This window comes from Diplotaxodon limnothrissa, linkage group LG4 (assembly GCF_057381915.1).
Source record: "Diplotaxodon limnothrissa isolate DT_005_m linkage group LG4, D_limnothrissa_male_GT1.1, whole genome shotgun sequence".
NCBI classification, from domain to species: Eukaryota; Metazoa; Chordata; class Actinopteri; order Cichliformes; family Cichlidae; genus Diplotaxodon; species Diplotaxodon limnothrissa.
In genome coordinates, this window is record NC_140599.1 from 21,130,139 (window position 1) to 21,191,086 (window position 60,948).

At 41.3% G+C, this 60,948-nt stretch overlaps 5 protein-coding genes and 1 long non-coding RNA gene across 7 annotated transcripts; 5 read left to right on the forward strand and 1 right to left on the reverse strand.

Moving 5' to 3' along the window:
• Nucleotides 1–8,288: 8,288 nt before the first annotated feature.
• Nucleotides 8,289–11,924, forward strand: LOC146633729 (uncharacterized). Its single transcript, XM_085351629.1, has 12 exons — nucleotides 8,289–8,495; nucleotides 8,644–8,676; nucleotides 8,773–8,862; nucleotides 9,274–9,345; nucleotides 9,454–9,542; nucleotides 9,655–9,757; nucleotides 10,024–10,126; nucleotides 10,206–10,258; nucleotides 10,369–10,447; nucleotides 10,669–11,165; nucleotides 11,365–11,558; nucleotides 11,667–11,924. Exons 1-12 carry the CDS (start codon nucleotides 8,346–8,348, stop codon nucleotides 11,809–11,811), a joined length of 1,608 nt encoding a protein of 535 aa, XP_085207755.1. The 5' UTR covers nucleotides 8,289–8,345; the 3' UTR covers nucleotides 11,812–11,924.
• A 1,816-nt stretch (nucleotides 11,925–13,740) lies between these two features.
• LOC146633730 (uncharacterized) lies at nucleotides 13,741–17,404 on the reverse strand. 2 transcript variants are annotated; one of them, XM_085352456.1, is made up of 5 exons: nucleotides 16,497–17,404; nucleotides 16,132–16,228; nucleotides 15,648–15,758; nucleotides 15,033–15,199; nucleotides 13,741–14,701 (listed from the first exon to the last, which is right to left on the reverse strand). In XM_085352456.1, exons 1-5 carry the CDS (start codon nucleotides 17,402–17,404, stop codon nucleotides 14,239–14,241), a joined length of 1,746 nt encoding a protein of 581 aa, XP_085208582.1. In that variant the 3' UTR covers nucleotides 13,741–14,238. The 2 variants fall into 2 exon arrangements, with proteins under 2 accessions (XP_085208582.1, XP_085208583.1); XM_085352457.1 differs by lacking the exon at nucleotides 16,497–17,404 and having other exon boundaries at nucleotides 16,132–16,360.
• Nucleotides 17,405–24,723: 7,319 nt separating this feature from the next.
• LOC146633731 (cytochrome P450 2K1-like) lies at nucleotides 24,724–39,954 on the forward strand. The gene is made up of 9 exons (XM_085351631.1): nucleotides 24,724–25,024; nucleotides 25,181–25,343; nucleotides 26,543–26,692; nucleotides 26,884–27,044; nucleotides 37,337–37,516; nucleotides 37,608–37,749; nucleotides 38,083–38,267; nucleotides 38,376–38,517; nucleotides 38,592–39,954. The coding sequence occupies exons 1-9, from the start codon at nucleotides 24,815–24,817 to the stop codon at nucleotides 38,777–38,779; spliced, it is 1,521 nt and encodes a 506-aa protein (XP_085207757.1). The 5' UTR covers nucleotides 24,724–24,814; the 3' UTR covers nucleotides 38,780–39,954.
• Nucleotides 39,955–42,901: 2,947 nt separating this feature from the next.
• Nucleotides 42,902–46,797, forward strand: LOC146633732 (cytochrome P450 2K1-like). Its single transcript, XM_085351882.1, has 7 exons — nucleotides 42,902–43,028; nucleotides 43,185–43,457; nucleotides 44,152–44,331; nucleotides 44,423–44,564; nucleotides 44,899–45,083; nucleotides 45,192–45,333; nucleotides 45,408–46,797. Exons 1-7 carry the CDS (start codon nucleotides 42,939–42,941, stop codon nucleotides 45,593–45,595), a joined length of 1,200 nt encoding a protein of 399 aa, XP_085208008.1. The 5' UTR covers nucleotides 42,902–42,938; the 3' UTR covers nucleotides 45,596–46,797.
• A 1,473-nt stretch (nucleotides 46,798–48,270) lies between these two features.
• On the forward strand, nucleotides 48,271–50,696 carry LOC146633733 (uncharacterized). Its single transcript, XR_014906141.1, has 3 exons — nucleotides 48,271–49,118; nucleotides 49,765–49,844; nucleotides 50,001–50,696. It is a non-coding gene; the product is annotated as an uncharacterized LOC146633733 (long non-coding RNA).
• Nucleotides 50,697–50,950: 254 nt separating this feature from the next.
• LOC146633734 (cytochrome P450 2K1-like) lies at nucleotides 50,951–58,211 on the forward strand. The gene is made up of 6 exons (XM_085351633.1): nucleotides 50,951–51,121; nucleotides 51,790–51,969; nucleotides 52,073–52,214; nucleotides 57,017–57,201; nucleotides 57,304–57,445; nucleotides 57,537–58,211. The coding sequence occupies exons 2-6, from the start codon at nucleotides 51,799–51,801 to the stop codon at nucleotides 57,722–57,724; spliced, it is 828 nt and encodes a 275-aa protein (XP_085207759.1). The 5' UTR covers nucleotides 50,951–51,121; nucleotides 51,790–51,798; the 3' UTR covers nucleotides 57,725–58,211.
• Nucleotides 58,212–60,948: the final 2,737 nt, after the last annotated feature.

The window sequence follows — 60,948 nt, forward strand, 5'->3', positions numbered from 1 at the left end:
TTTCTTTTTCCTCCACTGATGTGAGGAACATTGAGTTAGGGTTCCTATCAATCAGGTTTTCACTACAGTCTACTGATGGCAGTGACTCAGGAATTTGTTCTGCCAGTTTTGGTCCAATATTTACAAAATAATGATTAAAGCTGTTGACCTTATCAGCAGTGTTTTCCATAATATTGCCATTATCGATAAAGTATTGTGGATAACTTTGTTGTCCAGAATTATTTTTAATGATACCGTTTAAAACATCCCATATTCCTTTCATATTATGTTTATTGTTGTTCAATATTTTACTATAATACTCCTTTCTACATACACGTATAATATTGGTCAACTTATTTTTGTATTTTTTATATTTATTTTCAGCATCTTTTGTTCTTTGTTTTAGGTATTCCCTATAGAGTGTATTTTTCTTTTTACATGCATTTTGTAAAACCTTAGTGAGCCATGGTCTATCTGAATATTTGTGCTTTCTGTTGTATTTTATTGTTGGACAGTTTTTATCGTACAACTCCATGAATATTCTTAAAAATATGCCATATGCAATATCAATATCAGCTTCTTTGTACACATTGTCCCAGTCCTGATTTAATAGATCGTTCTTAAATGCAGTCATCGTTTCTTCCGTCCTTACACGTCTGTATCTCAGTTGTTCTTCATGCTGATTTTTCTTATAATTAGTGTCATAAACTGCAAAAACTGGTAGGTGATCACTGATGTCATTAATTAATAATCCGCTCACAATGTTGTTTTCCATATTGTTAGTGAAAATATTGTCAAGTAAGGTGGCACAATGTGGTGTAATTCTGCTAGGCCTGGTTATTTTAGGATGTAAACTCAAACTGCACATAGTGTTTAGGAATTCGTCGGTCATTTTATGCTTTTTTGGATTCAACAGGTCAATATTAAAATCACCACAGATAAACATAACTTTTTGATTTGTTTTAGAGAATATTTCCTCTATGAAGTCATTAAATACTTGAATACTAGAGCCAGGTGTTCTATATATACAGCTAATTATTACATTTTTTTCTTTTTCCTTATACATTTCAATTGTTATACATTCTAGTAAATTATCAATTACAGTTGTCATACTTTCTACCACCTTGTAGTTTAGGTTTTTATCCACATACACAGCTACTCCCCCTCCACTCTTGTTCCTTCTATTTACAAAATTCACTTCATATCCCTCCAGTCCAAAGTCCATTCCTTTCTCCGCATTGATCCATGTTTCAGAAATGGCAATAATTCCAAATGGATTTGTCAACTCATTTAGATATTCCTTTATATTGTTGAAATTGGCATACAGACTTCTGCTGTTAAAATGGATTATTGATAATTTATTTTCCGTGTTGATGGTGTGCTTAAACTGTTCATCAGTGAAGTAGCAGCAGTTACAGCTGATGTTGTAGAAGAAATTATTTTCCGGGTCTATATCCTTTTCTAAGTCTAGAACATTATGGTCTGTGTATCGAAATGTTCTCAGTTCCAGATTATCATAAAGAGAATTCCAATGAGTTATGTTGATATTGTTGCCGGATGCAGATGAAGTTCTTTTGGACTGTGCCATGTGTTGTGTTGTGTGTCACGTCACATGTGTATTCATACCTCCAGAGTAAGTTGACCTCAGTATTTGTCCAGCTCTTCCATATTTCTGATGACCAACACTTTGGCTTGTTCCGGTGTTCCATTGAGTTTAATGAATACTTTGCAGTTGGTGGTCCATGTATTTTGAATTTTTCCCTGTTTCTTCAAGTAACGTGCTTTCCTGGCAATGTCCGCATTTCTTTTTATCAGATGTTCGTTCATGAAGACATCGGATCCTTTCAGTTTCTTTCCTTGTTTTAACAGTGCTGTTTTCTGTTTTCTGTTTGCAAATCTCACAATGATGGCTGGTTTGTCACTGTCATTTTTTCGGGGTAGAGGGTGGCAAGCCTCAATGTTGTTATAATCCACTTCCACACCTTTGGACCGTAGAAAGGTAACCACTTGATGCTCCGTGGAGTTGACATCTTCCTCTCCTGGCCCTCCTACATTGTCAGTGGCGACCGCCCGGGCGTATGACCGGGGTTTGATGCGAAGCCCCGTGATGATAACATCGTTTATCTGGGTGTACTGCTCCAAATCCGCCACTCTGTTCTCCAGGTACGCCAGCCGCCGATCCTTCTCGGCGTTCTGGATGCGGAGAGCCTTAACTTCCTCGACCAGGTCCAGGATGGCTTTCTGCTGCAGTTTGACAGTAGAAATCTCCTCTGTCATAAACTCCAGCGACTTCTTAATATCGTCTCCTTCCTCGGCTGACAGAACTTTTTTCGGGCCCATGCTGAGAGACGCTCTTGTAGCTTTTATCATTTCCAATAATCTACAGTCTCTTAACTTTTTTATTTTGGCTACTTTACTTATACTTGCCTTAAAATGTGCCTGTGGGATTATAATATTATTTTATGCCAGGTTAGACCCTTAATTAAAGATTGTGAATTATTATGTAGTTTTAGTTTGCATTATTCTCCTGAATTAGAAGAAGGTGATAACTATTACATTTGTTAAACTGATTTGCATAGACTGCTGATTTATTGTGAATGAATGATATTGTTTTATGATGCATTATACTGCTGAGTTATAAGAAATACTGTTCGCAGAAAGTCATCGCCTTATTTGTCTGATTAGAAGAGAACAGAACATACTGGAGTTTTCTGCCCCATCTCAGCAGGAGCAGATAAACAGGGAGCCAAGGTCGTAGCTTAGGCGCCGTGTGAGAGAAAGAATGTGAATTTTTAGGCTTTTATGATTAGATGGGGGCCACTAGAGGCTATAAGAGTTTGATCAATGCTCCACCATTTTGAGATCTGATGCTGTCTGCGTACGGTGTCCATCTCCCACGCGTGTGATCATTAAAATCATCGTTTGACTTGACCCGGCCCGACCAGTGTTGTTATTTTGGTTTTTCCTCTTGTATCCATCCCCAATATTTGAATCCGTAACATGCCCATTTCAATAATGCAAATTATTTGTTTAGCAAATACTTAAGAGTATACCTGATGGACTTCCGGTTTAGGTGACTATGGCGTAGGTCGCACCGAGCGTAGCTCCTGCCGAGTCTAGTTATTATCTAGCATTTCCAGGCACATTTTGACGGGTTTTTTCTTTTTGTATAGTTCCGAGACAAGACTGTTTTTGCTTTTTGTGTTTACAATGTCGCGTAAGGTTAATAAGAGCGCAAGCACCTCTCAGCCGAACTTGCGGCCTGCTGCTAACACTGCATCCCCACCTCGTGGTAAAACTTCGCCACTGCCTGGGTCACCCGACACGCCGCTCGTCGTTACGGAAAAATTCACGAAGGCTGAACTCCTCTCTGAACTTCGTGAAGAAATTTCAGCACTGTTTAAAAAGGAACTGACGGCAGCGTTTGCGGAGAATCTCACGTCTATCAGGTCCGACATACAGCAACTAAAAACGGACCTTTCCTCAGATATAACTACCATGCGGCAGGAATTCGCTGGCCTCAGGAGCACAGTTACGGAGATGGAACAGTCTCTCTCCACATGCACGGATGATATTGTCCACCTCCAAGCCAAAGTGGATGCGATGTCAAAGGAGTTGGCCAAATTGGAGAATAAATGCGAGGATTTGGAGTCCAGGTCTCGCCGCAATAATATACGCATTGTTGGTGTGCCAGAGGAGAACGTCCTGTCCGCTACAGATGTGTCCGTGCTGTTGATGGAGGCATTTCAGCTTGGGAAGGAGCCGCTTGTAGACAGAGCCCACCGAACTTTGGCCCCCAAACCTAACACCGGTGAACGCCCCCGTGCTATGGTTGTGAAGCTGCACTATTACGCGGACTGTGCTAGGATTCTCCAGAAGGCCAGGGAGCTGCAGAGGGTGCAGATAAATAATATGACCATTTCTGTGTTCCCCGACCACACCGCTAAGACAGCGCGGGCCCGTGCGGCTTTCAATGAGGTCCGTCGCCAGCTTCGCGGCATCCAGGGAGTCCGATTTGGGATCCTCTATCCGGCAAGACTGCGGATCACTTATCAAGGAATGCAGCGCGACTTCGTCTCGCCAGATGAGGCCAAGGAATATATTAAGACAATAACCACGCGATAAAAAATATAGCGGGACAATGTTTGTTTGTTTGAAATAGCGCATGATCCAAATCCAAACATCATTGTGGTAAGCTAAGTTTGTTACTCTGCCAAACACTTGTTTTGTTTTACCTGTCTAATAGTAAAATATAATTGGGTTATTTTTATTTTATTTGTGCCTTTTAATCTATTGAGAAATAACTCTGTTGGAGCTTTGGTTTGACACGGTTCGTTTCGTAGTCGGGAGCGTTTTTGTTCAGATTGCTCCGGGTGGGAGCGTGCACTGCCGTCTCCATCGTTTGGGGATGGGGGCTTTTGCTGTGCAGGGGGGAGGCGGGAGGGTGTGTTTGACGTGTTATTATTATTTTTATTCTGAAGCTGTACTTCTGTTGTTGTGGGTTTGCGTTGTGTGTTTGTGTGAGTGTGTTTTTCCCACTTGTTCTTTCTTTGGGGGTGAAGAAATAAGTATTTTCTCTTTTATCTTTCTGCAATGACCAGTACTTCAGGTCAGTCCTTAGGCAATTGTGGTATTAGATTTTTAACTTGGAATGTCAAAGGTATGAATAGCCCAATTAAACGATCTAAAATATTCTCGCATCTTAAACGTTTAAAGAGTGATGTAATGTTTTTGCAAGAGACCCATTTGCAAAATCGGGATCATCTTAGGCTCAGGTGCCCATGGGTGGGTCATACTTTCCATTCAATGTTTAATTCAAAAGCCAGGGGGGTGGCGATCTTAATAAACAGAAGGGTACAGTTTACAGCCTCTGAGATTAAAGCTGACAAAAACGGGAGATATTTGGTTGTTGTAGGCACCATGTGCAATGTACCCGTCCTCTTAGTCAATGTGTATGCGCCAAATTTTGATAATCCAGGTTTTACAGATGCACTTTTGAGTAGTCTCCCTTCCCTTGATACTCATCTTTTGATATTGGGTGGTGACTTAAACTGTGTTATTGATCCTGCCTTAGATCGCTCGAATCCTTGGACCCTGACCCAATCCTCTATGTCCAAGTCTATTTCAGAGCTGAGGAGGAAAAGACGGGGGTGTCGTGCTGGGAAGGAGCGCCGTCGCCCGAGAAGGAGACGTTATCGACCATCTCTTCCTTCGGACGATCTGATTTCCTCGTGTCAGCATTGTTCCCACATCATCATAATTAATGTTGTTCCAGGTTCAACATTGCAAGTGACCAATCACCTTCTTGTGACGTCATTCCTTTGCGACTTCGAAATACCCGCCTTCGATTATTTCGAAATACAAGTGAAGAAGCGAAAAACCGCCGCCTGTCCGCCGAATTTGAAGTCAATTCGCCTGTCCGCCGAATTTGAAGTCAATTTAGGATACTTTCCTTTAATAAACGGTAAGCATTATACATATGTTCCTCTAGTGATGGGCAGATGAAGCCCCATGAAGCACTGAAGCTTTTCATCCAATTGGTTCACCCCAACGCGAAGCTTCATGAAGCTTCATTTGCTCTAGCAGGACGTAAAAATAATAGCTGGCATGAATTTGAAGAGTGTGGCATTTTGCACACAGCCTGTAAATGTCAACAACAAAAGGAGTGTGTAAAACATGTATATTGTAGTGATGGCAGTATACTGTGTATATTTATAGTGGCAGTATGGGAAATGATTATTTGGAAATGCTTGAAATGGAAATGATCATTTACTGTGAGGTGAGGTGTGGTTGGGGTGTGGACAGTGGTTGTGCTTTTGTAACGTTGAGGTATGGACAGCTACACACTGCCTGTTCACATTTTATTCTGTAAAAACTAAATTTTCACTGCTTTTATGACCTTTTTAGTGGGGAGAACATAGCTAGGATTTAATGATTTAACAAATCTTTTGAATCCTTTGTCCTCCACAATGGTAAATGGCTGGGAGTCCTCAATCACCATGCTGACCAGGTCTTCATCTATTTGAGATTGTTCTCCTGAGGAAAGACAATAAAGATAAAGCACAAATATAAATATCACATACGTAACTTATAACAGTTGTATAATATTGTTATATCATTTAGTAACATTACTGCATCCTATATTATCATTGCATTTGATGGCTCACCTGGTCTTGCTCCACAATCGGTGTTCCTCTTATTCTCATGCAAAGCTCTGTAGTGCCTAAGCATGGATAAGGTGTTGTTGTTGTTATATCCCAGCTCCCTGGCACATAGAAAACACTTCACCTTGTACAAAAGTCAAGACAGCTCAACATAAATTGTATTGCACCATCAGTATCATGAAAATACATCTTCTGTAGAAATTTACATACCTTGTTGGGAGGAATAAGATCAAAATGTTCCCACACAGGGGAGGACATCCTCCTCTTCTTAGCTGGCTCCATTCTCTCCTGACTTTCCTCACTCTCATAAACCTCCAAACGGTCTCCAAACTCTCACTAACCGCAACTCTCCATCAAACACCCACATTTTTGAATGAAGTCTGAGGGGTTTATATCGCTGTCATATCTCGCGGCAAAGTTCGAACCACTTCATGAACCAGTCACGTGGTACAGCCGGGCAGCGAGGCTTCGGACGTCATCATTTTCAGCTCCTCCCATAAATGAAGCAAGCCTCGATACGCGCTTCGCGGAAACGCCCCCTCCATTACTCGACACACGCTCCGAAGCCTCGATACAGAACGTCCCATCACTATGGCTACGTTCACACTGCAGGTCTTAATGCTCAATTCCGATTTTTTGATCAAATCCGATTTTTTTGTCTCCTCGTTCACACTACAAATAAAATGCGACAGCAAACGCGCTCTAGTGTGAACGCTCAAAGCGGCCCGCATGCGCAAAAGAAGATGTCACACACAACGCGCTCTGTTTAGACCAAGAACAAACAGTATTGTTTGACTGATGGCCGTTAATATAAAGACTTCGGACTTTACGTTTCCCAATTTTTGCTTTAAGTTATTTTGTTATTTACATAATAATGTAAATAACCTAATAATGATCCTTATTGCTGTTTAAGAGAGGAGCGGTGCTTCAAAGGATAGCTGCAGATTTCTGTCAGAATCTGCAGATTATACAGTACAAATAAAATGTACACGTTGTCTTCCCAACAGTTTCACTGACATCTACACTGGATGGCTAGGAAGCGTTCGCGATGTCTTCTCGGGCGCTGATAATTGGCTTCAGTCTTGTGTCGGTGACGTAAAAGGCGGATTTAATGCGACTTGACCGTTCAAACAGCAGTCGCTTTCTAAAACATCGGATATGTATCGGATTCAGTACCACATACGAAAGTGACCCAGATCGGATTTGAAAATATCGGATTTGCGCCGTTCACACTGTCATAGCATGATCGGATATGGGTCGCATAGGGTCAAAAAATCGGATTTGATGCGCTTTCGCCTGCAGTGTGAACGTAGCCTATGTTCCTCACTTGGCTTGCTGTTTGTTTGCTAGCGATAGGCTACTTGACGACAGCATTAGCTAACCAGTGTTCTCTAGACCAGCGTTCCCCAACTTTTTGGGTGTTTCGTGGCCCGGGGGTTGGGTCAGGCAAAATTGCAGTAGCTTCCCTGATCATTTTACAAACATAAGTGAAGAGAATCTGGACTAAAAGGCCTAGACTTATGGTTGTGTGCTGAATCTATGAATCAAACTATCACCTGGAAACATAATTAACTGGTCCATAGCTGTGAAACTGGACATGAGTTCTTGATTCTATGGAGATTAACAGTAATCCAGAAATTTACAAATTTGTCCTGGTACATCGCGTAAATGTTGTCCCAGGGACATCGCGTAAATGTTGTCCCTGGGACATTGTGTAAATGTTGTCCCTGGGACATCATGTAGAATTTGCCCTGGGACATCGTGTAAATGTTGTCCCTGGGACATCGTGTAGATGTTGTCCCTGGGACATCGTGTAGATGTTGTCCCTGGGACATCGTGTGATAGCTTGTAAATAATGGAATGAAAATTATTGATTGTTATTAACTTGTGAAAAAGAAGTGTAACAAATCCACATGTTATGTTCTTACACCCTTACAGAAACTGTGACTCCTTCACAATGTCAGGTAAATGTCAACTCATGTTGAATAATCAACCAATCAAGCCTTTTATTATCACATGCAATGTTACACGTACAACTGCAATGAAAATTTCACCCCCTTCTGACCATACATATATTGCTTAAACATCACATTGGGAAGACAGGTCGGAAACAGTTAGGAAGGTCAGAAAACAATTTAATTAATAGATGAGGAGGAGAAAAAAGAACTACAACCAGACAAAGCTCCTAGAAGACTGAAATGGATGATGGTTGCAGCATGCAAAAAGAAAATGATATCTGTTGACTACAGCATATGCTTTCTCACAGATTACCTTGTGGGAGTAGCTGGACCAAACTCTATTGGTATTTCAAGTTTGAAATCCCTGTTTGACCAGACTAACATTTCAGATGAGGTACCACTTGACATAAAAATCCTTTTATGTTGTCATAAAACTAATGTTAAATTCTGCTTTAAATACACTTTATTGTACAATTTACTTAATGAATCGTATTCCTTAGTTCTGTTTTTATTTATATGTATTTATTTATTTGTTTTATAAGGTAATAGATGGCCTAATCTATTTGCAGTGTGAGGTATGTTGAAAAGCTTGTTTGATCATAATGACATAGCATGTTTACGTTTTTTGTAATGTATTTGAAAACATAGGTGTATTTATGTTATTTTTATAGAATTTCCCTCACATTTATCCAATACCAAGCCAAATCACTGGAAAAATTTTGGATGGGTCCACAAGAGCACAAAGTGCATACTTTTTGAAGGTATGACTTGGACTGTGGTAACTATGTTCTTATCACAAAGGGTTTATAAGTTGCCACTATAAACAAACAGCATTTTCCAAAATTGAAGCCTTGTCAGAAGAACCTGAAAAATACCTTTCTGAAACCTTTTCTGTGTAAAGACTTGTTCAAAAGCAATGCACACAGATTAAAACATTTCTGTCTTGGCCAACTGATAAAGAACACCAAAAATTGAGTGGTGCGTGTTGAGTCTGTGGTCTTGATTTGTTTTGTACACACTATAGAAATTAATTAATGTAAACCAAAAATGACACTTTCTATATGTTTGTGTATCTGCAGAATTAATTACAAGTCTCACCTGACAAGCTTTTGCAGTTTTGCAGTGTCATTCTTGACAGAAAAACATACTTGTCACATTATTTTTATTTCCAGAAAAACATCTTTCAGATGTATGAGAAATTGATTGGAGCCTGTCTGGAAAACGGCAGCCACTGGACCTTGTTTGTAAGTTGCACAGATTTTGCACTCTCTCTAGTGCATGATACTTTTCAGTGTCCCTCATTAGGAAAGCTCAAGGCCCAAGCCTACCATATCCATCTTTTTACAAAACAGTTTTGTGACATACCCAAGAGGACCATAGTCTATATGAATTCATTTGGCGAGTCGGAGGTCAGAAAAAGTGCGGTGTTGAAAAACTGGAGGTAATTAATTAACATATTTAACATAACATATTTAATTTAATTGAAATCATTACCGAACGTGGTTATTGATTTCTCTATATGCTTTTTATTTGTAATAACTGCGATCTCTCAGCTCATTTGCTTCAGCAAGAGGCTGCGCTGGAGAGTGGACCTTGTCACATGTGAGCCACCCACATCAACAGGATGGGAACTCATGTGGAGTGCATGTCATAATGGTACTGAAAACTATAGCTTTAACCTATATAAGTAATGTTTACATTTTTGCCTATTCAGTTTTTAAAGCCTTAGAGGCAGGATGGTAAAATCTCAATTTTTTTTGTAGATTGAACCATTTCAGCAGTAATGCTTTGCTTTGGTTGCTCTGTTTTTTTTTTTTTTTTCTCGGGGGGGTGGGGGGGTTAAAAACAAACAAACATTTCTTTGTTAATCTAATTCTTTTTGTTCTTTTTTTTTTTTTTTTTTCTTCTTCGTCAATTATTAGTTTGCCCAATCTCTCATTGACGGTAAAACACAAGTGGAGGAGTACAACACTGAAATCACAAAGCTCAGGTCCCGACTTTGCCACTACTTATTTTCCTCAATAGGTAAAGATAAAATTAGCTGCCTTCTTTTTCTCTAACATTGGAAAATGTAACTTGTACTTAAACAAATTATATTTTGCAGATCGAACTAGGAAGTGCAGTCAGTGCTGGTGTGTGATTGCAGCCAAAGACCGGGTACACTATGACATGTCCTTAGCCATATAGATTGTTTATTTAATGGACTTTGTTCATTTGTTTTTTGTTTGTTTATTTCTTCTTCTTTTTTTTTTTTTTTTAATTCACAGGTGCAGTGCCAGAAATGTGGTGCATACAAGCACATGCGTTGTTCAAAGTCTGTTTGTGGCATCTGTATCTTCTGTGAGAGTAAGTCACAATATAACTAAACAATGTCCAAAAATGTTTAAAGTGAAATTTTTTTTCGTAATTTTGCCTTTGCACACCAGGACTGTGTAATTAAAGTGGACGTTTCAAGATCCAGTTTTTACACAAAACTATTTTAGACATAACTGTGTCGTATTGTGGGGATTTCTCTTCACAATTAAATTGATATAGTGCTGTTTATATCATTCTTCTTTATGTAACAGCACAGTGCAGCACAGCAGAGGGAAAGGAGTTGTGCAGCATAGTGGGTGGCTATACAGGAGGAGCAATAGAAGTAGCCAGTGAAGAATGTCATCAGGGAAAGCATCAGGCAGCGAATGACAAAGGAAAAGTTCCTAAGGGAGAGAACATCTGCAGCAAGTCGACAAGTAACAGTGAGATAGGAAGACTGACAGTCAGAGATGAAGGTACACAGACTGAAAGAGATGAAGGTACACAGACTGAAGACAACGAAAAAGAAGCAGAAGTATACGGCACAAGTCTGAGTACAGATAATGCTGCTGCTGATGATGTTGACAGGATCGATGCAGATACAGAATTTCAAACTGATTCAGAAGGAACTAGTACAGTTTACAGAGTGCATGGTCGCTTATCTGTACCAAGCTCAAAAAAGAAAACCTACACAATAACAGAAGACGAGATCAAGCGCAGAATCAACGCAGAGAACATGTCAGTTCATGTTTTCAGAGGTTTGATTGGGGTAGGTATACATTTCGTGATTTTGATGTCACCTGAAATAAATCCGGGTTACTCGTATCAATGAAGTGACAATGTGGCTGGAAATTGTGCATTTGCTGCAACATATACACAATTACACCATGTAAACAAAAGCATTTAACTTTGTGCGCGTGTGTGTGTCTCTCTCTGCTCTTTTGGTGTTTGCACTTTTTCTTTTTTAGGGCCGTAAAGCCAAACTGCCCGCAATGATTCTTGACAGGCCTAAGAAGGCCAAAACTAAAGTAACAGTGTTTAGTGTTCCGAGTGAAGAGGAGGCTGGGGAGCTAGCCCTCGGGTTTGCCGGAAGATTGGCCTGCGATGTCACAACAGACATGGTCTGTAAAGGCATCGACCATTCAAGTGCTGATATGACAAAGTAAGTTAGTAAAACAATATGAAAGTTGTATCTTTTTTGGTATTATTTGTCATTTCCCCGTATTTGGGTTATTGGTGTAACATTGTTAATCTTACTTTCTAATAACAGACAGACTCTTCTCAAAATCCAACACAATCTTAAACAGGAACTGACTGATTCCTCAACCTTCAGTTTGCTGACACACACCTTTGGCCCCGCTGCACTGGATTCTGTCATTTCATTCCTGTGTGAAAAACTTGATCTTGTCTCTTAAATAATGAAACCTTTTGTGACTTTTGTTTGTTCTGTAAATCAGAATCTTGAAAATTGTTCATTGTTGTTCTAAGTTTGTGTTAACTATTTGGCAAAAATGATTGGTTCCTAATCCAAACAGCATAATGACTGTTCTAACACATATCTTAAAAATGCTACAAAGAAAGAAAATTATCACATATGTTTCAATATGAATGTAATTGTGTCACACTCGGTTTGTAGTAGCTTTCCTGTTTTATTTTGAGTTTTGGTATGTTTACACTGTTATTTTTATTTCCCGTGTGTTCGTCTTCCCTTATTAGTTTTACTGTATTTAATTAGTCTGATTTAATAACTTATAATTATTTACTTTCCAGTGTGTATATATGCTCCTCGTTTGGATTATTGTTTGTTTGAGTTCTGCCTGTCTTTTCTATTAAAGATTTGGACTTTTGGACTATTAGTGGACCTTGTAGGTTTTTATTCTGTTCAATTGGTAATTGACTGGGTTTAATTTAGTGGCCTGGAAAACAGGCCGGAGGGGTCTGGTCATTTTAACCCCCTAAGACCCGAAATCTTCCATGGCATGCATTTTTAATTTCTCTTTGATATTTGGGCCGATTGGAACCCGATGAATGTAAAAAGAAAGAATTACCAGGTTTTGTTTTTTTTACCTAATTTTTGTTTCTGAGAAAAATGAGAGCCACATATGAGGACATTAATTTGAAATTTCGATAGAACAGTTGCAGTATAATGTCCTCATAACTGTATATCAGGCACTTGTTGATCAAGATTTAGTATTTTGGTCTAAATAACCCAAAATGTGATGTCCACATGTGTGGACGCCAGGCTGGAGTAAAGTGTTAGAGCTATTTATACCTATGTAAACTTTTATACACTGGTTTTTACCTGTCTTGTTTCAGAAAGGTTTAAAAGGGTAATGTCCACAGTTTATTTGTTTATTTATTTGTTTGAATTCAACATATTTTATTAAAGTAATTGAGCTTGAACACAGAAAAAACTGAATCAAATAATCATAAAATCAAATCACTTGCACTATACTGAAGTCTAATCTACTCTGAGCTAATGCCGGTTTCCAACACTAATGATCGGGTGAAGGAGAGAGATGAGGGTGTGCACAGCCACTGGTGCTCTTATCCCTGTTCTTTGTGATACAATCCAACAGGAAAGCAGTCAAACCCTTGGACATTAGCCAAGTTAACGTTCACAAATATATACACACAGAGGAACTCTGAGCCCCAATGTCAGCATTAGCACAAACATGCCACTTCATACCAAATCTCAGTGTGAGGTCAGGTGTTAGTCTCATTCCATTATTCTGGCTATATTTTCTTACTCATTACTATTAAACTTATACTTAAGACTAACTATTAACAAAATCACACCCCAATAACTCTGTTATTACACTTTGTATTTAATCATAAAAAGGCTGGATGTTGAAACCTTTTACTTCTATTTTGTATGAGCCAGGATTCTCAACAGCTGATACTCTATGTCCAAAAAGTGACAGGTATCGTTTTATGGAGCAAAAAACTTAAAAGCGCATATTTTATAAATAATACCAACAATTACAAATGCAGACCTTTAATAGTAATAAGTAATCCTTTATTTATAATGCATAGCAATATAAAAATAGTAACATATGAAAATATTACAATGGGCACAGATGAATTTGTATCAAAAACAGCAACCAAGCCAAAGTAATGAATAACACACATAAATAACAACTGCTTGAGAGACCAAACAATTTCTTTTCATCTGTTCCTTGGCAGAAAGTTAAGACAGCTATTCAGCTTTAGGTTTCAATAAACAGAAGTAATGGATGCAGTCCCTTTGAAATGTCACACAAAAGTCTACTTGTGCATATACTTAGCTTTAACTCTTCTCTTTTTTGTTTTGTATTCCAAAAGGTTTTCATTTTCTCCAGACGATGTCTCTCTTTCAGTGGTTATCGACTGTTCACATTCATTTTCAGACTGTTGGAATGTCGATGCTGGCCGAACGTTTCTTGCTAGAATACAATGGCCTAATTTTGCGTGCATTATCTGTCATCTTTATTTCGTACTGGCATATACTTTTGCCTACTTGTTTTGTTTTTAAGACATTTGTATGCAGTTCATCTATCATTGCAGTAATACCCTCTGGAATGAATGCCCACTGTTTAACTGTGTCTAAAACAGCATTTAGTTTTCCAACTGCATCTTCTGTGCATTTTTTGTCTGTGCTTTCAACTACAGGAGTGTCATTCAAAGTTGATAGAGGACTTTTCAGAGAGTTTTTCATTTTTTTAAAATGGCTACAAGCCACCTTCAGGCAAGCACATGTGTTATAGTGAGAGAACGTACAACAAGTGCACTGAAGTGTTTCAGCCGATGCAAAAAAACACAGATTTCCAAACAAACTTGGCATTTTTATCACTTTCAAGTCCTCACAGTGTACAAAGTAATGCCTTTCTTTCACTGCAATTCTTGCCAAGGTCTGTTTCCATGTTTGGATAGATGTCATTGTCAGCCTCTGCTAATTTTGCAAGTAACACTAGATGCTTGCAAAGAAGTCCTCGTAAGCCATATGTACAGTTGCAGTAGGACTCAACAGGGCAGACATCATACACCATGTCTTCTCTTGACTCAGATGGGACTTGATATGCATTAACTCCATGGCTGTTCTTGACTGTAATTTTAAGAGCCCAACCACTTTCCATCAGTCTTGAAGCAGAGTCTGAAACTTGAGACAAGGTGTCAGCAAACCTGTTTTTCATGCGGCCCACATCTTGCAGGGTTTTTATGACTGAGAAGTAGTCGTCGGCCTTCCCTAGGAGCACTTCAATCAGATCATCCAGACACCTATTCTTGTAGCCAGATAAAAACTGGTATTTCAGGCGGTGGAAAAATCTGAAAAACAGTTATTTGAAATGATTAGTAACTGTAATTGAAGGAATTTAAAGTTTTAATCAAGACTGTATTATTTTTTTAAAAATTGGAATACCTATTGCACACGTCTTTTATAAAGGAATGCTCTGTGCCGGTTTAGCTGATTTAGGCAAATCCACCTACTCTGTTTGTTGTTGTGATAACATAAAAACGCTGCTAGAATTTAAAGGATTTGCCTAAAACCTGTTCTGGCAATGACATGACAAACCTACTCAGTTTAGCCTCTTGGATTAAAGCATAATATCTTTTTTTCAGCAATACAATTGAATGAGGTCAAAATAATAAATCATACCTTTCAATCACATTGTTTGTTTCAGAACGAGCGTGACTGAAGCGACGGCCGTAGTCACACCACATGTGGCCAATGCCTTCCCAGTGCTTCTGAAAATACTGGCACACCAAAGGGTATTGCTTAAATGTCTGGCAGAACTCTGCTGATGTGGCTTTAAAGTCGTCCTCCTAAGAGAATTGGATGCAACAGAATATATTTCAATCCATTTAACAGACCTATTGAAATCTTTAATATTATGTATTGAAGCCCTTTTCCTTTTATTGAATAACATTAAGAATTTTAAGTTATTAATAATATGTCGTGTTTTTGTATTAAGAAGCAATTATTTCTTCCCTTACAATGGCTAAGAAGGAACACTAAACCTATAAGCATATTTGGTTTCAGCATCTGTCTGTGAAAGAATCCCACTCACAAGTTCTACTGCACAGTGGGTGACACAATGATGTTCTGCACAGCTTAAGTACTTGTTTTGATAAGCAAGATAAGAAGCCAGTTTTAGAAATTGTTTCAAAAATCTATTTTGTATCTCTCTGTAACTTTTTTTAGCAACTGAAAGTTATTATGCTCTTAGTGTAATCAAGAAATCAAAATGTGAAATAGACAAATTACACTTACAGATGTGCAAGCTTTCAGCTTACAAAAGAAAGAAATGATTTCATTTCTCTTTTGGGTGTTAGAAAGCCCATGGACCCCGGACTCTGATTTTGAAAGCCATCGATTAACAGCCTGTGAATGTAAGAGAAAAAAAGTTAATCTGGAGAGAGAGACAGAGGAGCAGCTGTACAAAAAGCATAAAAGAAAGCTGACGTCCAAAAATAACTTTGTCACTCACTGGACAAGAGGACCTGTGCATTACAGAAATCAACCAGGCAAACATATTTTTAAATGTCAAAAAGAGCTTTGAGAAGCAGCCACCAGAAGATGAGTGCACTGTGGTCTTAAATGGATGGACATAGTCACTCAACATTTTATCCCTTTATATTCATTAACCTGAGTAGGTGAATATCACAATGAGGCAAATCATAACAACAGGACCCTGTTGTAAAAATGTGTTTCAGGTGCATCTTAGACAACGTGAAAAGAAAACAATGTGGTTTACCTGCAAGACATGGTACCAGCATAGAAGGATAGCTGACTCTGGAAAAACCTTCTGCAAAGCATTTATTTCCGCAAAGTCTTTGTCAACCATAAATGCTCTACAGAAAAAAAGAAAACACTAAATGAGATTAAACAGTATGAAAATGTTTTTGCTATCTCAAAGCACCACTTCAATGCCAAATTAAACATTTCAACTCACAAGTAGATATATAAAATACTGCATACAGCCTATAGGAATAACTTTAACAACTGGAAAGGAAAGTTTTTTGCAGCCCATGCTGCAGCTATAGCATTAGATTCTGGCATGTTATAACTTTTTTGAAAAGGAATTATTTCAAAATTAATAGCTGTCAATGTATTATTTACCTCGGGGAAGTTGGGAAATGCTCACAAACTATTCCAAGAACAGTTTCCAGGGTTTTCTGACTTTCGTTGCTGACAATAGCATAGGCCACAGGGACTCCATGCCCATGATCATCTCTTACAACAAGTGTGAATAAGGGAAATGAATACTGGTTAACGCAGTGCGTGGTGTCAACAAATACTAACTGTTTTGCATAGTTCTCCATGTTTGATTTCATTACAGGTGTCTGCAAAACAATCATTAGTTCTTGGTCAGATGTGTATGGTTGATAGAAGAGAACATGTTCTTGATGTTTTCCATTAAGTAAGGTATGTACACTTTGACTGTCTCCACAGTTAAAGTGCTTCTTCCTCATCATGCAGGTTCTAACACTGTCAATGTCACGTGGTGTGACAAAATGCTCTCTGTTGTGAAGATCTCTGTGTCCATGTTCTTTGGCCCATTTATGACATTCGGTTAGTATGATGGCTGGCTTAGTTCCAAGGGAAAGCAGTTCCTCAATCTTCCTCCTCAAATCACTGGAAATATTGTTGAAATGTGCGTCTTTTGGGTCCGAAGGATCATGCCCATCATGCTTATCATATGTACGCTGCACGATGACTGTGTGGTCTTTCCAACATTTGAGTACTTTAAATGAAACATAGGCCTTACAGCCCACTGCTCTGTAGCTGTTTCGACTTTTTTCCCCAGCTCTGATGCAGTTGAATTTGTAATAGTCTCTTTTCCTGTCTTTACCTGAGGCAACATTTAAACATTTATAATGTCCATGAAGGGTTAATGAGTTCAATTTTTCTAACACAACAATGAATGGGTCCTCCTGGCATTGTGACACATGCACACAAAGTTGTGTGTCTTTTCCAGTTCTTTTTTTTTCATCATTCAGAACACTTCTTCTAATTATGTCGTCCATTTCTGGTGGAAAAATAACGAAGGTTTAATTAGTCAATATTCATTAATTCATTTTAACTTGTTTTGGGGTTTTTTGCAATACAATGTAAATATTAAATATAATATTAAAAAATATATATATATAAAATAATATAAAACAAACAGGGGCTAAAAGAAGCTAAACTTTCATATGGTATGTCTCTGGCAACTTTAACATGATGTCCCAGGGACAACATCTACACGATGTCCCAGGGCAACTTCTACATGATGTTCCAGGGACAACATTTACGCGATGTCCCAGGGACAACATTTACGCGATGTCTCAGGGACAACATCTACGCGATGTCCCTGGGACAAATTTGTAAATTTCTGGATTACTGTTAATCTCCATAGAATCAAGAACTCATGTCCAGTTTCACAGCTATGGACCAGTTAATTATGTTTCCAGGTGATAGTTTGATTCATAGATTCAGCACACAACCATAAGTCTAGGCCTTTTAGTCCAGATTCTCTTCACTTATGTTTGTAAAATGATCAGGGAAGCTACTGCAATTTTGCCTGACCCAACCCCCGGGCCACGAAACACCCAAAAAGTTGGGGAACGCTGGTCTAGAGAACACTGGTTAGCTAATGCTGTTGTCAAGTAGCCTATCGCTAGCAAACAAACAGCAAGCCAAGTGAGGAACATATGTATAATGCTTACCGTTTATTAAAGGAAAGTATCCTAAATTGACTTCAAATTCGGCGGACAGGCGAATTGACTTGAAATTCGGCGGACAGGCGGCGGTTTTTCGCTTCTTCACTTGTATTTCGAAATACTCGAAGGCGGGTATTTCGAAGTCACAAAGGAATGACGTCACAAGAAGGTGATTGGTCACTTGCAATGTTGAACCTGGAACAACATTAATTATGATGATGTGGGAACAATGCTGACACGAGGAAATCAGATCGTCCCTCTTCCTTCTGTAATTATTGGAAACGTAAGATCTTTGCCCAATAAGATGGATGAGCTCATGTCGCTAACCTGGTCACAGAGGGAGTACCGGCAATGTAGCATCATGATGCTAACGGAGTCGTGGCTAACATCGCTAACTCCGGACACAAGCGTGACACTACCGGGATTCCAGCTGCTGCGAGCGGACAGGACCAGAGACAGCGGTAAGAGGAAAGGAGGGGGACTGGCAGTTTTTGTGAACGACAGATGGTGTAACCCTGGGCACATCACTGTAAAAGAGCAACTCTGCAGCAGAGACATTGAGCTGTTAGCCATTAGCATGCGTCCGTACTACCTGCCCCGGGAGTTCTCGCATGTTATCGCGATAACAGCGTATGTCCCCCCCTCGGCCAACGCGGATGCAGCCTGTGACTCTCTCCACTCTGTGGTCAGCAGACTGCAAACACAATCACCGAGAGCCCTTCTCATAATATCAGGGGACTTCAATCATGCCTCACTGGACTCCACACTGCCCACCTTCACCCAGTATGTGACCTGCCCAACCAGAGTCAATAAAACACTGGACTTACTGTATGCCAATGCAGAAGAGGCATACAGTTCATCACCTCTCCCTCCCCTGGGCAGATCTGATCACAACCTGGTGCACCTTGTCCCTGTGTATGAGCCCTTAGTGCGCAGGGAGCCACCAGCCACCCGCACAGTACAGAGATGGTCAGAGGAGAGCGAGGAGGCTCTTAAGGATTGTTTTGAGTCGACTGTGTGGGAGGTGATTTGTGATGACCACGGTGAGGACATCGACAGCCTTACTACATGCATTACTGACTATATAAACTTCTGTGTGGATAACACTGTACCTACCAGGACTGTACGGTGTTTCTCCAACAACAAACCTTGGATTACCCCAGAAATTAAAACCGTCCTCAAGCAGAAGAGGAGGGCCTTCAAATCCAGAGACAAAGAAGAGTTGAAAAGGGTGCAGAGAGAGCTGAGGGGACTGATAAGGAATGGGAAGGAGAGCTACAGGCAGAAGATGGAGAACCAGCTTCAACAAAACAACGTTGGTGAAGTCTGGAGAGGCCTCAGAACCATCTCGGGCCACAAACAGCAGAACTCTCTGCCTGGGAGGGATGTGAGATGGGCAAATGAACTGAATCATTTCTTCAACAGATTTGACTCAGCCATGAGGCAGTCTGCAACATCGGCTGCAGACTCACCCACCCCCACTGCTGCTGTTCCACCTCAGACACTTCACACCTCCTCTATTCACCCTGCTCACTCCCCCCCACCCCCAACAACAGCATCCAATACACACTCAACACAAGGCTCCAGCCTGTCTCTCTCAACCACCCAGGTTAGGAGGGAACTGAGGAGGATTAATGGCAAGAAGGCAGCGGGTCCAGATGGCATCAGCTCGAGGGTCGTCAGGTCCTGCGCGGACCAACTGTGTGGGGTGATGGAGCACCTCTTCAACCTGAGCCTGAGGTTGGGAAGAGTCCCACAGCTCTGGAAAACCTCCTGTGTTGTACCAGTGCCAAAGACTTCACGCCCCAAGGACCTCAACAGCTACAGGCCGGTGGCTCTGACATCCCACCTGATGAAGACCCTGGAGCGGTTGGTCCTGGCTCAGCTTCGGCGCCTAATAAGCTCATCACTGGACCCACTTCAGTTTGCCTACCAGCCTGGCATTGGAGCGGATGATGCCGTCATTCACCTCCTACATCGTTCCCTCGCTCACCTGGAGACCGCTGGAAGCACTGTGAGAATCATGTTCTTTGATTTCTCCAGTGCCTTCAACACCATTCTTCCCTCGGTTCTAAAGGACAAGCTGGTGAACTCTGGAGTGGACCATCACCTCACTACCTGGATCCTGGACTACCTCACCGACCGACCACAGTATGTGAGGACTCAGGGCTGTGTGTCGGACAGGGTCGTCTGCAGTACGGGGGCCCCACAGGGAACGGTTCTGGCTCCGTTCCTCTTCACCATCTACACTGCAGACTTCTCCCACAATTCCACCCAGTGCTTCCTGCAGAAGTTCTCTGATGACTCTGCAATAGTCGGCCTCATCACTGATGGGGACGACAAGGAGTACAGAGGTCTGATCCAAGACTTTGTGGACTGGTGCCAGCTGAACTACCTCCAGATCAACGCCAGTAAAACCAAGGAACTGGTGGTAGACTTCCGCAGGCACAAGCATTCTCCACTGCAACCACTGAACATCCAAGGTATGGACATTGAGGCTGTGGACAGCTACAGGTACCTTGGTGTTCATCTGAACAATAGACTGGACTGGACTCATAACTCAGACGCCCTCTACAGGAAAGGGCAGAGCAGGCTGTACCTGCTGCGGAGACTCAGGTCGTTTGGAGTGGAGGGCCCACTCCTGAAGAAATTCTATGACTCTGTTGTGGCTTCTGCTATCTTTTATGGTGTGGTCTGCTGGGGCGGCAGCATCTCTGCTGGGGACAGGAAGAGACTGAACAGGGTGATCCGAAGGGCCAGCTCTGTTCTAGGATGCCCTCTGGACCCAGTGGAGGTGGTGAGTGACAGGAGAACGGCGGCTAAGCTGTCATCCCTGATGGACAACATCTCCCACCCCATGCAGCAGACTGTGACAGCACTGAGCAGCTCCTTCAGTGGGAGACTGCGGCACCCACGGTGTGGGACGGAGAGATTTCGCAGGTCTTTCCTCCCCACTGCTGTCAGACTCCATAATAAAGACTTTAACTGATCAAGCACACACATCCATACATATGCAATAATACTAAGTGCAATAATCCTTTCTGTCATCGTTGTATTTTTACTCAGTTGTATATAGTATTTGTATTTGTATTCTATTTTTATCTTATTGTATATTTATTTTATTTTATTCTACTGTATATAGTATTTTATTTTATTCTATTCTGTACAGTTGTGTACTGTATTTATTCTTATTGTATTCTAATTTTTGCCTCATAACTTTTGCACTGTCCACTTCCTGCTGTGACAAAACAAATTTCCCACGTGTGGGGACTAATAAAGGTTATCTTATCTTATCTCTTAAGGCATATGTGCGTGGGCAAATAATTTCTTTCTCTGCCCATTCCACTAAAAGCCACAAAGCCAAACTTCAAACTTTGACTACACAAATTTGTGACATAGATAGACAGGTTGTTGACAGTCCCACTCCTGATTTGCATAAAAGACGACTTGACTTGCAGACCGAATTTGATTTACTTTCTACGGCAGATGCTGAACGTCTCTTACTTCGTGCGCGTGCGACTTATTATGAACATGGTGATAAGCCCAGAAGGCTTTTGGCCCATCAGTTAAAACGTCAGGCCTCTTCTCGATTAATTTCTCAAATTAAAGATGCGGCAGGCAACTTGGTCTCTGATTCAAAGGAAGTCAACGAGGTGTTTAAGACGTATTATTCCTCCCTATATGAATCTGAATCTGCTGCTGACGCCTCTGAGATGGATTCCTTTTTTAACGGTCTTATAATGCCCACTGTCGATCCTGTTATAGCTGAACAATTAGATGCCCCTTTTAGGTTGGATGAAATTGTGCATGCAATCAAGACCATGCACAATAGTAAGGCACCAGGACCTGATGGGTTTTCAGTTGAATTTTTAAAAACATTTGTTGACAAGTTAGCCCCACTACTTCTTTCAGTGTATAATGAATCTTTTGTACGTGGTCTATTGCCCCCTACATTGTCTCAAGCACTAATTACTGTTCTCTTAAAGAAGGGTAAGGATCCTACGTCTTGCACCTCGTATAGGCCTATTTCACTGCTGAATGTTGATGTTAAAGTCTTGGCTAAAATTTAGCAATTCGCCTTGAAAAGGTTCTTCCTACTATTATTTCAGATGAACAGAATGGCTTTATTAAAGGCCGCCAGCTGTTCTTTAATGTCCGCACGCTTTTGAATGTCATTCTTTCCCAACACTCGACCACTAATTCAGAAGTAGTTATCTCACTTGATGCTGAGAAAGCTTTCGATCGTGTGGAGTGGAACTTTCTCTTTGCGGTCTTGCAAAGATTTGGTTTCAAGGACAGATTCATTTCATGGATTCGACTGTTGTACAAGGCACCCCAAGCCAGTGTCTATACAAATGGTGTTTCCTCTGGCTACTTCTCATTGTCACGCGGCACGAGACAGGGTTGCCCCCTGTCCCCCCTACTTTTTGCTATTGTAATTGAACCCCTATCTATAGCTTTGAAGGCTCTTCCTCATTTTCGTGGTATTTCCCGGTCAGGCCTTGACGTAAAATTGTCTTTATATGCAGATGACCTGCTTCTATATGTTTCTGATCCCTTATCTAGCATACCATCGATTGTGTCTCTATTAAACAAGTTCGGCTCTCTGTCAGGTTACAAAATAAATCTTCTTAAAAGTGAATGTTTCCCCATAAATTCTTTAAGTCTTACACGTAAACAATCTGACATTCCTTTTAGACTTAGCCCTGCCGGCTTTAAGTATTTGGGAGTTAACGTGACTCGTACTTTGTCTTCTCTATACTCTTCCAATTTCTCCCCTTTAATGACTCAAATTCAATCGGATTTTCAGAGATGGAAATTGCTACCTTTGTCCCTAATTGGTCGGATCAATGCTGTAAAGATGAACATTTTGCCTCGATTGTTATTTCTGTTTCAGAGTATTCCTATATTTTTACCTAAAGCTTTTTTCAAAAAGTTAGACCAGCTAGTTACATCGTTTTTGTGGGGAGGGAAACACCCCAGGGTGAGGAAATCATTATTACAGAGACTGACATTTGATGGTGGTCTTGCCTTGCCTAACTTTTTATTTTACTATTGGTCCTCTCATGTTCACAAATTGACCCATTGGCTTGAATCTCAAGAACTGCTGTGGTGCAAACTGGAACGCCTGTCGTGCACTTCCTCATCCTTAGAAGCTTTATTGTTCTCTCCACTACCACTTAAGCCTTCTCATTTCACCCAAAATCCCGTGGTACAGTCTAGTCTAAGGGTCTGGTCACAATTCAGGAGTCATTTTAAGTACATCTCTGCGTCAGTACACATGCCCATCACGCAGAACCATCTGTTTACTCCTGGCCTCATTGATGGTACCTATGTACAGTGGAAGCATCATGGTATTAATACGTTTAAGGATCTCTATAAAGATGGTACTTTCTTAACTTTTTTAGACCTGTGTTCAGAAACAAATCTTCCGGCTACCAATCTATTCCGTTATTTTCAGGCACGGCATTGCACTTCTGCTCTCTTCCCCTCCTACCCTCTTCTTCCAAATGTCCAACCGTGGGAGGAATTCTTATCCCTTAAACCCAATAAGAAGTCAATTATATCTTTAATATATAAACAACTTATGGATTTAAATGTCCATTCAGTTGCTAAAATTAGGGGGGCTTGGGAGCGGGAGTTAGGAGTAATTTTTTCGGATCAGCAATGGGAGAAGGCAGTATCCAATGTCCGTTATAGTACGTCCTGTGCCAGGTTACAACTTATCCAGTTCAAGGTGTTGTACAGGGTTTACTATTCAAAGTCTCGTCTGTCTGAGATTTACCCACAAGTGATGGATCAGTGTGAGAGATGTCATGCCACCCCATGTGACCTAGGCCATATGTTCTTTCTGTGCCCAAGACTCCATGGCTTCTGGAGTCAGTATTCAGTTATTCTTTCCAAGGCTCTTGGGACCCAAATCTGCATGGACCCTTTTCTAGCTGTTTTTGGGCTTCCAGTCAACACTGGTCTAACCGACCCTACACACTTCAAAATATTAGCCTTTACATCACTTTTGGCTAGACGTTGCATCTTACTCCTTTGGAAATCTTCAAAGCCACCTTCAGTTTCTTTTTGGTTTAGAGATGTGATGTCATTTCTTAAATTGCAAAAGATAGGCCTTGTGGCGAAGGGAAATACAGAGAATTTTATCGTATCTGGGGCCCCTTCGTAGACTATTGCAAGTCATTACACGCTCTACCAGCTGATTAATATCATATCTCTTCCCCCCCCCCCCCTTTTTTTTTTTTGTGTGTTTTGGGGTTTGTTGTTTGTGTTTGTTTTGGGTTTCTTATTAGGTTTTGTCTTGTTTGTTTATTTAAGCGTGTGTGTGGGTGTGCCTGTGTGTGTGTGTGTGTTATCGTATCTGTTCATGTAAGAAAAACTAAAAAATATGTGAGGGGAACAGATTGTATTGTCATTGTAAACCACTGTACACTTGTCTCTCAATAAAAATATGAGAAAGAAAAAAAAAAAAAAAAGAGTATACCTGATAACCCAGGTGGTTTTGGAGAGTTGTTTATTGACATCAGAGTCTCTGGTAGCCTTCCTGGCCTTTTTATCAGCCATTGGAAAACAGCCTGATTTTAGTAAACGGCGTCGAGTGAGTTAACTGTCTTCCATGCAGTGTTTACTTTTTGCAAAGCCAGTCAAACCCCACCCTGCAGTCTGGCACAAAGCAAAGTGTGTTACCTGCAAGGACAGCACAGAGGAGAACCATCAACATCAGAGCAAATGGAACATTTTGGGGATTTTATCTTTTTCATTTTGTTCAGTCCCACCACAATGCTGGCAGCCGTTGTTTTCCTGCTTGTACTTTATCTTGTTTCTATCATTTTCATCTCTAAGGAAAAAGGAAATGAACCCCCAGGACCGAGACCTCTGCCCCTGCTTGGTAACCTGTTGCAATTAGATCTTAACAGACCCCACAAAACTCTGTGTGAGGTAAGGTAACTCTTCTCAAGATCTGAATCAAAAGAAGCCAGTTTAAACATATTACAATACCTAATGCTATGTTATGGCCCTAGCAGGGTCTCCTGTGAAATGTTAGGGGAACGTAACATGCTATTTAATTATTATTATTTTGAATGATTCTTCCAGCTTTCAAAGGAATATGGCTCTGTATTTACTCTTTACTTTGGAACCAACAAAGTCGTGGTCCTGGCTGGATATGAGACAGTCAGAGAGGCACTGGTCAACTATGCAGAGGAGTTTGGAGAGCGCAACATCTCCCCGATACTTAATGATATAAACCGAGGTCATGGTAAGATTCTTTATATTGTGGTTTATTAAGTTTAATTTCATGTTCATAAATCTGTGTTAGCCCAGGGAAATTGCAGGTTTTGTTATTTGTGATCACTAGAGATATAAGAAAACATGATCGAAACAGGCTACACAATTAACAGCATGTTTCCTCATGTTTTGCAACAGCTGACCAATATCTTGAAGTCCAGGTTTCTTTTCAATCAGAAAAATAATATTTCAAAATAATATTTTAAAGGTTTAGTGGTGCATATTCCTTTGTTCTCGATGTCTGCCATGAGAGTAAGTTCTGCTGTTTGTGACAACATTGTGTTGTACTTTGAGTTCAGTTGATAGTTGGCTTTATAATAACATTTCACCAATGACACAGATGGAAACGTCAGATCAAAAGTGATAAAATGACTCTGAAATAAAAAATTAAAGACCCGTAGAATTACGGTTGAAAACCTTAAAAACAGATGATTTTCTTTTTGAAGAAATGCTGATTTTATTTTATTTTTTTGCTCTGATCTTTGCTGTTTTGCTTGGTTAAGATCAGATTGAGCAACAGCCCCCTTCACTCTCACTGACCTGACAGATCGCTCAACAGCAAATCCCTTTATCAATGTTTTACTTTGTGGATTTTACATTTAACACACATTAGCATGTTATATTACCAGCTAAAGTCACTTTCCCTTGCTTATCCAACTCAGAATCAGTGGTTGGTTGAGGTGGTTTGATGCTTTATATTTATTTTGTAATTATCTTTTTTTCTTGCTTTGTAAAAGTCGTCACTCTGCTGCCTTCAGACTTATCCATGTTTGAAATAATCAGCACATGATTGGGAAATCCTGGACTGACATATCGAGTTGATAACGACAGCAGTCATCTGACCTCTTATCCGATTGGTGATGTGAAAGAGAATTAACACAGGAAAAAACAAACTTTGAAATGATAAATATGATAAAGTAGGACCTCAGCTGTGGAGCCCGAGAAGTACACGCTGAAATACAAAATTACATGAAACACATACTGTCAGTTCTTTATTTGAGTTAAGGCATGAATGCAAAATTGAGAACTCTGTCACAGAGACTACTGCTGAAACAGACAAATGTCTGCGCTACAAGCCTGATTGTTCATTTGTGCCTCTGCTGAACTGATGAATGTCAGGCTCTGGCTGCTAGGCTGGAGCAGACATGCATTATACCTTGTGTTTTGTAGGAATTTTGTTTGCAAATGGAGAATCGTGGAAAGAGCTGAGACGTTTTGCCCTCACCACCCTCAAAGACTTTGGGATGGGCAAAAGACTTTCTCAGGATAAAATCCTGGAGGAGTGTGGTTATCTGATTCAAGTGATTGAAGAGCATAAAGGTATGGCGATAGTGTGTGTACATGTAAGTGATGACATTGTGTGCTGAAGCAGTTTTGAACCCTGAACTTCAACTTAAAGGATTTTTTAAATTTTTTTTAGCACACCTCTAAATTTTGTGCATTTCTGTTAGCCCGTGTACGAATTTATTTATTTTAGATTCCCCCCCCCCCCCTTGTGTGTCAATTTACAGGAAATGCTTTTGATACAGCTCTTCCAATAACTTACGCAACAGCCAACATTATCTCCTCTATTGTGTACGGAAGCAGATTTGACTACGGTGACCCTGTATTCAAGAACATGGTGAAGCGAGCCAATCAAACCATATGTGTCTCAGGTTCTGCATCAGTCCAGGTTGGCTTTTTGACTTGACGCTGTTTTTAAAATAAATTACACATAAGATTTAAATCCACTAATATTACCACTGTGCAAAGGATCGAGGTATAAATTGATACTGTTACAGCTTTAACAGCAATCAGCATCCGTTTTCATGCTGATTCAGATTTGATGATGTTACCGGCACCAGACCTAGGGGAATCTGGACCGGCAGCAAGCGGCACACAGGCTAGAGAGCACTGCGTAGCCAAATATGAGCAAACTGTGGATTAATAGAGAGGACATCGAAGTTAGCGTCTTGCTCAGGCTGGAGCTCATTTATTTCTCCACATATACACAATACAAATCACACTAGACCATGCATTCTTCCCATAAAATAACAGAGTTCATAAACAAAAATAAAGTTAAAAAAAGCATTCTCTCAAAAGCAAAATAAATACAAACTAATTCAAAATGACTTTACATACTCACACTTAAACAAAACACTCACGGCCAAAGCATAACAACATACCAAAATAACCCATCTCACATTCACACAACCTTTCCCCACATTCGCGCCATATACGCTATTACTTTTGAACATGGCGTCTCCTGAACGCAACCAACATGGCGGCAGACGACTGCAAACATTGTTTCACCAACAAAAAGCTTTCCCCTTAATACATGTACTCAGTACTGCTTGGCTAACACTAAAACAAACACTACAACACATTTTCGGAAGTCGCAGGTTGCCACTGTCATAGCATATACTTATAGTGCTACGTAGCATTAAAGCATTATGCCGATGATACACTAATACTCATTACAACAAAATACCACAAAACAACATCATCACTCTCATCTCAAAATATAGCCGAACAGTTGTTACTCAACTTACATGACATTTAGAACCAGTTCGGTAACATAAAAGTTTGTTTGTCAGTACCTGTGGATTAATAGAGAGGACACCGAAGTTAGCGTCTTGCTCAGGCTGGAGCTCATTTATTTCTGAGCTGCGCATACGCAGAGCCTATAGCTAGTCTCTCTGGTAGTTCCACAGCAGTGCAAGAGCACCATCTACTGGCATAATGAAATATAACCAATATAACAACACATAACAATGTCAAAATAAGTCACAATAATAAACAAAAAATAAGGGGGTATTTGGTTTTCTTACAAAAATAAACATGTAGCTTTTTCAACCTGCTACACTCTCCCCTGCTTTAAGAGATGGCTCCGGACATCTGGAACCAAACTAACACACTTCATGGCGTTTGCCCAAAGTCTTTAAAGTCTAATAGTCAAAACTATTAGTTCCAGGAGTAATGTCAAAAGGTCTTTTGGTCACCAGTCTAACATGTCCATACTGGTGTGAGGTAATAACAGTCAGGAACAGCTGGGTAAAGTGACATGTGGCAGGGAACATATGCAAGCATCATGTTTGCTCCAGGTCTCCAGAGCTGATATGAAGGCTGTCCCATTTGGCTATATGTAAAAACCTCTTTCGGTTTCACAGCTCTGGTCGACCTCCGTATTGGTGGCACATCCCATTCTGGTGTCTCTGGGGCAGGGTCCCTGTTATCCACACAGCTCTCCGACCCTGTGTCCTCCATAAGATCCTCAGTTGCAGGTTCCTCCTGGGTTTCCACTGTTGGTGATGAAACAACAGGCATTGGGAAATCTGCTGGTTCTGTAGATACAGCTGGTGGGACTGCACTTCCCTGCTGCACTTCCACTGATTCCATTTCGTGTCTTATTGGCTGAAACTCAGGAGCTACAGCTCTCAGTTCACTGTGTGGTCTCGGCTGAGGCCTTTTGGGGTTAACTCTCCTCCACTGATACACAGGTATAGTTCTCAGGCTGTATGTGTACCCTTCCTCTTCATCCGAATGATCAGACTCATGTTCCACTGTTTCATTGGGGTTTGTCTCTCCCAGTCTTTGTGTTTGTCTTTTCTGACGTCCCTGCTGATCTTGCTCTACCGGCAAATCAGTCACAAGCAGCAGGAGGTTTCGATGCAGGACACGAAAGGTTTTGTCTCCTGTTTCTGATTGTACCCTATATACAGGTCCATCTCCAATCTTCTCAACAACTCTGTGAATTTTCTTTTCCCAGTAGGCACGGAGTTTGCCTGGACCACCCCGCTCGGAGAGGTTTCTGACAAGCACTCGATCTCCTGGTTGCAGTGCGATGCCTTTGATGTGCTGATCATAATGCTTTTTCCCCTTTGCAGAGGACTTTGCACTGTTTTCTGAAGCAATTTTATAGGCTTCCTGCATGCGTGCAGCCCACTTTTGTGCATACTCCTGTCTGGACTGTGACTCTTTTTCAGGTTTTAAATCAAAAAGCAGATCAACAGGCAAGCGTGGGGCTCTTCCATAAAGGAGGAAGAAAGGTGAATAGCCTGTTGCCTCATGTCTTGTGCAGTTATATGCATGGACTATATGGGGCAAATGATCCTTCCATTCTGCCCTTTTCTCCTCATGAAGAGTCCGTAGCATTTGTAGAAGTGTTCTATTTAGACGCTCAACAGGATTTCCCTGTGGGTGGTAGGGGGTTGTTCGAGAGTGGCCTATTCCTGCCAGCTGTTTGAGTCTTTGGAAAAGGTTGTTCTCAAACTCCCGGCCTTGGTCATGATGCCGCTTTTCAGGGTACCCGAAACGCGGGATAAAGTCAAGAAAGATTTTCTCAGCTGCTGTTTTGCCAGATTTATTCTTAGTCGGGTAAGCTTGGGCAAAACGGGTAAAGTGATCTACCAAGACTAAAATGTACTCAAAGCCACCTTTACTTGGTTCTAGATGTAAATAGTCAACCGAAATGAGTTCAAAGGGGGCACTGGTTGTTATCGAGCCCATTGGTGCTCTCTCTGGGACACTTGGCCGTTTCTGTTTGATACAAGGGCACTGGCGAATGACATAGTCCTCAATTTCACGCTGCATAAAAGGCCAGTAAAACCTCTCCCTTGCTAACTGAATGACTTTGTCAGCACCAACATGTCCCATATCATCATGCAGGTGTTTCCGTACAGTTTGCTTAAGCTTACTGGGTAGAATCAGCTGTTTTCTTTGTCCAGTCTGTCTGTACAGTATTCCTTCCTCAAGTACAAGTCTGTTCCATTCATGTACTAGCCTACGTGTCTCTTGTCCTAGCTGTCTCTTATCTTTACTATTAGGACTCTATCTACTCTTTTTCAGATTTATCACCTCACAGATAGGGGGGTCCTCCCTCTGCGCAGCCCTGATGTTTTCTGGGGTGATGACAGGGGCACCTTCAGGGGGTGTGTCGTCAACACAGTGCAGTGCAGCCACCCATGGTACATCACCGTCTCTCATGGCTTTGTCTCCTTGCCAGATTGCAGAAACCACTTCTGGGGACAGTGTCTCAGTATACTCCATGAGGTGTTCCTGGAGTGGCAATGGATAGCGGGAGAGCGTGTCAGTGTCTGCGTTGGACTTGCCTGGTCTATACTTTACAGTGAAATGGAAGTCAGCTAATTCGCCCACCCACCGATGTCCCACAGCGTTTAACTTTGCTGTGCTCAAGATGTATGTGAGGGGATTATTATCTGTGTACACTGTGAAAGTGGGTGCATAGTAGAGGTAATCCCTAAATTTATCACAAATTGCCCACTTCAGGGCAAGGAATTCAAGCTTGCCAGAATGGAGATGGTAATTTTTCTCAGCAGGCGTGAGTGTCCTGGAACCATAAGCAATGACACAGAGCTTTTCCCCCTGTTGCTGATAAAGCACAGCCCCCAGGCCTTCATTTGATGCATCTGTGTGTAGAACGAAGGGCAAACTGAAATCTGGGTAAGCCAGGACAGGTGGACGGGTTAACATATCCACCAGACGTGACACCACAGTACGATGTTCTGCTGTCCATTGCACTGGTGTTTTGGAAGGAAGCTGACCACCATTTGTGCGCTTTAACTTGATTTTGGCTCTAGTTGAGCTACATTGCAGGCTAGGATCACTGGGACTCTCAATAAGCTTAAACAGTGGCCTCGCTATTCTAGAAAAGTCCTGAATGAACGTCCTGTAATACCCTAGAAACCCTAGAGTGCTCTGACCTCTCCCATGTTCTTTGGCTCTCTGTCTCTCAAATGTTCCACTGCTTCGAGATCTTTTGGGTCTATCTGGACACCTTCAGTGGTCACCAAGCGCCCAACATACCTGACCTGACGCTTAAACAGTTCACATTTTTTGGGACGTAGCTTCACACCATGCTCTCGCAGGCGGCAAAGCACATGCATCAGATCATCAACATGGTCATGAAAAGTCTTGGAAAAGCAAAGCACATCATCTAAATATGGTGAGCAGCACTCATCCCTCAGACCATCAAGGACCCCCTCCATGCATCTCTGAAATGCTGCTGGGGCGTTGGTAAGGCCAAATGGGAGGCGGATCCACTCGTACAACCCCCAAGGCGTGCTGAATGCTGTCAGGTGTCTTGATCTTTCATCAACAAAGCCCTGGTGGTACGCACTACCCTGGTCGAGTATTGAAAACCATGAATAGCCCCCCAAATTATCCAGCAGGTCTTGGATGCGTGGTAGTGGGTGGCGGTCAGCAATGGTTTTACGGTTAAGGCCCCGAAAGTCAATACACAAGCGTAAGCTTTTGTCTTTCTTTCGGACACACACCACCGGAGATGAGTAGGGTGATGTGGACTTTCTGATCCAGCTGTTGTCCAGCAAATTCTGAACATATTCTTTTACCTCTTTATACAAAGGTTTGGGGACCGAATTGTAGGATGTCTGGACAGGCGTATCGTCTTTCAGATTAATTTTCAACTGCAAGCTTGGGATGCAACCAATGTCAGAGTCACTTTGGGCAAAAACATCTGACTGTTCATACAACATGTCTCTAACTACCCTCTGTCAGGTAGGACAAATCAACAGGTGGATGCCATCTCTGACCTTCATTGACTTCTGTCTGATGCTTTTCGTTACCTAGCTGAACTGAACACACTTTTACATTTGTATGGGCTGATGACCCTGCGTCAGCAGAGAGATACTTGACAGGTTTTACTTCAGTCACCTCTTCCAATGTACCTAAGACTGTTCTTTTGGAGAGAAAAATGTCATGTTTGGTAGGATTCTGAATGGGAATCTTAACAATTTTTGTCAACCCACTGGGGACATCTACCAAAGCTGGGAACAACTCCAAACCCTCAGGGCAGCTGTTCTCTAGATTTGGTTGGAAGAGTCGTGGGCCACCTCTTGGCCATTCTCTGACTCTACACTTTACTTCACAAATCTGTCCTGCAGGAATCATTACACCTTTTTTTCCTGTTCTCACACTACACTCAGGATCTATTTCATCAGGGGTGGGCATCTGAAGTGCTGAAACTAGAGCATCTACTGCACTGCTGCTGACACTTAAAGCTTCTTTGAGGAGCGCAGACAGGTCAGCCCCACCTCTCTGTTCTTTATTGGTTTTTAGGATTTCAGCTATTACGTTGCTGCCTAAAATAAGACAGTTAAGGTTGTGCTGACTGATAAGCACTGGCACTTGTATGGCGACATGCCCATAGTTCACACTCTGAATTTGAAGTTCCGTGTCTGCCCAACCATCAAATGGAACGTCTGTACCATTAGCTGCCGCTATTTCCAGAGGCTGGTCTGAAAGGAGGGACTCAAGTGGCTTGATCTTAATGTGGGGGATGTTTTTCTCTATCCATGCTCTTGATACCATAGTCACTTGGGCCCCTGAATCAAGCAGCATCTTAAGTGGTACTCCATTGATGGCACATGAGACCATACATCTGTTCCCAATAAGCTGTGCAGTGGGTTTCGCTGGTGGTGCAGGACTGGGTACATTTGATCTCACCACACTTGAAGTCTTAGCAAAACTGGTGTGTGCTGGGGACTCCTCGGCTTGTTCGGTCACTGGCAGCCCCTCTCCAGTGACCTCACCCCGTTTCCCGACACCTTACGCCGCAGGCAGCCAATAGCCCGGTGTCCTGGCTGGCCACACGCAAAGCAGTGGGGGGCAGCTCACTTTGCCTTGCTGTACACAATCACCACATCTGCCCCGGTTCTCAGCTGGAGGTGTTGGAGGGTGGTTCAGGGGCGAGCAGGAGTCTCCAGATGCCACACTATCAGTCTGGCTCACCACTTTAGTTAGCTGTCTAGTCAATGAAGACACTTGGGCAGTCAGTTCTCTAATAGCTGCACGGTTAGCCTGTAGCTCAGTGTTAACCTTCGCTTGCTCAGTCAAGTCCGTGTTAGCAAGCTGAGCGGCACTTACAGTCACAGGTCTGATTTTAGATGCTGTACCCAGTCGCCTCAGTCTCTCAGCTTCCTCGCTGATGGACTTTGTAATCTGTTCAAGCAAAAAGTCGTCACTAACCTGCAAGTCATTAAGAAAAGGTTTGAGGTCTTGTCTCACATAGTTGTTTTTTTCATTGAACCCTTGATAAAGTGTGTGAAGAAATGTGCCCTGCACAAGCTTTTTGTCATAGCTAAAGTCTGCACCAGGCTGTCGTGACTCAAATAGTACACGCTGTTTTAACCCTATAATTCTGTACAAAAACTGCTGTGCACTCTCTTTGTCTTGCTGCTTAGCATTACTTAGCTCTTGAAAGAGTTCAGCGCTATTCTTGTCTCGAATATGAGAGCGGAGAAGTTTCTTCAAACCATCAACTGTCAAATCATCTTTGTTGGTTAACATTTCCTTGAGAGTACCAGGCTTCATTATCTTTAGCAAGGTTCTGATTATTTCACACTCAGTAAACCCTTCTTGTAACCCCTCATCAATTTGTTTGCACAGACTACTGTAGGACATATCCGAGCCAAGATCTGAAATTTGTCCACCATGCAACTTGAATTCTCTGCGTGGAAACAAAGCTGCCACATCACTGAGACTCAAAACTTGGTCATATCCTCTGGACGGACGACTCACCCTGCCAGGGGAAACCCCAGCAACACTAGGCGCCGGTGACACTGAAGCTGGGATGTTGAAGTTCTTGGTGGGCGTATCAGTGTCTCTTAGCATGGATGAGGGAAAGGTGGAGATGTCTCTGTCCTGCGGTAGAATGGGCTGTGTGTGAGAGTCTGTGTTAGGGGATGTGGTCAGCTGGCATAGCCAGGTGTCTGTCAGGATGTGTGGGGTCAAGTAGGGCACTCCTGCTGCTGGTTAGGAATATCTTCCATCTCAAGCGGCACGGCCAGATGATCTCCAGCCCCTCCGACGTCCGTTGACAGCAGGTCACTCTCGATGTCGTCGAGGAGCAAGAGCTGGGCCATACCTTCATCCTCCAACGCTCTTAACTTTTCACCTCTGATGTACTCAACAATCAGGTCATACAGTTCTGGTTCACTTAAGCCATAGGTGTCAAACTCTGGCCCGCGGGCCAAATTTGGCCCGCAGCCTAATTACATTTGGCCCGCGAAGCCATACCAAATTATTATTAGAGCTGGCCTACTGGTATTATACAGCTAATATATATATTGTTTAGTATTAAGCTTTGCTCGTTCCATATTCAGTTTTTCAGCAAAACTTGTTTGAGTCCATAAGAAGAGATTCATTCTTAAATCTGGAGGAAGATTTTTTTTCAATAAATATTAATGTTAGCCCGCGACCTTGTTCCAGTTTTGAATTTTGGCCCACTGTGTATTTGAGTTTGACACCCCTGACTTAAGCCATCAAGATTGCGAGTCATACTGCCATCCTCCACTGAAGAAACAACAGTGCGCAGCTGGCTCACACTCAAATCACAAAGTCTTTTCTGGATCTTTACTATCAACAACCGCCGTGGGGTAACAGTGGCCATCTTGACGTTTTGACTGTGACCTGGGCTCCCTGGATGACGCACTCAATGCAGCCTTCCCTGAGACTTTGGACACCAGTTCTGGTCGTTTGGCACACACGTCACCACTAGACGATCCCGTTTTCTTACAAAAATAAACATGTAGCTTTTTCAACCTGCTACAATGACAATCACATACATTCATATATGGAAGTAGAACATCCTGTGAAACTATAAAATCTTATAAAAGCAGCTTAAATTAGCAACAACAAACAGGCCTCATGACCTGATTTCTACTACACGTATAAGGCTGCCAGGCACCAGCCGCTCCCACCCGACGACGGGCACCGGAACAGTCAGGACCTCCTCCACTTCCACGGCTTCGGGGAACGCCAGTTGGGGTGGCGGCCGGGACCAGATCCGAGCTGCCAGGTTCTCAATCCATCCTACGCTCGATTCGATTCTGCAGTTCTTCCTGCTGCTCCCGCTGTTTGGCCATGTGTTTTGCAAATGTGGCTCTGTGGTGCATTGGAAATCTGACTGTTTGCTTTTTCACAATCTTTTTTCTTCTTATTTTATAAATTTGTTTGTTGCTCATTGAGCCAAAGAGAGTAATTCTTAATCATGAGATACAATAAAATGTATACAGTGGGGCAAAAAAGTATTTAGTCAGCCACCGATTGTGCAAGTTCCCCCACCTAAAATGATGACAGAGGTCAGTAATTTGCACCAGAGGTACACTTCAACTGTGAGAGACAGAATGTGAAAAAAAAATCCATGAATCCACATGGTAGGATTTGTAAAGAATTTATTCGTAAATCAGGGTGGAAAATAAGTATTTGGTCAATAACAAAAATACAACTCAATACTTTGTAACATAACCTTTGTTGGCAATAACAGAGGTCAAACGTTTACTATAGGTCTTTACCAGGTTTGCACACACAGTAGCTGGTATTTTGGCCCATTCCTCCATGCAGATCTTCTTGAGAGCAGTGATGTTTTGGGGCTGTCGCCGAGCAACACGGACTTTCAACTCCCGCCACAGATTTTCTATGGGGTTGAGGTCTGGAGACTGGCTAGGCCACTCCAGGACTTTCAAATGCTTCTTACGGAGCCACTCCTTTGTTGCCCGGGCGGTGTGTTTTGGATCATTGTCATGTTGGAAGACCCAGCCTCGTTTCATCTTCAAAGTTCTCACTGATGGAAGGAGGTTTTGGCTCAAAATCTCACGATACATGGCCCCATTCATTCTGTCCTTAACACGGATCAGTCGTCCTGTCCCCTTGGCAGAAAAACAGCCCCATAGCATGATGTTTCCACCCCCATGCTTCACAGTAGGTATGGTGTTCTTGGGATGCAACTCAGTATTCTTCTTCCTCCAAACACGACGAGTTGAGTTTATACCAAAAAGTTCTACTTTGGTTTCATCTGACCACATGACATTCTCCCAATCCTCTGCTGTATCATCCATGTGCTCTCTGGCAAACTTCAGACGGGCCTGGACATGCACTGGCTTCAGCAGCGGAACACGTCTGGCACTGCGGGATTTGATTCCCTGCCGTTGTAGTGTGTTACTGATGGTGACCTTTGTTACTTTGGTCCCAGCTCTCTGCAGGTCATTCACCAGGTCCCCCCGTGTGGTTCTGGGATCTTTGCTCACCGTTCTCATGATCATTTTGACCCCACGGGATGAGATCTTGCATGGAGCCCCAGATTGAGGGAGATTATCAGTGGTCTTGTATGTCTTCCATTTTCTGATGATTGCTCCCACAGTTGATTTTTTCACACCAAGCTGCTTGCCTATTGTAGATTCACTCTTCCCAGTCTGGTGCAGGTCTACAATACTTTTCCTGGTGTCCTTCGAAAGCTCTTTGGTCTTGGCCATGGCGGAGTTTGGAGTCTGACTGTTTGAGGCTGTGGACAGGTGTCTTTTATACAGATGATGAGTTCAAACAGGTGCCATTCATACAGGTAACGAGTGGGGGACAGAAAAGCTTCTTACAGAAGACGTTACAGGTCTGTGAGAGCCAGAGATCTTCCATGTTTGAGGTGACCAAATACTTATTTTCCACCCTGATTTACGAATAAATTCTTTACAAATCCTACCATGTGAATTCATGGATTTTTTTTCACATTCTGTCTCTCACAGTTGAAGTGTACCTCTGGTGCAAATTACTGACCTCTGTCATCATTTTAAGTGGGGGAACTTGCACAATCGGTGGCTGACTAAATACTTTTTTGCCCCACTGTATATGACACAATATGCACTCACAGTCATTAAGAGAATACATGGTAACGCTACCTGAAAATATTAGATATCTTTAGATGCACAGCAACAGTAACTTTGTTAATTGTGATTTCAATGATTTCTGTGAGAGAAATTCTGAAATAAGTTAAGTCATTGGTGCTTTCACAAAAATGAAAACCAGGATTTAGTGAAAAATTGTGTAATAATACTATATTGACATTTTTAAGTATGTAAACTGTGTCATATGACAAAGTAAAGTGTATTTCATTTTATTTCTGATAATTACGTGTATTTACTTGGAATAAGCTTTGTTTTACTGTTTTTTCCACAGCTTTTTAACATGTTTCCTTGGCTGTTCGGTTGGATAAAAAATCGCCAGGTGGTGTTAAAAAATGTTGAGATGGCTGTCACAGATATAAAGAATTTAATTAATCATCTGAAAGAGACTCTGGAGCCCGGACTGTGCCGAGGGCTTGTGGACTGTTTTCTGATTGTGAAACAGAAAGAAGAAGTAAGACAATATGTGTTTTTTAAAATTATGATAATATTATTTACACTTTAGGTTTGATAGCAATAAGCAATGTGAGTGTTACTTCTTTTAGGACTCCTGTGTTTTGGATACTCACTACAATGAGGAGAACTTGACATTCACAGTGAGCAACCTGTTTGCTGCTGGCACTGACACCACAGCAGCCACACTGAGATGGGGTTTGCTGTTAATGGCTAAATACCCACACATACAGGGTAAGGAACTGGACAAGACATGCAAGTCTCATTATGTATGGTAATAACACATAAATAGAGTTCAGTGTCCTGTTGGGGTACAAGACCAAGGACTTCAGTTATGGGTTTACTGACATGTCAGCATGTGATATCAGAGAGATAAGGCAAAAAATTAGGAGTTTTGTCTTTGTTACTACCAGTCAGTGGTAAATAAATACACATGTCAGATGCAAACAATGTGCACCATAACAATATTCTGTGTATATTTTGGATTTAAATTTTTTTTTTTACACATTTTAGCAGATCTGTTAAAACTAATGTGGACAAATGCGTTTCTTTATTTTGTCTCTGCAGAGCAGGTCCACGAGGAGCTGAGCCGGGTAGTAGGAAGCCGACAAGTTTGTGTAGATGACCGGAAAAACCTGCCGTACACTGATGCAGTCATTCACGAGACTCAGAGACTGGCGAATATTGCTCCCATGTCTCTTCCTCACCAAACTAGCCAAGATGTCACCTTCAAGGGATACTTTATCAAAAAGGTCAGCTGCTGTACCTAAATATATTTTAACATCTTGATTCACTTCTGATAACCTGAACTAGTTCTGTAGATGTACATCTACATGAGAAATCTTCTTGGTTTCCCACAGGGAACTATTGTGTTTCCCCTTCTCACCTCTGTCCTGTATGATGAGAGTGAATGGGAGAGCCCACACACTTTTAACCCTTCACATTTTCTGGACAAAAAGGGTCAATTTGTCAGGAGAGATGCCTTCATGCCCTTTTCTGCAGGTATGACAACTTTGATAAAATGTACACTTCCACAGACGTGATTGGATTTAAATGAGTGTAAACTGCTCTTGCAGGTCGCAGGATGTGTCTCGGAGAAGGTCTGGCTAAGATGGAGCTCTTCCTCTTCTTCACCTCCCTCATTCAGCGCTTTCGTTTCACTCCTCCACCTGGAATCACAGAGGATGAACTGGATCTCACACCAGCTCTGGGATTCACCACCCCTCCTTCATCTCATATGCTGTGTGCTGTCAGTCGCCAGTGAGAGACACATGGAACTTGACATTATAGCATTTACTTGTGACAATAGCATAAGCAATAGCATCAAACAGATGTCAGCATTCTGAACAACAGGCAAAGGCAGATGTCAAGGGAACAGATTTTTCTGACTACTTTTTAGTTTTACTCCGTACAGTTTCAAGCAAATATCTGTACTTTCTACTTATTACGTTTTCAAAACAGGCTCATTACTTTGGCTATAATGCATTTGGGGGGAATCATTATCTCGTTATTATCTTGTCACTGTGGACCTCCCAGCCCATTGTTCCTTCACTGGGCTGGTTTCAGTCATTATGCAAATGTACTGTTAATTAGATTGGAGAAACCTGCAGTCAGCTGACACTGAAGAAGTCACTTGGATGAGAGACGAAACGTTTCTCCCACTGAAAACGCTACTTTCAGATAAACAGAATCAACTTTTGGAGACTGCAGCCCTTTGTTTGTTTATTAATCACCAGTGGATAAAAAAAGATGACATGTGTCAAAGTCAGGGATTAAAAGTGATTGTTTTTAAGTGTCAGTTAATTTCCAGTGCAGCTTTCCTCTCAGCTCAACAAACATCACAAACACACAAAGTGTTTGTGTGCAGTTTGTCTCAAAGTGTGTTGCTAGCTAAAGGTCCAGCTGCTGTATTTCCTTGCTGTAGGTTAGTGCAGGATAAACAGGTTAGTTTGTTGTACTGTGAAAAGTGAAGAACACACTGCTCTTTAAGAATAAACAGTGTGGTTTATTTACAAAGTGGTAAAAACAGTGAACAGCTGATCCAGGTACAATGAAAGTTGAGTGGGTGGTTTTCTCCTCTTCTTTTCGTCCGTGCCCGAGTAGAGAATAAACACCCCGTGTCCTCCAATAACCCTCGTCCCAGGTGGTGATTAACCCTCGAAATTCCGAGAACACAACATCACGGGCAGGCCGACCGATGCCAGTCACTTCTAACAAGTAAAATCAAAGTATAATTGACAGAATGAGTGGAGTCATTCAAATTTTTGATTACCAACCAGAACTTTGTTTGAATGATTAACAGATCATATCAGTATTTTTGTTTTTCACTGTTATTTTTTAGAGAGTAATTTGTTAGAGGTTTATTCTTTCAATTGCAGGAGAATTGTGAAAAATGTTGTTTTCTGCAGATACATTTGAAATTGTGCATTTTCAATAACGGATCTAAAATGGCAATAAACGAAAGTCTTTAGCTTTTCAGTTTGCTTTTTGCACGCAGTGAAACACATCATGAACATAAAGAAGACACACTTTTACCAAAACAGTGAAGATACTACAAATGGCATGTAAAAATACAGCATGTTGGATCAGGTTTAGATAGGTATTCTTACATTGTACTCTAATTTATTCAATATTTAAATCTGCTTAGCCAGCTATTTTAGTGCAACAAACCTTTGGAGGAAACTAAGCTCTATAATGAACACTCACAGTCCAAGCCATTAACAGTCAGATTTATGGTTGACCAGACTTTAGTTAGAATTTGTTTTGTTTTGTTTTTTAGACAGTAATTTTTTAAAGGCTTTACCTTTTCCATTGGTGCAACCTTTTAATTTCTTTTTTTAAATTTACCTATGCTGTGTCTATGTTTAGTAGTTAATACCCAGGTAACATCCTTGACCACATTAGTTGTTCTTCCTGTTAAAAGCAGGTTTTTCCTTCCTACTGTTGCCAAAGCACTTGCTCAGGGAGTCATATGATGGTTGTAATACAATTAATTGAAAATTCATAACAGCACTTATCACAGCCTATAAACTATAACTAAGAACTATAACTCCTTCCCATTTGCACCGAAACACACCCACAAAGAAAATAAGTTTCTTTTTCTGTACTAAAGTGCAATGGTGAAAGTGAGGTTAAAGTAAGTAAGGCGTCGTCAAAGGAGCTTGCAAAGAAAAGCGTCTGGACTTCTTTAAGTTACTTGAAGACGTTTCACCTCTCATCCGAGAAGCTTCTTCAGTTCTAAGGTCAAATGGTGGAGAGTCCCAGATATAAACCTAGTGGGAGTAACCCCCCACAGAGGGACAAAAGGACCCCCTGATGATCCTCTAATCGCCTGAGCCAAGGTGTGAAACTGGGTGTGGGTCCCAATCAGCCAGAGTTTCGGGTGTGTTCATTGTGAAACCTGGCCCCACCTTATCATGCGAATTCCTGGGATCAGATGGCCCAGGATGTGAGTGGGCGTTAAGGCGTCTGGGAAGGGATCTCAAAACTGGATTATAGATGGCAGAGAGTTGGTGTCGTAAACCCCCGCCTCTGTTCAAAGATGGTCGCTCACAGTGGACATAGATGGCTTCTTTCACTCCTCTTTCAAACCATCTGTCCTCTCTGTCCAAAATGTGAACATTGGCATCCTCGAAAGAGTGTCCTTTATCCTTAAGATACAGATGGACGGCTGAGTCTTGTCCTGTGGAGGTGGCTCTTCTGTGTTGTGCCATGCGCTTGTGAAGTGGCTGTTTGGTCTCTCCAATGTAGAGGTCTGGGCATTCCTCGCTGCACTGTACAGCATACACCACATTGTTAAGTCTGTTCAGACGTAAGTTCAGACTCTCCACCATTTGACCTTAGAACTGAAGAAGCTTCTCGGATGAGAGGTGAAACGTCTTCAAGTAACTTAAAGAAGTCCAGACGCTTTTCTTTGCAAGCTCCTTTGACTACGATGACCTGGATGACTGAGAACCTTCACAGACATAAGTAAGGTGTCGTGAAGAAATTGTGATCCCATTCTTGGAAGCACAAAGAAGAGGGGGAAGCACCGAATATGGATGATTTTGGAGAAGATTAGTCTTTCCTTCTAAAAGTTGCAGGGGATACATATTCTTTCAGACTTTGTGTCTCGGTATGCCTTAAAATGGGCCCCTTTCTATAAGGCAAGTCTTTTGTTTAGCAAATTCTTAAGAATCCACCAAATAACCCAGGTGATTTTGGAGAGGATAAAAGTTTCCTCAAGTGAAATACTTGATGGCTTGGAAGATGAATCTTTGTTCTATTAGGATCTCTTTTTCTTTTTGATAGTTTCCACTGTAGCTTGGGGAAGTCTGCACTAAGTGCGCACATGTTTATTGACATCGATCAGAGTGTCTGATAGTGTTCCTTACAGTGGCTGGGAAGTGCAAATCACAAGTCCGCAACAAATTAACAAGTGGCTCTTGACGGAAAGGGATTGTCTGAAATACTGGAAGGGACTCAACGGTAGGGCTTTGGAGTTGACATAATGCCGCAATGTATTGTGGGAGCGCGGCGCCATATATCTGGGTCACGAATCAAAGCAAACACACTGTGCTGGAAGGACGGTTGCTAGAAACATGCTTAAAAGCAGTTTAAAAGAAAAGGGACGGTACAGAGACAGGTTGCGTCTGGATGCAAAGAGACGGTACTTGCAGAAAATAGCGTACATTGGAAATGTGGAACCGTATGAAATACGGCCGTGGAGTAGAAACCCTGACGACCTACCGCTATTGACGTAGCCTGATATATTTTCGTACCTTGTCTGTGGAGTCAGCGTGTACAAGGTGAACCGGTTTCGCAATTATAAATCTCTGGAGGGACACATTCAAATTAGTGCAGCATAAATTCATTCATGAGGGGGAAATTACAGTGAGAACATGTGGAGGCTGTTAGAGGGATAACATAGTGAGTTCAGTGCATTGATGTGATATTGTCCTGATGGATTTAGTTATTCTTTATGGTTAAAGAAATTGCAATGATTTATTAGTGCAATGATTATTATAAATAATCATAATTATAGATCTTGCTTCCATGTTTGTGTCCTGTGTCACTAAAAGTACATTTTATTGTAGTTTTATACATTGATTAATGACCTGCAAAATCTCCTTATCATATTAAGTGTCCATAACTGTCACTTAAAGTCAAACTTTATGCTTTCTCCATCTTGAAAGTGATTACATCCTTGCATTACATACTTTAGGTTCATTTTCTGCAGGCAGGTTTCTGAAAGAGAACAGGCAGATTTAGAATATAACATGCAGCGTTCTATAGATGGATGCATAAAAAAGAAGAAAAGTTACATGTATGTGCTAACTTTCTAAACACTTTGTTACATTTATGATAAATGGATTAGAAAGTAGATAAAACACATTTATGTCAGCCTTGGCTCATTAAAGTCCTTGTCTTTAAATTAACTTTGTATGTATGAAGCCCCAGGACCGAGACCTCTGCCCCTGCTTGGTAACCTGTTGCAATTAGATCCCAAGAGACCCCACAAAACTCTGTGTGAGGTAAAATAACTCTTCTCAAGATCTGAATCAAAAGAAGCCAGTTTAAACATATTACAATACCTAATGCTATGTTATGGCCCTAGCAGGGTCTCCTGTGAAATGTTAGGGGAACGTAACATGCTATTTAATTATTATTATTTTGAATGATTCTTCCAGCTTTCAAAGGAATATGGCTCTGTATTTACTCTTTACTTTGGAACCAACAAAGTCGTGGTCCTGGCTGGATATGAGACAGTCAGAGAGGCACTGGTCAACTATGCAGAGGAGTTTGGAGAGCGCAACATCTCCCCGATACTTAATGATATAAACCGAGGTCATGGTATGATTCTTTTATATTGTGGTTTATTAAGTTTAATTTCATGTTCAGTCTGGTGCAGGTCTACAATACTTTTCCTGGTGTCCTTCGAAAGCTCTTTGGTCTTGGCCATGGCGGAGTTTGGAGTCTGACTGTTTGAGGCTGTGGACAGGTGTCTTTTATACAGATGATGAGTTCAAACTGGTGCCATTCATACAGGTAACGAGTGGGGGACAGAAAAGCTTCTTACAGAAGACGTTACAGGTCTGTGAGAGCCAGAGATCTTCCATGTTTGAGGTGACCAAATACTTATTTTCCACCCTGATTTACGAATAAATTCTTTACAAATCCTACCATGTGAATTCATGGATTTTTTTTTCACATTCTGTCTCTCACAGTTGAAGTGTACCTCTGGTGCAAATTACTGACCTCTGTCATCATTTTAAGTGGGGGAACTTGCACAATCGGTGGCTGACTAAATACTTTTTTGCCCCACTGTATATGACACAATATGCACTCACAGTCATTAAGAGAATACATGGTAACGCTACCTGAAAATATTAGATATCTTTAGATGCACAGCAACAGTAACTTTGTTAATTGTGATTTCAATGATTTCTGTGAGAGAAATTCTGAAATAAGTTAAGTCATTGGTGCTTTCACAAAAATGAAAACCAGGATTTAGTGAAAAATTGTGTAATAATACTATATTGACATTTTTAAGTATGTAAACTGTGTCATATGACAAAGTAAAGTGTATTTCATTTTATTTCTGATAATTACGTGTATTTACTTGGAATAAGCTTTGTTTTACTGTTTTTTCCACAGCTTTTTAACATGTTTCCTCGGCTGTTCGGTTGGATAAAAAATCGCCAGGTGGTGTTAAAAAATGTTGAGATGGCTGTCACAGATATAAAGAATTTAATTAATCATCTGAAAGAGACTCTGGAGCCCGGACTGTGCCGAGGGCTTGTGGACTGTTTTCTGATTGTGAAACAGAAAGAAGAAGTAAGACAATATGTGTTTTTTAAAATTATGATAATATTATTTACACTTTAGGTTTGATAGCAATAAGCAATGTGAGTGTTACTTCTTTTAGGACTCCTGTGTTTTGGATACTCACTACAATGAGGAGAACTTGACATTCACAGTGAGCAACCTGTTTGCTGCTGGCACTGACACCACAGCAGCCACACTGAGATGGGGTTTGCTGTTAATGGCTAAATACCCACACATACAGGGTAAGGAACTGGACAAGACATGCAAGTCTCATTATGTATGGTAATAACACATAAATAGAGTTCAGTGTCCTGTTGGGGTACAAGACCAAGGACTTCAGTTATGGGTTTACTGACATGTCAGCATGTGATATCAGAGAGATAAGGCAAAAAATTAGGAGTTTTGTCTTTGTTACTACCAGTCAGTGGTAAATAAATACACATGTCAGATGCAAACAATGTGCACCATAACAATATTCTGTGTATATTTTGGATTTAAATTTTTTTTTTTTACACATTTTAGCAGATCTGTTAAAACTAATGTGGACAAATGCGTTTCTTTATTTTGTCTCTGCAGAGCAGGTCCACGAGGAGCTGAGCCGGGTAGTAGGAAGCCGACAAGTTTGTGTAGATGACCGGAAAAACCTGCCGTACACTGATGCAGTCATTCACGAGACTCAGAGACTGGCGAATATTGCTCCCATGTCTCTTCCTCACCAAACTAGCCAAGATGTCACCTTCAAGGGATACTTTATCAAAAAGGTCAGCTGCTGTACCTAAATATATTTTAACATCTTGATTCACTTCTGATAACCTGAACTAGTTCTGTAGATGTACATCTACATGAGAAATCTTCTTGGTTTCCCACAGGGAACTATTGTGTTTCCCCTTCTCACCTCTGTCCTGTATGATGAGAGTGAATGGGAGAGCCCACACACTTTTAACCCTTCACATTTTCTGGACAAAAAGGGTCAATTTGTCAGGAGAGATGCCTTCATGCCCTTTTCTGCAGGTATGACAACTTTGATAAAATGTACACTTCCACAGACGTGATTGGATTTAAATGAGTGTAAACTGCTCTTGCAGGTCGCAGGATGTGTCTCGGAGAAGGTCTGGCTAAGATGGAGCTCTTCCTCTTCTTCACCTCCCTCATTCAGCGCTTTCGTTTCACTCCTCCACCTGGAATCACAGAGGATGAACTGGATCTCACACCAGCTGTGGGATTCACCACCCCTCCTTCATCTCATATGCTGTGTGCTGTCAGTCGCCAGTGAGAGACACATGGAACTTGACATTATAGCATTTACTTGTGACAATAGCATAAGCAATAGCATCAAACAGATGTCAGCATTCTGAACAACAGGCAAAGGCAGATGTCAAGGGAACAGATTTTTCTGACTACTTTTTAGTTTTACTCCCTACAGTTTCAAGCAAATATCTGTACTTTCTACTTATTACGTTTTCAAAACAGGCTCATTACTTTGGCTATAATGCATTTGGGGGGAATCATTATCTCGTTATTATCTTGTCACTGTGGACCTCCCAGCCCATTGTTCCTTCACTGGGCTGGTTTCAGTCATTATGCAAATGTACTGTTAATTAGATTGGAGAAACCTGCAGTCAGCTGACACTGAAGAAGTCACTTGGATGAGAGACGAAACGTTTCTCCCACTGAAAACGCTACTTTCAGATAAACAGAATCAACTTTTGGAGACTGCAGACCTTTGTTTGTTTATTAATCACCAGTGGATAAAAAAAGATGACATGTGTCAAAGTCAGGGATTAAAAGTGATTGTTTTTAAGTGTCAGTTAATTTCCAGTGCAGCTTTCCTCTCAGCTCAACAAACATCACAAACACACAAAGTGTTTGTGTGCAGTTTGTCTCAAAGTGTGTTGCTAGCTAAAGGTCCAGCTGCTGTATTTCCTTGCTGTAGGTTAGTGCAGGATAAACAGGTTAGTTTGTTGTACTGTGAAAAGTGAAGAACACACTGCTCTTTAAGAATAAACAGTGTGGTTTATTTACAAAGTGGTAAAAACAGTGAACAGCTGATCCAGGTACAATGAAAGTTGAGTGGGTGGTTTTCTCCTCTTCTTTTCGTCCGTGCCCGAGTAGAGAATAAACACCCCGTGTCCTCCAATAACCCTCGTCCCAGGTGGTGATTAACCCTCGAAATTCCGAGAACACAACATCACGGGCAGGCCGACCGATGCCAGTCACTTCTAACAAGTAAAATCAAAGTATAATTGACAGAATGAGTGGAGTCATTCAAATTTTTGATTACCAACCAGAACTTTGTTTGAATGATTAACAGATCATATCAGTATTTTTGTTTTTCACTGTTATTTTTTAGAGAGTAATTTGTTAGAGGTTTATTCTTTCAATTGCAGGAGAATTGTGAAAAATGTTGTTTTCTGCAGATACATTTGGAATTGTGCATTTTCAATAACGGATCTAAAATGGCAATAAACGAAAGTCTTTAGCTTTTCAGTTTGCTTTTTGCACGCAGTGAAACACATCATGAACATAAAGAAGACACACTTTTACCAAAACAGTGAAGATACTACAAATGGCATGTAAAAATACAGCATGTTGGATCAGGTTTAGATAGGTATTCTTACATTGTACTCTAATTTATTCAATATTTAAATCTGCTTAGCCAGCTATTTTAGTGCAACAAACCTTTGGAGGAAACTAAGCTCTATAATGAACACTCACAGTCCAAGCCATTAACAGTCAGATTTATGGTTGACCAGACTTTAGTTAGAATTTGTTTTGTTTTGTTTTTTAGACAGTAATTTTTTAAAGGCTTTACCTTTTCCATTGGTGCAACCTTTTAATTTCTTTTTTTAAATTTACCTATGCTGTGTCTATGTTTAGTAGTTAATACCCAGGTAACATCCTTGACCACATTAGTTGTTCTTCCTGTTAAAAGCAGGTTTTTCCTTCCTACTGTTGCCAAAGCACTTGCTCAGGGAGTCATATGATGGTTGTAATACAATTAATTGAAAATTCATAACAGCACTTATCACAGCCTATAAACTATAACTAAGAACTATAACTCCTTCCCATTTGCACCGAAACACACCCACAAAGAAAATAAGTTTCTTTTTCTGTACTAAAGTGCAATGGTGAAAGTGAGGTTAAAGTAAGTAAGGCGTCGTCAAAGGAGCTTGCAAAGAAAAGCGTCTGGACTTCTTTAAGTTACTTGAAGACGTTTCACCTCTCATCCGAGAAGCTTCTTCAGTTCTAAGGTCAAATGGTGGAGAGTCCCAGATATAAACCTAGTGGGAGTAACCCCCCACAGAGGGACAAAAGGACCCCCTGATGATCCTCTAATCGCCTGAGCCAAGGTGTGAAACTGGGTGTGGGTCCCAATCAGCCAGAGTTTCGGGTGTGTTCATTGTGAAACCTGGCCCCACCTTATCATGCGAATTCCTGGGATCAGATGGCCCAGGATGTGAGTGGGCGTTAAGGCGTCTGGGAAGGGATCTCAAAACTGGATTATAGATGGCAGAGAGTTGGTGTCGTAAACCCCCGCCTCTGTTCAAAGATGGTCGCTCACAGTGGACATAGATGGCTTCTTTCACTCCTCTTTCAAACCATCTGTCCTCTCTGTCCAAAATGTGAACATTGGCATCCTCGAAAGAGTGTCCTTTATCCTTAAGATGCAGATGGACTGCTGAGTCTTGTCCTGTGGAGGTGGCTCTTCTGTGTTGTGCCATGCGCTTGTGAAGTGGCTGTTTGGTCTCTCCAATGTAGAGGTCTGGGCATTCCTCGCTGCACTGTACAGCATACACCACATTGTTAAGTCTGTTCAGACGTAAGTTCAGACTCTCCACCATTTGACCTTAGAACTGAAGAAGCTTCTCGGATGAGAGGTGAAACGTCTTCAAGTAACTTAAAGAAGTCCAGACGCTTTTCTTTGCAAGCTCCTTTGACTACGATGACCTGGATGACTGAGAACCTTCACAGACATAAGTAAGGTGTCGTGAAGAAATTGTGATCCCATTCTTGGAAGCACAAAGAAGAGGGGGAAGCACCGAATATGGATGATTTTGGAGAAGATTAGTCTTTCCTTCTAAAAGTTGCAGGGGATACATATTCTTTCAGACTTTGTGTCTCGGTATGCCTTAAAATGGGCCCCTTTCTATAAGGCAAGTCTTTTGTTTAGCAAATTCTTAAGAATCCACCAAATAACCCAGGTGATTTTGGAGAGGATAAAAGTTTCCTCAAGTGAAATACTTGATGGCTTGGAAGATGAATCTTTGTTCTATTAGGATCTCTTTTTCTTTTTGATAGTTTCCACTGTAGCTTGGGGAAGTCTGCACTAAGTGCGCACATGTTTATTGACATCGATCAGAGTGTCTGATAGTGTTCCTTACAGTGGCTGGGAAGTGCAAATCACAAGTCCGCAACAAATTAACAAGTGGCTCTTGACGGAAAGGGATTGTCTGAAATACTGGAAGGGACTCAACGGTAGGGCTTTGGAGTTGACATAATGCCGCAATGTATTGTGGGAGCGCGGCGCCATATATCTGGGTCACGAATCAAAGCAAACACACTGTGCTGGAAGGACGGTTGCTAGAAACATGCTTAAAAGCAGTTTAAAAGAAAAGGGACGGTACAGAGACAGGTTGCGTCCGGATGCAAAGAGACGGTACTTGCAGAAAATAGCGTACATTGGAAATGTGGAACCGTATGAAATACGGCCGTGGAGTAGAAACCCTGACGACCTACCGCTATTGACGTAGCCTGATATATTTTCGTACCTTGTCTGTGGAGTCAGCGTGTACAAGGTGAACCGGTTTCGCAATTATAAATCTCTGGAGGGACACATTCAAATTAGTGCAGCATAAATTCATTCATGAGGGGGAAATTACAGTGAGAACATGTGGAGGCTGTTAGAGGGATAACATAGTGAGTTCAGTGCATTGATGTGATATTGTCCTGATGGATTTAGTTATTCTTTATGGTTAAAGAAATTGCAATGATTTATTAGTGCAATGATTATTATAAATAATCATAATTATAGATCTTGCTTCCATGTTTGTGTCCTGTGTCACTAAAAGTACATTTTATTGTAGTTTTATACATTGATTAATGACCTGCAAAATCTCCTTATCATATTAAGTGTCCATAACTGTCACTTAAAGTCAAACTTTATGCTTTCTCCATCTTGAAAGTGATTACATCCTTGCATTACATACTTTAGGTTCATTTTCTGCAGGCAGGTTTCTGAAAGAGAACAGGCAGATTTAGAATATAACATGCAGCGTTCTATAGATGGATGCATAAAAAAGAAGAAAAGTTACATGTATGTGCTAACTTTCTAAACACTTTGTTACATTTATGATAAATGGATTAGAAAGTAGATAAAACACATTTATGTCAGCCTTGGCTCATTAAAGTCCTTGTCTTTAAATTAACTTTGTATGTATGAAGCCCCAGGACCGAGACCTCTGCCCCTGCTTGGTAACCTGTTGCAATTAGATCCCAAGAGACCCCACAAAACTCTGTGTGAGGTAAGGTAACTCTTCTCAAGATCTGAATCAAAAGAAGCCAGTTTAAACATATTACAATACCTAATGCTATGTTATGGCCCTAGCAGGGTCTCCTGTGAAATGTTAGGGGAACGTAACATGCTATTTAATTATTATTATTTTGAATGATTCTTCCAGCTTTCAAAGGAATATGGCTCTGTATTTACTCTTTACTTTGGAACCAACAAAGTCGTGGTCCTGGCTGGATATGAGACAGTCAGAGAGGCACTGGTCAACTATGCAGAGGAGTTTGGAGAGCGCAACATCTCCCCGATACTTAATGATATAAACCGAGGTCATGGTATGATTCTTTTATATTGTGGTTTATTAAGTTTAATTTCATGTTCATAAATCTGTGTTAGCCCAGGGAAATTGCAGGTTTTGTTATTTGTGATCACTAGAGATATAAGAAAACATGATCGAAACAGGCTACACAATTAACAGCATGTTTCCTCATGTTTTGCAACAGCTGACCAATATCTTGAAGTCCAGGTTTCTTTTCAATCAGAAAAATAATATTTCAAAATAATATTTTAAAGGTTTAGTGGTGCATATTCCTTTGTTCTCGATGTCTGCCATGAGAGTAAGTTCTGCTGTTTGTGACAACATTGTGTTGTACTTTGAGTTCAGTTGATAGTTGGCTTTATAATAACATTTCACCAATGACACAGATGGAAACGTCAGATCAAAAGTGATAAAATGACTCTGAAATAAAAAATTAAAGACCCGTAGAATTACGGTTGAAAACCTTAAAAACAGATGATTTTCTTTTTGAAGAAATGCTGATTTTATTTTATTTTTTTGCTCTGATCTTTGCTGTTTTGCTTGGTTAAGATCAGACTGAGCAACAGCCCCCTTCACTCTCACTGACCTGACAGATCGCTCAACAGCAAATCCCTTTATCAATGTTTTACTTTGTGGATTTTACATTTAACACACATTAGCATGTTATATTACCAGCTAAAGTCACTTTCCCTTGCTTATCCAACTCAGAATCAGTGGTTGGTTGAGGTGGTTTGAAGCGTTATATATTTATTTTGTAATTATCTTTTATGTATATTTTACATTGACGACTCAATGTGGCACAACCTCCTGTTGTAAAATTTTATGTCTTGTAGGGATTTTGTTTGCAAATGGAGAATCATGGAAAGAGCTGAGATATTTTGCCCTCACCACCCTCAAAGACTTCGGCAAAAGACTTTCTCATAAAATCTTGGCAGAGTGTAGCTATCTCATTCAAGTGATCGAAGAGCATAAAGGTATGGAGATAGCATGTATACGCAGTGTTAAAACAAAGACCAATTTAATTTTGCTGAGGTTTGTTTTAATGCTATTAGAATTAATTATTAATGTCTTAATCTTGTCCACATGTTGGGTTACAGGAGAACCATTTGATACAGCACTTCCAATAAATTATGCAACAGCCAATATTATCTTTTCCGTTGTGTACGGATGTAGATTTGATTACAATGAACCGATATTCACAAAAATGGTGAAGCGAGCCAATCATGCCACATGTGTCACAGGTTCTGCATCAGTCCAGGTTTGCTTTTTCATACCCCCCCCCCCCCCCCCCCCCCTTTTTTTTTACTCTCTTTAAAAAAAAAAAGAATGACATAAAATGTTAACAGTGACTATTGTTACCTGTGTGGCATAAACTGAATGGTAAACATCTGATTTTATGTTGAAGCAGACTCTGTCTGTATATCAGTTTTTTACTGTTTTACTGTTGTCCATTGAGCCAAACAAAAAATATTCACATTTCATGATGGGAAGGCAAAATCTAAAATAGTGATTGAAAGCATAAAGTGGTCACAAAGATATGGAAAATACCAAATGTATACGTAAAACAATGCATAACGATGGTGCTTCTGTAAAAATGAAAGTATTACTTGAATCTTTACTTTGTTACTGTTTAATTTTACAGCTTCATAACATGTTTCCCCGGCTGTTCAGATGGATTAAAAACCATCAGGTGGTGTTCAAAAATGTTGAGACGACCATCAGAGATGTAAAGTATTTAATTACGTACCTGAAAGAGACACTGGACCCTGACATGTGCCAAGGGTTTGTGGACTGTTTTTTGATTTGGAAGCATAAAGAGGAAGTAAGACGGCATGTTTTGTCTTTTCTAACATTTTAAAAAGTGGCTCAGTGTTCAAAACAGTGTTTCAGTTTTGTTATTATACCTTTTCTTTTTCTTTTTTTAGGAATTTGGTATTGACGACTCTCACTACAGTGAGGAGAACTTGATATTCACAGTGATTGACCTGTTTGTTGCTGGTACTGACACCACAGCAGCCACACTGAGATGGGGTTTGCTGTTAATGGCTAAATATCCACACATACAGGGTAAGGAGGCAGAACTCTCCTCCAGAAATTTTATTTCTGTTTTCATAAAGCCCCTCAGCCATTAGAAAACTGAATATTTTCTAAATAGATATCGACAAAGGCAAAAAAATACATTTCATCAAGGTATTTCATGCATGCAGGAGTTTTGGTTTAGCCACAGCTCTTTGTCTTATGGTTTCCATACTACACAGACTTAATGGCAGGATAGTGTTGGTTAAAGTTTAATGTTCAGCTCAGGTAAGTACAACAAGGAACTCAACAACAGGACCAAACACACCACTCAAAAACTATGGATAATTTTCTAGAACTTCATTTCCTTTCCAGTAGGTGGAGGGTTAGGGTTTCCTAGAGCTAAAACTTAAGCTTCCAACAGTGTGAGAGTGGAACAGGCAGGTGTCCTTAAGAATGAGGTTGGTTGCTAGCCTTTTAGCTTACTTACCTGGAAAACCTAAGTGGCCTGAGCACTGAGAAGTCAACAATCTGGCAATGAGAGAAAAAGGAGCTGGGGTTAGCAGTAAGTATCCACTGATTTCCATTCCTCTGGCAGTATTTCAGTTTCTTCAGTCTTTGTTCTATGCATTTACCTTATAGTATAAACTCTTCAGTTAAGAGGTTGTAAAAAGATAATACATTTCTGATATGAAATCTTTTGTTAAACTTTCAGTAAATGTTTATTGGAGCCTGCTTTGACAAACATACAGCTCTTGAGTCTTTTTCAGCCTTTACAGATCCTGATTTCAAATTTAAATTCTTCTTAGTGGGGGGAAAAAAAACACCCGGTTTTTCTATATTGGGACTATCATAATGTGTTGGGCCGCACTCAAACGCAGAACTTGTGCAAGTTAAGTGATTTCATTTACAGTGACGGTGAATTGTGGTATTTACAAAGTGTTTTAGCCATTCACAGTTCAAGAGTCTCTTATTTACAAAGTCCAACAAGGGAGGTGATTCCAAACTTCCAGAGCTGAAACAAATTCCTCCTCTTCAGCCACACAAAACTCTCTCCCGTACACTCCACTGGGACGTCCTTAACAGAGGAAATATGAGTTAGAAATCTTTGTGAAGAGAAAATGAGAGTTTTTTACAGAGACGATGAGGAGATTGCTACTGCGGTTAGACCGCACTCAGGTGAAAATTGAAAGTCAGGTCCCAGCTTGGATAGTTGTCAGCAGATTGCAAAGTGCCTCACAGATGCTTGATTTCTTCAGGTGTGTTCAGGAGTGGGTGGAGGTAAAGAAACAGGTAAAGCACATACAGTGGCTTGCAAAAGTTTTCGGACCCCTTGAACTTTCCCACATTTTGTCACATTACAGCCACAAACATGAATCAATTTTAGTGGAATTCCACATGAAAGACCAACACAAAGTGGTGTACACGTGAGAAGTGGAACGAAAATCACACATGTAATCTAATGTCAGTACAAATACAGCTGCTCTGTGACGGCCTCAGAGGTTGTCTAAGAGAATATTGGGAGCAACAACACCATGAAGGGATAAAGTTACTGAGAAATTTAAAGCAGGCTTAGGCTACAAAAAGATTTCCCAAGCCTTGAACATCCCATGGAGCACTGTTCAAGTGATCATTCAGAAATGGAAGGAGTATGGCACAACTGCAAACCTACCAAGACAAGGCTGTCCACCTAAACTCACAAGCCGAACAAGGAGAGCGCTGATCAGAAATGCAGCCAAGAGGCACATGGTGACTCTGGACGAGCTGCAGAGATCTACAGCTCAGATCTCATGTGGGGGACACAGCAAACATGTGGAAGAAGGTGCTCTGGTCAGATGAGACCAAAATGGAACTTTTTGGCCAAAATGCAAAACGCTATGTGTGCCGGAAAACTAACACTGCACATCTCTCTGAACACACCATCCCCACTGTCAAATATGGTGGTGGCAGCATCATGCTCTGGGGGTGCTTCTCTTCAGCAGGGACAGGGAAGCTGGTCAGAGTTGATGGGAAGATGGATGTAGCCAAATACAGGGCAATCTTGGAAGAAAACCTCTTGGAGTCTGCAAAAGACTTGAGACTGGGGCGAAGGTTCACCGTCCAGCAGGACAACGACCCTAAACATAAAGCCAGGGCAACAATGGAATGGTTTAAAACAAAACATATCCATGGGTTAGAATGGCCCAGTCAAAGTCCAGATCTAAATCCAATCGAGAATCTGTGGCAAGATCTGAAAACTGCTGTTCACAAACGCTGTCCATCTAATCTGACTGAGCTGGAGCTGTTTTGCAAAGAAGAATGGGCAAAGATTTCAGTCTGTAGATGTGCAAAGCTGGTAGAGACATACCCTAAAAGACTGGCAGCTGTAATTGCAGCAAAAGGTGGTTCTACAAAGTATTGATTCAGGGAGCTGAATAATTACGCACACCCCACTTTTCAGTTATTTATTTGTAAAAAATGTTTGGAATCATGTATGATTTTTGTTCTACGTCTCATGTGTACACCACTTTGTATTGGTCTTTCACGTGGAATTCCAATAAAATTGATTCATGTTTGTGGCTGTAATGTGACAAAATGTGGAAAAGTTCAAGGGGGCCAAATACTTTTGCAAGCCACTGTAATAGGGCAGTCTGCTCCTGAACTCTGTTTGTACTCATGATGGAGAATTTGACTGTCCCACTCTGAGCTTGTGTCTCCTAGAGACCTCTTCCTGTTAAAAGGGAGTTCTTTCTCCCCACTACCACCAATAACTTGTTCATAGTGGATGGTCTGATCTTTGGGTTTTGCTCTGCAATATTGTAAGATAAGATAAGATAAGATAGAACTTTATTAATCCCTCGGGTGGGTTCCTCTGGGAAATTCGACTTCCAAAAGAAGCACAGCAACGACCGAAGTTACAGTTACAGAATTGTTATATATATATATATATATATATATATATATATATATATATATATATATATATATATATATATATATATATATATATATATACACACACACACACACACACACACACACACACACACACACACATATAAATACAGAGACAAATATAAATAAAATATACAAAGGGGATAAATAGAATAAATAGGAATAAAAAATAAAAATACAAGTGAATTGCACATTTCAAGTATTGAGTCTATTGCACTGTTGACTATTTACAAAAAGTATTGCACAAGGTATTGTACAGTGAGGTGAAGAGGCACTACAGCTTAGTTGTTCCCCCCTCCTTTGTCCTCCTGTTTCCCCTCCCTCTCCCCTCCAGAGAGGAGTTAAACAGTCTGATGGCGTGTGGGACAAAGGAGTTTTTCAGTCTGTTAGTTCTTGTCTTGGGGAGAAGCAACCTGTCACTGAACAGACTCTTCTGATTGTTTATGGCCGTGTGCAGAGGATGCCCAGCATTGTTCATAATGTCCAGCAGTTTCTTTAATGTCCTTTTCTCTGCCACTGTCACCAGAGTGTCCAGCTTCATGCCGACCACAGAGCTAGCCTTCCTGATCAGTTTCTCCAGCCTGGATGAGTCCCTCTTTGCTGTGCTGCTCCCCCAGCACACCACAGCATAGAAAAGTACTCCAGCAACCACCGACTGGTAAAACATCCTCAGGAGCTTCCTGCAGATGTTAATAAAAGACCTCAGCCTCCTGAGGAAGTACAGTCGGCTTTGGGCTTTTTTATACAGGTGCTCTGTGTTGCATGACCAGTCCAGTTTATTGTCCACCCACAGCCCGAGGTACTTGTACTTGTTGACCACCTCCACCTCCTCCCCCTCTATCTGAACCGGCAGTGGACCTTCTCTGGACCTCCCGAAGTCCACAACCAGTTCCTTAGTCTTTGAGGTGTTGAGTTGCAGGTGGTTTGTGTGACTCCATGCGACAAAGTTCCTCACCAGACTTCTGTACTCCTCTTCCTGATCATCCCAGATACACCCCATGATGGCTGTGTCGTCTGCAAACTTCTGAATGTGGCATAATTCAGAGTTGTAGCAGAAGTCAGAGGTGTACAGGGTGAAGAGAAGAGGGGACAGCACAGTTCCCTGTGGTGCTCCTGTGCTGCTGACCACAGTGTCAGACGTGATGTCCTTCAGCCTGACGTACTGTGGTCTGTCGGTGAGGTAGTCGGAGATCCAAGCCACCAGGCAGGGGTCCACCTCCATCCTGTTCAGTTTTTCCTGAAGCATACAGGGCCGGATGGTATTAAAGGCACTGGAAAAGTCAAGAAACAGGATCCTGACCGTGCCTTTTCCCCCATCCAGGTGTGAGTGGGCTCTGTGTAGGAGGTACAGGATGGCATCCTCCACTCCGACACCCGCCTTGTATGCAAACTGTAGTGGGTCCTGGGCATGTTGTACCTGTGGTCGGAGGAGGTTGAGGAAGAGCCGCTCTAGAGTCTTCATAAGATGTGACGTCAGTGCCACCGGTCGGAAGTCATTCAGCTCATTGGGCCGGTTCTTTTTGGGGACCGGGACGATGCAGGATGTCTTCCATAGGGCGGGCACTCTCCCCAGTCGCAGACTGAGGTTGAAGACTCGTTGTAGCGGCTCCCCAAGTTCAGCAGCACACGCCTTAAGCATCCTAGGACACACCTTGTCTGGGCCTGCTGCCTTTCTGGGGCGAAGCTTCCTCAGTTGCCTCCTGACCTGATCCACTGTGACACTGGGAGGTGTTTGGGAGGAGGGGAGGGGGGGAGATGTCTTGCTGCTGAGAGAGGGATTGGAGGAGGGGGGTGTCATGGTGTCAGGAAGGGGGGGAAGCGAGGGAGGGAGGGAGGGAGGGAGGGAAGCGAGGTAAAATGTGGTAAAATGTGGTAAAATGAATGCAGACAAAACCTTTCTATTTATTTTGTGTCTACAGAGCAGGTCCATGAGGAGCTGAGACATGTAGTGGGAAGCCGAAAAGTCAGTGCTGATGATAGGAAAAACCTGCCGTACACTGATGCAGTCATTCACGAGATCCAGAGACTGGCTAATATTCTACCTGTATGTCTTCCTCACCAAACTAGCCGAGATGTCACCTTCCAGGGATACTTTATCAAAAAGGTCAACTGCTCATCCACAAAAAATACCCTTTATTTGACATTTTGATTCACCTCTGATAACTTGAATCGCACATCTATGATAAATGTGCTCTTTTGCCTACAGGGAACTATTGTATTTCCCCTTCTTACTTCTGTCCTGTATGATGAGAGTGAATGGGAGAGCCCACACACTTTTAACCCTTCTCATTTCCTGGATAAGGAAGGTAAATTTGTCAGGAGAGATGCCTTCATGCCCTTTTCTGCAGGTATGACAACTTTATCAGGCTTTTGTTAAGAAAATTTGCACTTGCACAGACATGACTTGTTTAAATAAGCGTAAACTCTTTGCATTTGCAGGTTACAGGATGTGTCTTGGAGAAGGTCTGGCTAAGATGGAGCTCTTCCTCTTCTTCACCTCCCTTGTTCAGCGCTTTTGCTTCACTCCTACACCTGGAATTACAGAGGATGAACTGGATCTCACACCAGCTGTGGGATTCACCACCCCTCCTTCATCTCATAAGCTGTGTGCTGTCAGTCGCCAGTGAGAGAGGGCTTAAGCAGGGCTTCTCCTAAGACCCAAACTCTTCCATCGCATGCATTTTTAATTTCTCTTTGATATTTGCTCATATTGGAACCCGATGAATGTAAAAACAAAGAATTACCACATATATATATATATTTTTTACCTAATTTTTGTTTCTAAGAAAAATGAGAGCCACATATGAGGATATTCATTTAAAATTTCGATAGAACAGTAGCAGTATAATGTCCTCGTAAGTGGATATCAGGCGCTTGTAGACCAAAATACTCAATTTTGGTCTAAATAACCCAAAATGTGATGTCCACATATGTGGACGCCAGGTCCTAGGAGGTTAAAGTGGATGCCTGCGGCAAGCAGAAGGATCATTTTTCAGCCACCACCAGCAGATGTCATGATCCTTAACACCTGGATTGTTGAGCAAAAGCAGATGTTGTGAGATAAAAGGATATGAATGTATTTCAGTCCTTCACATGAAGGCTAATAAAACTGTATTAACAGGAATGAGTGGTGATCTTTAGAGATGGGAAAACTGGTCTCATTTTTTGCATGAATTTGCTGTTTTTCTATTTTCTATTAATATCTATTAAATCAGAAAGAAACTGTTCCTTAAGAAATACCAAAAATATATAAAATGCCACACCATGTTACAGAAAGACAAAGCATCTCATAATATGAGAACATTTCAAATCAATTCAATTCTGTTTACTGTGAATTCAAAAGTTGTAATATTTAAACCTGATCAGATTTGGTTTAACATAGACTGGCATCTCCATTTAGCTGATTCTTTTGCACATGTAAACAACAATTTTCAGACTGATGTATTATTTTGGTTTGGAAAAGAAGAAACTGAACTTTCCTCTGTCTGTGTGTAATGAGCACAGTGGCTGGCTAGCTCTCTTTCCTTATTAAACCAGCCAAGATTTGAGCTTCCAGGGAAACTTTATTGAACAGATTAACTGCTGCAGTTTCACTACTTGACAATAAAATCCCCCCCGCCTGTGCCGTTTGGTTCTTTTGCCATCAGAATTATTGTCTAAAGGCAAAGAAAGATGCCCAACAGATTTACTTTACCAAATAGACCATCCCAGCCTTGCTGTATTGGTCTATTTGATTCACCTTTGGCTCCAGGACCCGACAAGCAGCCACCAGGAGTGAGCCGGTGTGTACCTGGACGCCCATCCCCAGACACAAAACCCACCAACGCACCGATGTCTGAGGGCGCCTGCCACTGGCAGGGGAAGTGGTGGGGGGAGATAGGCCTCCATACCTTGGAGGGCCTGAGATGTCCCTAGAGAGGTGGCGTCTGATACCCAACCTGACATATAGACACAGACAAACAGGCACACACAGATACAAACATCCATTCCCACCCTCATGCTCTCATATGCAATTACTCAGCACTCACCCAACGTGGAGACAGACATAGAGAGACACTGTACACACAATCACACTCCCCAAGCGTACTCTAAGCCCCAGGTCTAGGTACCCTTGCCCCTGGAGGGGGAAACTGCACCCAAACCCAAGTAGTGTTACCCTCCTCCCTGGGGTGGAGAGAAGCAGACCGCCCCGACTCTGCAGCAGCAGGGAGGCCCCACATTCCAGATCCCAATCAGACGGCCAACTCCTCCTTCAGGGAGGCAGCTGGAGATAGGGAGGGAAGGAAGGGAGGGGCCAGCTCCCTCGCTGACACCAGTAGGCACCCCCATACTCTTCAACCCACCAGGGCAAGGGGGCCCAGGCCCATCCGGACCGGGGCCCAGTTCAGCAGTGCCGCCCGGCCCCACCACCCAACCCCACCACAGAGAAAACTGCACCCACCCCGTCATCCACTCATCTTCCAGACTACACAAAACAATAGATACCCAGGCTGAGTTCGTCCTCCACCTCTCCTATATCTCCCCCACCTGCAGAGTGAGTTCCTGGAGTTGTTGTACTATACATGTTGTACTATATTTTCTATTTCCATGGACTGTTATGGAATAATTTTATATTGTTCTGGGTTTAATCTTTATAAAAAAGAGCTCTATCGTGTTAATTGGATACTGTAAATACATTTGGACAAAGTAACTCTTCTAATGGCTTTTAATTTTCGTCACTTTGGGTATTTTGTGTTTAAAAATAATATTGTTAAGAAAAAATTCCAAACACATTCACATAAATGATTAAAGTATTAAAGATGGAAAAAAGTGTGTTTAATCTACTTTTGAATTATGATTTTGTAAATGGCTATTAATAACTATGTTTCAGGAAAATAAAATTACAAATTCTTGGCATCAAACTAGAATTTAATGTATAAAATATCAGATAAAATATCTGATATTAGGCCAAAATGAAGATAAAAATTGATTTGGCTAAACTTACAAATGCGTCTTTTACATTTGCAGATCATTCCAGACAAACGTCGAGTTGGTGTTGAATTCTCTTGAAATAAATAAATAAAGTGAAACTTCTGGTATTAAAATTCCTCACGACACCGTTCAGTCCAGCCAGTTTTTATTCTCTGCTGAAATAAAGAAAAGGCAGAGATCAAATTTCTAATGTTGAAAAGGGACATGGTATACAATTAGAGCACTTGTGAGTGTTCTTTGTGTTGTTTTCTTTCCTGTCACCCTTTTGAATCTATGAATCATTAAAATGAGTACATCCGGACAAAACAAGTGCATTCCATTTCTTCTTTTTTTTAGATTACCCTTTACTGTCTCTGAATTTATCTTGGACAAATGTTGAAAACACATCACATAAGATAACACACACACACACACGCAAGCCCGTTCAGCTATCTTAGTGAGGATCTTCATTTACATAATAGTTTCCCTAGCCTTTTTGAGAAACAAAAAGGGCTTCAAACTTGTGAGGACCGGTGAGTGTGTCCTCACAAGTGATTGTTGGTTCTCACAAGTATAGTAGAATGCAGATTTCGGTCCTCACAAAGATAGCTAGACAGGAACACGTACACACACACACACACACACACACACACACACACACACACACACACACACACACACACACACACTTTACCTATTGCCATTGAAACATTTGCTTGATAATACCGCTGGAGAAAATTTACACCTATTTAACTTACAGTTTGGTACCCTATACTTTCTTTTGAACAGGTTTAAAAAGTTTAAGTTTTTCCTCTTCTCTATTTGCAATTTTGTTAATAAATGGTTAAAAACCCCCAAATCATTCTATTTTTAGAACAGTTTTTCTTCTACCAGCTATTTA

Excerpts from the sequence above, each read along its gene's own strand:
- LOC146633729 (XM_085351629.1), top strand. The coding sequence starts at position 8,346 with ATGATGGTTGCAGCATGCAAAAAGAAAATGATATCTGTTGACTACAGC. Across the intron at positions 9,758-10,023 it reads GTGGAGTGCATGTCATAATG|TTTGCCCAATCTCTCATTGA; the intron begins GTACTGAAAACT and ends GTCAATTATTAG. Across the intron at positions 10,259-10,368 it reads TGATTGCAGCCAAAGACCGG|GTGCAGTGCCAGAAATGTGG; the intron begins GTACACTATGAC and ends TTTAATTCACAG.
- LOC146633730 (XM_085352456.1), bottom strand. The coding sequence starts at position 17,404 with ATGGACGACATAATTAGAAGAAGTGTTCTGAATGATGAAAAAAAAAGA. Across the intron at positions 16,229-16,496 it reads CATTTCCCAACTTCCCCGAG|AGCATTTATGGTTGACAAAG; the intron begins GTAAATAATACA and ends TTTTTTCTGTAG. Across the intron at positions 14,702-15,032 it reads ACAAACAATGTGATTGAAAG|ATTTTTCCACCGCCTGAAAT; the intron begins GTATGATTTATT and ends ACTGTTTTTCAG.
- LOC146633731 (XM_085351631.1), top strand. The coding sequence starts at position 24,815 with ATGGAACATTTTGGGGATTTTATCTTTTTCATTTTGTTCAGTCCCACC. Across the intron at positions 27,045-37,336 it reads CAGGTTCTGCATCAGTCCAG|CTTTTTAACATGTTTCCTTG; the intron begins GTTGGCTTTTTG and ends TTTTTTCCACAG. Across the intron at positions 37,517-37,607 it reads TTGTGAAACAGAAAGAAGAA|GACTCCTGTGTTTTGGATAC; the intron begins GTAAGACAATAT and ends TACTTCTTTTAG.
- LOC146633732 (XM_085351882.1), top strand. The coding sequence starts at position 42,939 with ATGTATGAAGCCCCAGGACCGAGACCTCTGCCCCTGCTTGGTAACCTG. Across the intron at positions 43,029-43,184 it reads CCCACAAAACTCTGTGTGAG|CTTTCAAAGGAATATGGCTC; the intron begins GTAAAATAACTC and ends TGATTCTTCCAG. Across the intron at positions 45,334-45,407 it reads CTTCATGCCCTTTTCTGCAG|GTCGCAGGATGTGTCTCGGA; the intron begins GTATGACAACTT and ends CTGCTCTTGCAG.
- LOC146633734 (XM_085351633.1), top strand. The coding sequence starts at position 51,799 with ATGTTTCCCCGGCTGTTCAGATGGATTAAAAACCATCAGGTGGTGTTC. Across the intron at positions 57,202-57,303 it reads AGGGATACTTTATCAAAAAG|GGAACTATTGTATTTCCCCT; the intron begins GTCAACTGCTCA and ends TTTTGCCTACAG. Across the intron at positions 57,446-57,536 it reads CTTCATGCCCTTTTCTGCAG|GTTACAGGATGTGTCTTGGA; the intron begins GTATGACAACTT and ends TTGCATTTGCAG.